This window comes from Chionomys nivalis, chromosome 6, assembly GCF_950005125.1.
Source record: "Chionomys nivalis chromosome 6, mChiNiv1.1, whole genome shotgun sequence".
Lineage (NCBI taxonomy): Eukaryota > Metazoa > Chordata > Mammalia > Rodentia > Cricetidae > Chionomys > Chionomys nivalis.
The window spans coordinates 74092092-74163858 of NC_080091.1; the positions used below are offsets into that span (position 1 = coordinate 74092092).

Consider the following 71767-nt stretch of genomic DNA (forward strand, 5'->3'; position numbering starts at 1 on the left):
CAGCAAGTCAGGGACCCTTTTTTCTCTACTTCCCAAATACTCTGACTTAGGTGCAGGGCAGCTGTTCTTGGCTTTTTATGTGGGTGTTGGGGATTGTGATTTGAATGAGAATGCCCCCTATACATTCATTTGAATGTCTGGGCAGCAGTTGGTGGAACTGTTTTGGAAGGATTAGGAGGTGTGGCCTGGTTGGAGGAGGTGTGTCACTGGGTATGGGCCCAGCCCAGCCCAGTCTCTCACTCTCTCTGCCCAATGCTTGTGGATCAAATAATCAAAAGCTCTCAGCTACATCTCCAACACCATACCTGCCTGTCTACTGCTATGCTCCCTGCCATGATCCTAGACTCACCCTCTGAAACTGTAAACAAGCCTCCAATTAAATATTTTCCTTTATAGGTTGCCTAGGTCATGATATCTCTTCATAGCAATAGAAAAGTAAATCAGACTGGTATCCAAACTCAAGTCCTTGGACCCCATGACGGCAGTGCTGCTGACAATGTCCTGAGATGAGGGTCTAGGCCCAACTCGGGCTGGGTTCTCACCAGGTAAACGGAAGAGTTCTTACCAGGTGAACAGTAAGCCACAGTTAGCCTTCTTAGAAACCCTGTGATGCAGGTTTCTGTTTGACGGGAAAGCCACTCTTTCTGATCTCCACTCCTAGTTCCCAGTTAAGCCAAACAATCTGCATGAGCCTAAAGCCCCCTCCCCACTGCCTGTCACATGAAATCCACTGGCTTTCCTGCCCAGCTGCTGTTCTCTGCTCTTGTGAGGCAGCCCAGAAACATTTTCTGTACTTACGGAATGGTCTAGTTTGGTGGTTTCACCACACTTACTTACAAGGTAAGGCACCAAATGCCGGGCAGAGGGGAACCTCTGTTTCCACCCAGCAAGAGGTACCCACCCTTTGGTGAGTTAGCAGTACTTGTGAGGAGAAAAGGTGGGGGAGAGAGTGAACTAGCAAGCCTGAAGCGCAGTGGGCGGCTCTGGTGCAGAACTGGTTTGAACTTGCCTTGGTTAATTCCCACCTGTGCTCCTGGCCCTGCTCATTTAACACCCCGTCCCCCTGTGGTGTGGCAGATACACTTTCCATTCTTTGTCATTGGTTTGAGGGACCCTATGGGCACCTGTGCCCACATGCGTGGGGAGCCCTGCTTCTGAAACACATTGATCCTTGACCTCCAAACAACAGACTCACCTCTCCCTGGAGTCATTGCTTCTCAAGGGTCACCTGCCATCTGGAATATCCTTCAGCTGGCCCCTGTCCATTTCTCTCCCCTCTGCCTCCAGCATCGGTGCCCTCTGAGCCTTTCTTCACTTCCTCCATTGTTTTGGATTTTGTTTCCTCGCTGAGCCATCAGCCAGATTTCATTGTCTTCCCGAGATCGCCTCTGCATTGCTGTTCCATGGCTCTGGCCTGGTAGGTATTGCCCTGAGATCTCCCAGACCCAGAAGCCATCTCCCATTCTCACAAGCCTCACTTTTGCACAGCTCTTTGATTTATTGTTTCATGTGTTTTGTTTTGGCTCACATTGTGGGCCAGCACTCAGAGGGCTTTGTGGTCTGTGTCCCTTAAAATGCTTTCTTAACTATGGAGGTTCCATAGCTGGCAAAAAGAATGAGCAAGGTTTGCCCAACGTCTGTCTGAAAGATGTGTGTCAGAGAAGTAAACCGTGAGCTCAAATGCCTCACCCTAAAACTTCATGTGCATTTCACTCTCAGCCCATAGTACAGTCATGATATGATTTTTAGATTCTGTTTTAAGTATGAGTGTGTATATCCGTGTGTGGTTATTTGCATGTGAGACTGCAGCCACGCAGAGTTCAGAAGAGGGTGTTGGATCCCTGGGAGCTGGAACTGCGGGAGCTCATTCTTTTACACACAGCCAAACCTGGCAATGAACAATTGCAAAAAGGGCTTTTTCCGTTCCAATAATGTGTCAGTCTGAATGAATTGTGCCGAAAGCTGCATGGTGGGATGATGACAGTTGTAGATTCATAAAGTTAAGACAAGTCGGCGGACACGCCTGACCACATTCCTTTTCGGATGCTGTTGGTATAAGTGAGTCAAGACCCAAATGTGGGAATTGTGAGTCATCTCCACATCACAGGGACGCATGTTTAATGCAATAACTTATCATTAATCCTAATTTCAAAATATCATGAAGCTTTTTTTTTTTTTTTTTTTTTTGGTTTTTCGAGACAGGGTTTCTCTGTGGTTTTGGAGCCTGTCCTGGAACTAGCTCTTGTAGACCAGACTGGTCTCGAACTCACAGAGATCCGCCTGCCTCTGCCTCCCGAGTGCTGGGATTAAAGGCATGCGCCACCACCGCCCGGCCATCATGAAGCATTTTTATGGGAGAACTGATCAGCTATACCAATGGGAGGAGGTGTAATGGGGTGTGTGCCGTCGTGTATGAGGGCAGCTGGCATAAAAATGGTGGCTTAGAATCTTATGGGATAAAAAAAATCAATAATTTAAAAAATTTCAAAATCAAGAAAAGCTTAGTTTGAAATCAAACATTGAAGTGATAGCCCAGGAGATGGCTGTCTCTGGACAGCAGGGGTGCAGATGAGAAAGGCCAGGCTAAAGAAAGGTGCTTTGTCCTCCTTGTGTAACACTGAACCCAGACACTACAGGCAGGAACTGGTCCCAGGCAGGTCCTAAAAGTAAGGTTTGCCATAGTGATGTCCCTCTCCGTAAGATTTAGACATTTCTTCAATTTAGCCACAAGCTTACTTTAAAGATTATTGTGTTTGTGTCCATGTGTGTGCATACCCTTCAGAGGTGCAGGTCCCTTCAGAGTCCAGAAGAGGGCATCAGAGCACCTGAACCTGGAGGTACAGGTAGTTGTGAGCCTCTTGCCATGGGTGCTGGGACTAAACTTGGGTCCTCTGCAACCTTAGGAAAAAACAAAATGTTTTTTATTTACTTTTTTTTTGAGAAAAGGTTTTACTACATAGCCCAGACAAGCCTGGCACTCCCTATGGAGTTCAGGTTGGCTTTTAGCTCATGAACCTTCTGTCTCAGCACCTTGAATACTGTTAGAATAAAAGTAAAATGGCGCAGGTCCCTGAGTGGCTGCAGCAGGCAGCGGGCCACAAAGAGCTGCAGTGGTAAAACACCGTGGGCCTCAGGGGCCAGCGGGTCCCAGGCAGGGAGCTGTGTGGCAGGTGAGAGACAGAGGTTCCATGCAGAGAAAGCTGGTATTTATTTAGTGAGTTATGGAAGGGAAAGGGAAAGGGAATAAGGGGAAAAGGGAAAAGAACAGAGAGAAGAGAGAGAGAGAGAGAGAGAGAGAGAGAGAGAGAGAGAGGGGAGGCAGGGGAGGGGAAGGGGAGAATTGGGGAGAAGGGAGTGAGGCAGAAACTGCCTCTTCGAGGAGAGAGATGGAAAGGAAGGAACTCAGGCTAGAAGCAGAAGGAAGATCTGCTTGCCTCAGCTAATGGGGAAGGGAATAGAAAGGGCTTATCTCTTAAAGGGACAGGACAGACCATTACAAAAACTATGACTAAAGATGTGCATTATAAAGCTTTAATCATTTTAGTTGGTTTTCTTTTCTTTTCTTTTTTTTTTTTTGGTTTTTCGAGACAGGGTTTCTCTGTGGTTTTGGAGCCTGTCCTGGAACTAGCTCTTGTAGACCAGGCTGGTCTCGAACTCACAGAGATACGCCTGCTTCTGCCTCCCGAGTGCTGGGATTAAAGGCGTGCACCACCACTGCCCGGCTTTTAGTTGGTTTTCAGCAAGCATACATAACATGTTTCACTGTGAGTATAGGCTGTACATACTGTGCTGTTTTCTGTAAAATCTTGATGATTGAAATAAAGCATATAACTCATCACTAGCATCTGTAGTAGTTTTTTTGTTTGTTTGTTTGTTTTTTGTTTTTTGTTTTTGTTTTTAACTTAGAATTGTGCTAAAGATAGAAAGAGAGTAAATGTTGATGGACAACCTGACTCAGAGAGTTCCGTTCGCTTTCCTGAACACTGTGACCTACTTGAATTGTTGAGAATTAATAGACGCCTTATCCCAGTTTTGCCGGACAGTGGTGGAGGCTACTTTCTGGGATGGCCACTCCTGTGAACAGTAGGGATGAAGAAGAAACTACCTCTCTGAGCAGCCTACAGTGAACTCATAGACACCATGTGTGTACTGGCTGTGTTTGTGCAGTTCCTCTAATATGACTGGACACCTGACCAATGCTCACACGAGCAATAGCTTGGAGAGGTTTTGTTCTTAGTTTATGGATCAAATAGCAATGTCCCAACAGTACTTCCTTAGCCCCTGTGTCTTGCTGCTGGGAATAGGGAGAGTGGCCCCCTGGAACACCTCCTTGTGAATTGTATCACACCAGCTGAAGATCTATTGGGAAGAAACTTCATAGCAACGTTATCTGGAGCACAAGTGTCTACCACTACCCCCTGAAGCTGTGCAAGGCTTTGTAATCTTCACCTCTGTCTAAGTGGCTCTGGTAACATCCTCATGTTTCTACGTCACAGGGTCTTTGCTGTGTGAGACATCAGGTGTTCCCTAATACAGAGTCAACAATAAATGTGGCATCTGGTATAATGTTCTTCTAGTTAAATCCCCCATCTTAGTGTCAAAGAGTATTTGAGAATTGTTTGGCTGCATTTTTAAAGGTTTCTGTTGGGTCTGTGATTTGTATCAGAAATAATTTATACTGAAAACTGAGTGGGGTAGTTTGGATAAAAATGGCCCCCATAGGCCCATAGGGAGTGGCACTATTATTGGGAGGTGTGGCCTTGGTGGAGGAAGTGTGTCACTGGGCGTGGGTTTGGAGGTTTCAGATGCTCAAGCCAGGCCCGGTGTCACTCTCTTCCTGCTGCCTGTGGATCCAGATGTAGAACTCTTAGTTCCTTCTCCAGCACCATGTCTGCCTGCGTGCCACCATGCTTCCCACCTTGATGATAATGGACTAAGTCTCTGAAACTGTCAGCCAGTCCCAATGAAATGTTTTCCTTTATAAGAGTTGCCTGGTCATGGTGTCTCATCACGTCAATAAAATCCTAACTAAGACACTGAGAAACATAGAAACTAAAGACATTTTGGTACTGATTCAAGAGAAATGTATTTTGAAATATCCCATGTCTTGAACCTCTAGGTGTGCCTCACTCAGTCATACGCTAGGGGGCTCTCTAGGTGTCCTTACATAGACACCCGCTAGGGGCCTCTATGTGTTCACCGTCCAGTGAGGTCATCACAACAGTGTGCCCTTGCTGTGCCTCAAAGACACGTACAAAAACTCAGATCCACCTACAGCCTCTGGCTTCCACTTCAGACTCACCGTGGTCTCCCTTGTGCCTAGAGAGTGGCAAAGAGAGCTCCTCCTAGAGCAAGGCCACTCTCCTGCTCAGTTTTGCAGAGCACTCAGAGGTCATGAAGGTCAGAGGCTCATCCTGTTCTGCCTTTTCTTCATTTAGTTTGTTTAGTCATTCGGCATTATGGTTGAACACCCCCACCCCCACACTCAACACACACACAGGCCCCGTCCTTACTTCTGCTTCACCCCTCTCATGGATATTGTCCCTAAAGATCTCTACCACTTCTAATTCTGCCTTGGCCTGTTTCCTAGGGACCTACATGGACCCACCCTCTCTGGAGAAACAGTAATTTAAACTAGATGTGATTTGGTGGTGTATGTTCATAATCCCAGTATTTGGGAAGTTGAGGCAAGTATATTGCAAGTTCAAGGCTAACCAGGGTTACATGAAGAGTTCTAGGCCAGCCAGTACATACTGCGACCTCATCTCAAAAAACAGAGAGGAAGAGGGGGAGGAAGGGGAAGAGACTACGAAGGGCAGGTGTTGGCGGAGACTGCTCATTCGTTTCCCAGCTGCCCAGACCCCAAATCATCACACAGAAATTTTTTTAATTACAACACTGCTTGGCCAATAGCTTAGGCGTCTTTCTAGCTAGTTCTTATATCTTAAATTATCCCATTTATATTATTTTATATTTTATCACAAGGCGTGGGGTTTACTGGTACTGGTGTCTGGAATCTATCTCCTGTGGCAGCAACATGACTTCTCCTTGACTCTACCTATTGTCTCCTCCTCTGTCTACTTGGAATTTCTGCCTTGCCCTATTCTGGGCTGCCATAGGCCCAAAGAAGCTTCTTTATTAACCAATGGTATTCACAGCATACAGAGAGAAGTCCACATCAGCAGGGTGTGGGGACAATGACTTTGGTGCTGGCAGCAGATGTTTGTTCCCAGCCGAGGCATAGCAGGGTGAGCATGGTATCTGGCGCCCCATAAAGAGAACATTTCTGCTCTGCTTGGTTGCACAGCCTTTTTCTTGGCTGTTGTTTTTGGAAATGGAGCCCTAAGTCAACCACTGATCAAGGCAGATTCCAAACACAGTTTGCCTTGCCTTTAAGGCTCCACTCTTAACAGCTGTGCCACGCTCGCCTGTTTCCAGAGCGTGGTGATCGCACACATAATCTCATGTGGACATCTGAGGACTCTAGGAGTGAGGAGACTGGATCCCACCTGGATGGATCTCCCTGGTCAGCTTTCATGGAACGAACCCCTGGGGCAGCCTCACCTTCCAGGGGAGAGGGTCTCTGGCACATGCTCTGGCTGGTTCTGTTTCCTCAAAAACACTTTTAAACGTACGCTTATTTACCTATGTGATGTGGCAGCCAGAGGGCAGCTTGCAGGAGTTGGTTCTGTCCCCCAACATGTGGGTTCTTGGGATGGAACTCAGTTCCTCAGTCTTGATGGCCAGCGTCTTTACCCACTGAGCCATCTGAGCCATCGCGCCAACCTTGTCTCATGTCTGTGCAGTCCTTGGTCAGAGCTCTGCAGCAGACTCACTTTCTGGTTCAAGGATCTGTGTCCTTTCCCTTGGGCCTCAGCCACTCCTTAGGACCATCTCTTACCCAGAGGAGGAATGAGGAGAAACATCAAGGCTTTGTAACTTCCTCTGTGTACTGTTACCTCTGCAGTGGGTGCACTCCGGCCCCCTCCCCACTGTGAGAAGTAGTCATAGAAGACCCCAGAGAGATGCCAGCTGTTGCAGTTACTTCTCAGTGCGGTGACAAAAGACCTAACAAAAGCAACGGAAGAAGGAGGGGGAAGAAAGGGAGGGGAGGAGGCAGGGAAGGAAGGGAGAGAGGGAGGGAAGGAGGAAATGGGAGGAGGGAGAAAGGGATGGGAGGAAGGGAGAAGAAGGGAGGGAAGGAGGGAGAAAAGGAGGTAGGAATGGGGAAAGAGAGGAAGGGGAGGAGGGAAGGAAGAAGGAAGGGTTCTTTATTCTTTATACCTCTATAAATGTGATCCAAATGTGTCTACTACTAGTTTTTCCAAAAGAAACTCATAATAAATAAGCAGACTACAATTGCTCACTGATATGAATGGACTCCCTAGATTTCCCGTGGCCTTAATTATAGACCACTCACAGGAACAACTTTTTGGTAACAAGTGCAGCATGGTGTCAAGCCATTTCAGCTCTTGCACATCCATGCTGCACTTCTGGCTGATAATGGGGAAAGTTTGCAGCATCCCACTATTAAGCTAAGCTGCATCCATCTTTTTTTTTTTTTTTTTTTTTTTTTTTGGTTTTTCGAGACAGGGTTTCTCTGTGGCTATGGAGCCTGTCCTGGCACTAGCTCTTGTAGACCAGGCTGGTCTCGAACTCACAGAGATCCACCTGCCTCTGCCTCCCGAGTGCTGGGATTAAAGGCGTGCGCCACCACCGCCCGGCTTGCATCCATCTTTTAAACGGCACCGCTGCCAGTGTCTTTATTCTTGTCAGACTTCACAGTTTTAACTTTTGGTACAATAGCAGTCTTCGAATACACTACCTCAATATTTTCATCTTCTTCCTTAAAACCAGAAGGTTCTTCTGCTTCCTTCAACCATTTGATAAAGGGCTCTGATTTGCCACGAGTCTCTTTATTAAGAAATAAGCCATATTTCTTAGAGGCTCTTTCCAACCAGCTGAGGATGACCTCTTCCAAAAGGTCTGCATCGTACATCTCCTTCAAGATGTGTGGCATCCTGGAGATCAGCAGAGCCTGATGCATCGCTAGCACACATTCCAGACCAGGAGGAAGTCTCCACTGTGAAGCATGATTAATAAAAACTCAGAGACAAATTGGGGTTCAACTTGAAGATCTGAAAACCAAAACAGGCAGCCACTGGCTCTTGCCGTGACCTCAGTCCAAAATGGCGATCCTGCCTCCAGGAATCCTCAGAATGAGAGTGTGCCTGAGAGCTGTCTCCTCCCATTTTATGATCCTCTCTAGGGCTAGAATTAAAGGCGTGCACCACTGGGATTAAAGGTATGCACCGCTTGGTTTCTATAGCAACTATTGTGGCTACTGGGATTAAAGGTGTGTGTTACCACCGCCTGGCTGTAAGGCTGACCAGTAGGGCTGTTTTACTCTCTGATCTTCAGGCAAAATTTACTTATTAAAATATTAAAACTATTACTTATTAAAATACAATTGAAATAACATTACACCACCGAGCCTTTCATTGTTATGACAAAAATCTTAGGAAACGGTGCCTGTGTGTCTTCATTTGTTCTTAGCTTCTCATTAAAGAGAATGTCAATCAAAACAAGAGGTCCCGTGGCCTTTATATCTGGCCTCTCTTCCTCAGCAATGATTTCTTTATCTGATGAATTAATGTCGTTTTCTTTCTTTTTCTTAACGAAATCAACAGGACGTTGGCACGCTCTTCTACAGTTCTTTCCAAATCACCCTCGAGAGTCAGAACTTTCACATCTCATTGATTTCATTCATTCTGCACCTCTGAGCTTCCTCAGTTGTGTCCTCCACCCAAGCCTCCTCCCCATCTTCTCCCACAGCATGTGGAGGAGGATGGCTTTCATTCCCTGGTGGAGCTGGGAGACCTGTGGATTTTGATTTGCGTGATCTGCATGGCAACAAAGAAGGGTTAGTGTTTTCTAGTTAGGAAATGCATCGCCGTAAATAAAGTCGTATAAATAGACTTCAAAGTGTGTGTGGGGGGGGTGGATAATTGAGTAAATTATATGTTACTATGCCATGGAATTACTACACACATTAAAAACATGGAAAAGGATTATCTAGTGCCACAAGAAAACACTCTCAACATATTAGGCAAACAACGAAAGCAAACAACAATTAGAAAATCCTCAAGCCAAATAAAGGCCAGCAATCAAAGCTAATGATTAAGTAACTGCCAATCAGCTAGGAACTGGAACGAAAGAGCTGTAAGTGCTTGTAAGAAAGGCATGGTCGATTCCTTTCCTTTTTCAGACATTCTCTGCCTCTTTGGGAGGACACTGCCTGATTTAGCTTTCTTCTGTTCCCGCAGCACCCTCCTGGAGAGAATCCACTTGCAGAGAGAAAAGGTCTCTGTGAGCTCACTGTTTTAGAGGGTGGAGCCCACAGTTTGGCGACTGCCTTGCTCTCAGGCCTGTGGGGAGACAGCTGGGTGCAAGGTGGCCAAAGAGAAAGAGAGCAAAAGGGAGATGGGGGTCTCGACATCTATTTTAAGGGTGTGCCTGCAGGCCTGCAAGACCTCTTCCTGGGCTTTTCCTCTTAGAGGACACATCAGAAGCCCCAGGATTGCTCTACTCAGGAAAGCTAGAGCAGTTGGGTTTGCTTGCTTGCTTCTATTCTTTTTCCTTTCTTTATTCTTCTGCTGCCTCTTGCCCCTATCCTCAGCAGTGGTGGAGACAGAACCCAGGGCTTAGTGCAGGCCAGGTCAGTGCTGACTACTGGCTGTGTGCTGTGTAGTGCACCCAGCCCCTGGGTTTACAGACTGGGAGCCAAAACCACGTGGTGCCTCCGTGAGACTGGCGACTGGCGGGAGGAGGCTGCTTTTTCACCTGGGCCTCAGCTTCACGGTGATGACTATTGCTGCAGCTGACCTGAGGGGCACAGGCTCCCAGATGTAAGTCACTGCAAACCAGCACGTGAGGGGCTGGAAAGATGGCTCAGTGGTAAGGGTGCGGGCTGTTATCCCAGAGGGACCTGGGTTCAATCCCCAGCACCCACAAGGCAGTTCACAGCTGTCTGTAACTCCAGTTCAAGGAAATCTAACACCTCCACGTGTGCATACATGCAGGGCAAAATACCAGTGTACGTTGAAATAAAAACAAATCATTAAAATAAGTAAGTAAAACTTGCCCGAGCCCCAAACAAAACCTCAAAGTCAACCAGGAATTGATCTTTTCCTGGAGTAGTGTGGGTGCTTTTACAAACTCAGTGAGCCTGGACTGCCGTGGTGGTGGTGGTGGTGGTGGTGGTGGTGGGGGGGGGGGGGGGGGAGGAGGAGGAGGAGGAGGAGGAGGAGGAGGAGGAGGAGGAGGAAGAGGCTCTTTCGAGCATTTTTGTTTCTCACCAGGCGACCAGATCTTTATCGCAGCTCACAGTGCTGGCTCACACCAGAAATCCTGGTTTCTGATAGAAAGAAAAATAGTCTCAGTGTTCTGACTTAACTTCATGTGGTCATGCTCTACAAACTAGGGGAGGAGGAAGCGGGTGGCCTGGCTGGAAGGGACTTTGTTTCTTTCCAGGTAATGTAAGAATGCGGATGACATCTTCAGGATGAAAAAGAGGTTCCACCCAGAAGTGAGCCAGTAAGGCCTGTGAAATTAAACGCAAGGCAAACGAATCACGAAAATCAAGGTAGCAGCAGCGATGGCGAGCTGACATCACTGTTCGCACACACTGGGCAGGCTGGGCTGAACATGGCCGCAATCAGCAGCAGAATAGCTCATATCCTGTGCGCTGGGCGTAAACACCGTCTAATCTCTCCAGTTAAATAGCAATAAGACGAGGAGCCAGCCAGGTAATTAAAAGTTCACCCAGGCCCTCTATTTAATGTATGATACCTAGCAAGGAAATAACAAGCTGCTTCATAATTAACTTGCTGAGGACACAGTAACCAGGCTACCAATTCAAGGGACATGGGAAAGCCTCAGAAGCCACTAGGAACTTTCCCACCATGTGCTGTGAAGGGGCAGACTGGAGAACCACAAAGAGAACTGCCTATTCTCTCTCTGGAGATGGGTGGGGGCTGATGATGAAATGCCTCTTCGTCTCCCGAGTGCTGTTGCTGAATCTGCCTTTGGAAGAGCGCCAATTACAGAAAGCCTCAAGAAGGCAATTAAAATATGCACAGGATAAAGATGCTACTGAGAAGCTTGCCAGACTCGTCCCCAGACCTCCCCTGCACTAGGTCAGACATCATGGAGGCTTAACACGTGACCCACCCACCCCTTGTGTTCTCTGAACACTGCAGGTGCTGCACTGCCGGCCTTAGCTTTTTATCCAATTCAGCCTCAAAATAGCTCTCAACAAAGTAGACTTTTGCAGCAGAGATTGACAGCTGCTCACCAAGATTTCACATTCCCTTTCTGGCCTCACAGACTGCCTTTTCCAGAAGTGCTTATGATGAGCTGCCATCGAAGTGTTAATGAGAATGAAATGAGACAGAGGGCCAATAATAACAGCAATAGGAACAGAGAGTAAGAAACGAGACAACCTTGACGATGTCCTAGCAAAGCGCCCACAGATAGAGGGCTCAGATCTGCGTGGTTTTGTTTTGTTTCACGTGAAAACTGGTCTTCACTGTCAACCCAACTGGATAACTAGAGCCACCCAGGAAGCAAACCTCAAGATGCTTCTCTGAGGGTGTTTCTGAGGCTTAAGCCGCACGGGGAGACCTACCCTGTGGGCGGGGCTGTCCCTTGGGCTTGAGTCTTGAAGTGAAAGGGAGCAGATCATGAGCTTCTCTCTGCTTCCTGCCTGGGGATACAATGTATTCGCACCGCAATGTAGCCATGCCTTCCCCCGCCATCATGGATTGTACCCTCGACTTCAGAGCACGAACCCCAGGAAACCCTTCCTGCCTTTCCTCGGTTGCTAAGTATTTGTCAGTGTATCTGTAATGCACACAGAGAGGAACCAGGGAGGCACCAAAGTAGGACAGTGCAGGGTCTGAGGTCTTTGCTTGCTGAAGTTCTTCATTTGCTGAGAATGCCTGGCATTTAAGGACTGCAGCCTCATCCAAACACTGTAAAGCCCCTTTTGGAGAAGTAATTCTCACCCCCATGTGATTCAGACTCTTGGCTTAACATGCACAGGAAGGAACTGTCAGCACACCGACATTTGCGAAGTGACCGGTCACAAGCTAATTTTAGAACATTTTTATCTGGCCTATGAGAAACTGGACTCACTAATCCATTTCCTTCTCCACCTACCTCAATAGCCAGCAGTGACTTCTAAGTTAATTTTAGTTACCCTCAATTTGACTATTTTTCTCATAAATGGGATTATCTATCTATCTATCTATCTATCTATCTATCTATCTATATTTAAAAAATGACTGGCTTCTTTCTCTTAAAACAGTTTCAAGAGTCAATCATGCCATTGGATATAGTCATGCTTTTTCACTGCTAAATAGTGTTCTGTTGTATGGGATATAGCTCTGTAGTCAGTGGTAGCTTCCATTTGGGGCTGTCAGCAACACTTCTGTGAACATCTGTGCATTTGAACACTGCCCTTTCTCCCCCATACTTATCCCTTGGAGTGAAGCATTGGGTCATATGGTACTTCTGTGCTTAATGGAGGAACCAACAGAAAGTAGTCGTACCATTTTTCATTTCCTCCACGTTCTTGTCAGCATATGATACTATCTGACTTATTTTTTAAATCAGGATTCCACAGTGAGTATGAAGCGGATTTCCCCCCTGTAATTATCTTTACCATTCATGTTCATTGGGCTCCTGTGTATCTTTTTTTTTTTTGAGAGAGAGTCCTTTCATTTCCTTTGTTTAACTTAAACATCTCAGTTTGGCTTTGAACTCACTCTATAGCTGCTGAGGATGACCTTGAACTCCTTGCTTTCCTGCCTCTACCTCACAAGTGCCAAGATTGCATGTGCCACGACAGCCTGTTAATACATTTACAACACAAGCAGGACACCAGGTGCTTGATCTTTTTTAATTGAGGCGAAATTAGTATGCCCTTAAATCTATCCTCTCAAAGGGTGAAGTCAAGTAGTTTTGGATATTCGTTATGCATCTACTGCAGTCTAACTCCAAAATATTTCATCACCCCTAAAAGAAAAGCCTTATCTGTCAATCAGTTTCTTCCCAGTCTCCCCCTTTTCCTAGATGCCACACACTACCATGGTGTTTTCTGCCTTTAAGGGGTTCCCTGCTCTAGGCAGTTCTTGTAATTGAACCCAATCACATGTGTCCCATGGTGTTTGGCTTCTTCCCCTTAGCGTGATGCTTTCCAGATCCATCCTTGTTGGAACATGTATCCGTGTTTCGGTTCTTCTTATGAATGACTAACACCCCCTGCCTAGTTACGAATCCAGCCATTACTGAAGAGGACCTTGAGCCCAGCCCCGAGAGCGCTCTGCTGGTGGCTGTCTGCAGAGTTGCAGGAGAGAATTTCGCCTTTGCTTGCCATGTGCTGGCCATGTCCCATGCTGTAACAGAGACATGGTTCATTCAGAATCACTGCCCTGAGATTCAACACATTCATAGGCTGACAAAACTGCACCCTTGAGGGAAACTTGCAGCCAGTCCATAGCCTGTTTTCTAAGACACGCCATCTCTATGCAGTAGCATCCAAAGTCAACGTGGAAGGGATCATCCAACCCTCCCTGTTTGTTTTCTAGCTGACAAAGCAATCAACACCACCAATAGCTTTTCTAAAACAGCATCCTATTTTTACTGGGCAGCCCAAGGACTTCTGGCTAGAGGTGGAAGGCCATGTACTCATTGTATGAATCTATCTACGCAAAATATCCAGTGTCGTACAACCCGCGGATAGCTTTCAGTGAGACAGAGGAGGATGCAGGGGAAACACCTCTGCAAGTGGAGATGGAGCTAGACACCTGAAACACACAGAGCTTAGAATCATTTTCTGCTTTCCTGGTTTTCCACCCTCCCCCAGACCCAGGTGTGTCTGTATATGTTCTTCCTGGGGTTTGAACTCAGGACCTGGGGTGTGCCAAGTTCAAGCTTTATCATTAAGTTGCACTCAGCTCTCTTTTCACAGTCTTCAGAGATATCTTATTCTCCCCCCCCCCCCGTGTGTGTGTGTGTGTGTGTGTGTGTGAGAGAGAGAGAGAGAGAGAGAGAGAGAGAGAGAGAGAGAGAGAGAAAGAGAGAGAAGAAGAAGACTTATGCCACAGCATGAGGTCAGAGAGCAGCTTGTAAGACGCAGTTTTCTCCTTCTATGATGTGGGTCCCAAAGAGACCTCACATGGTCAAGCCCAGTGGCAAGACCCTTTATCCATCAAGCCCTCTTATCAGCCCTCTTTTCAGTTCTTTGAAACAAAAATATTCCTATTTTTTGTTGGTTTATTTTTATTTATTTTTGAGATGAAGGTTTGCTTTGTTGCAAAGGCCTGCCCGACCTCCTGGGCTAATGACCTTCCTTCAGCCTGCCTCGCTACCTCCCCACCACAAGTTCACAGGGCTGCACCTGGCTCAAAGCTTTTACTCCCAGCGGACATCCGACTTGTGCATCATTTCTCCCTTGTCTCTTGGACCTTTGGCTCTGAAGTGAGACTCAAGCTTTCTTTTTGTTTGTTTCTTTCTTTCTTTTCTTTTTTTTTTCTCGAGACAGGGTTTCTCTGTAGCTTTGGTGCCCGTCCTGGAACTAGCTCTTGTAGACCAGGCTGGCCTCGAACTCCCAGAGATCCGCCTGCCTCTGCCTCCCGAGTGCTGGGATTAAAGGCGTGCGCCACCCCCCCAACCCCCCCACCCCCGGCTTCTTTTTGTTTCTTTAGAAGAATTCATGGTTCGATCTACGTTTTGGTCTTTGCATTAGGTGTGTTCTTATTGCTGTGACCATGGAAATAGACTGTGACCAGGGAAACAAGGAAGAGCTTATTATTTGAACTTATAGTTCCAGAGTGAGAGTCTATCATGAGGAGGTGGCACATCTGGGAAGCCAGAATGGAAAACCCAGGGATCACGTCTTCACTAGGAAAACTGAAGCAGAGCGAGCAGTCTGGAAATGGGGAGAGATTATGAGCACTCAAAGCCAACCCTCAGTGATCTTCCCAAACAGCCGCTACCACGTTGTGACCTAGCATTCAAATACCCGTGCCTGCGCTCTAGGAGGGGGCATTGTTATTCAAACAGCTCCAGTCTCTGAGGCTGTAGAAGTTGGCTTTTGCATCCTTTGTAAAGTAGGGGTACAACTTTATCTTTTCCCACGTGGGTAGTTAATTGTCCTGTGGTCATTGCTGGAAAAGCTTTCCTTTGTCCTGTGTAACTGGCTTGTCAAGGTTATGAAAAGTCATGATGCCAGACGAGAGGTTTTTGGAGGTTCTATTTATTCCGTTAATTTATCCGGCTATCTGTGTTTTCATAAGCGGTTAGTAGCCCTTTGTTCAAGGTTGCTGTGGACTTGTAACAGTGACCATTTGGAGCTATTTCTCTTCTAAATTTTAGGCACCCCATCATATTTCACCTGCACCATTATTTGGAACTTCTTCCATTTCTGTTCTCCTCCACCCCCCAGCATGAAACCGACAGTTCCTGAGTTGTGTTTACTACCAAAGCTAAAAGCAGGTAATGAGGGCAGGTGGCGGCGTGGAGTCACCTTGATCTGAAGAGGATGGAGGTTTGCGCTGCTCCCTGCTTGGGAGTGGCTTTCCAACTCTCTTTTTAGACTCGAGCAGCAACATCCGGGGAATCTAACCCGCTTACCAACAAAGCGAAAGATAATCTTGAACCCACGATTCTCTGAACTCCATCTCCTAAATGCTGGGGTTTCAGGTCTAAACCACCACGCCCTGTTTATAAGGCGGGGAGGATGAGTCCAAGGTTTGGTGCACGTGAGGGAACTGCTTTACTAGATCGCTCTGCATTCCCAGACCCCAGTGGCATCACCGATCTGGGTTGTTCCCTTCCTCCGAGAACCCGGCAACTGCTCCATACTCCAGACATTCTCTCGTGGGATGGGGGTGGGATTTGGTTTGGGGTGGACGGCAGGTTTGGAGCGCACAGGTTGCACTGGGGTGGCGCGTCCCCAGCAGCGCTGAAAATACAGGTGGCGTCGGGCGGGGCGGCGCACAGGTGTGCCAGGGAGGAGGCGCCGCACCCTGCCCAGGCTCCGGCGGCCGCCTCAGACCCGCGTGCCACTCGGGGACACCGAGCAGCCAGGGCGGACCCCGCAGGGAGCGCGGAGCGCTCGGAGGGACGGTCCTCGAGGCTTTCCAGGTGTCCGCAGCGATGCCAGACCTGTGGAGAGCAATCACCGGGGAGACCCTTCTAGGTAAGTCGAGGCCGTCCTGGGGCAGGCTGACTGGGCTTGTTCCCCGCCGGGGCGACAGAGCCCACAGAAGAGGCCGGCGCCGGGAATGGAGATGCTTATCGCGCTCTGGGTGGAAGCGAGGGAGTTCAGATCCAGATGGAGGTTCCCAGGCTGGGGTTCCGCAGCTCCCACGCCGCCCTGGCGTTGCATGGAGAGTTCTCTACGTTGATCTCGTGTAGCTCCGGACCGTGACCTTTAAGTTTCCCTCAATACAGTTTAGTACTGAACTTAGTTTTCCCAAGGAAAGGGTTCCCCGGGGGATGTAGGTGAGCATCCGGGGTAACTGCGGTCTCTAGCCCTGGCCCCCTGATCAAGTGGTCTTGGTAGCTGCGAGTATACTGCTGTGTTTGTAAAAGAAAAAAAAAAGCGTCTGTTTCTAGTCTCCTGGGCTCACTTAGCAGTTTTGCACGATGTACTGAGGATTTAGTGTCCTGGCTCGGTGGGCGATGGATACTTAAGTCCCTGAGTTCTCAGGGAATCTTGTGGGACATGGCAAGGTCTTGCAGTTCATTTTGAGTAAGTATATGTCTGGCCTGGGGAGGGCGCTCTCCTGAGAGCGAGAGTTTCAGGAAGCAGCTTGTTCTCAGAAGAGGCTGAAACTCATTTTTCTGCTCCCCCTCTCCCCCCGCCTTGTAAATTGGGAGGTGTGAAGTGACTCACACTCTGTTCCTTGGGAGACTACACTAAGTTCCTCCAGGAGGCTTGGTCTTATTCTGAGAACTGTGAGGTGGTGTGATTCCTGCCTGCAGTTTAACAACCCGAGGCTGAGAAGGGACGGGAGAAAGTGAAGGGCTCTGGTTAACAGTTCTAGGAGGAAGCATGATCTTAGCGCCCGGTGACATTTACTACACAGGCACACCAGACAATCACCGGACTTTCCGGTTCTCAGGAGTTTCTATTGTTTTGTATTGCACCAATTGTTTCGGCTTTGGTAGGAGAGAATATAAGGTGTATCTATTCACCCCTAGGACATGGGTTGTGTGAGGAACAAGACATCTGGTTAAAACCCAGCTCAAGCTGGATATGGTGGCACGCCTTTAATTCCAGCACTTGAGAGGCAGGCTCTGTGAGTTCAAGGCCAGAGTGGCCTATAAAACAAGTTCCAGGACAGCTAGAGCTGTTTGTTATGCAGAGAAACCCTGTGTCATAAAACCAAAAAAATCCACCAACTAACCAACCAAACAAAAAACAGTTCATCTTGGTACATGGCAAGTGCCACGGCTTTAATTATTGCCTAAGATCAGAGCCTGTGCCCACAGAGGTGCCTTTGGCTTCCTATCTGTTCCACTTCCCAGCCCTGCCCATCAAGGTCTGGTTTAGGATGATCTACTCACAAGAAAAAGTCTGTTGCCTAATGGCGGGGCTTTAGGGGTGTAGTTGGGATAGGTGGATGGAATACACCTTCTTTAGCTTTACATATGTATGGGTCAAATTAGGTGAGAGAATTTTATCAACCTGAGCCCTGACAGGAAGCCAGTTTCCTATCAGATGGTCCAGCCTATGACATCTTACTGAAGGGATTATCTACAGGCATAGACATGGTTGCATGACGACATGATTATGGGAACAAACGAGAGATGATGGCGGATTCATAACAGACATGCTCCACCCTGCCTGCTGGGTAGGGGAAGGAGTCTGGGAGCAGCACCTAGCTCAAGCCAGAGAGTGCAGGCTGCCACCAGGGACAACGCCAAAGTCACATTCTCTTTTAAATATCTTCCTAGGTTATGTCTCTTGGTCTCTCTACCATGGGCTGGGACCCATGATCTATTACTTTCCCCTGCAAACGCTGGAGCTCACCGGGTTGGAGTTGTTTGGTGTTGCATTTCTCTCCCCAATACTCTTAATAATCCCTCCAATCTGGAAACTCGTTAATAAGAAGTGGACACTCTCTCTGCTGAGAATCGTCACTGTCGGTAAGATCTGAGTGTCTGAAATTCTTCTATCAGCCAAAAGGAAAATGGTGTAGACCGTTCATTGTGTATGGAATGGTTAACATTCAAAAATCACCTTACTATCCCCTCAGAAAAAATGTAATGAAATTGGAAAATTATACCGTGTCAGTCCTTTATTTTTCCACCTTAACATCTTTGCGCGACTGGAAAAACCTAAAATTCACTAGAATAAGGAGAGGACAGGTGCGTTGGAGAACAGACCAACTATGACAAAGCTTAGAAGTGTGGAGAAAGATGACCCAATGGTATTGCATAAGAAATGAGAATTTATGTATCTGAAACATCGCAGCAAATGACCAAACACTGGGTGAAAACTATTTGTAGTGCTGCTACTCAAAGGGCTGATTCCCATCAGTTTCAGTAAGCCAAAAATAAAAGACTAAAAAATGAACTAGAAGACCAGCTGAAGACGTATGCAGTCCTTGGAAAGGAAATACCATTAGTTCTTTAAAATACAATAAAATTGGGTCATCAAAATGATGCACCATAATGGAGAAGATCTTGCTGCCATGGCACAATGAACTAATGCCCCTGTAACTCGAGTCCTGCTTGTCCTTCTTGTAGAGGGGAATTATGACTGAGTACTTCCATTCCATGGGAATCACTTTATGGTCCCATTTCTCTGGAGTCTGAGAAGCGCCTCCGCCCCTAAGTCTGTTGTAGGTGCCTCCAGCTCCTCTACCGTGATGTTGTCCACTCCTGGGGTTTCCTGTGTTTCGCTCTCTTGATAACTTCCTCTGTCTCACTCCTGCCAATATTTAATATTTCCTCATCATCTTCAGAAAGGCATTTGATAGCATTTGGAGGAAAAGACTTTGGGAAACAGTGAGGTTCTACAGGTACCCCGAGAAAATTATAAGAATACTAGACAATAATGCCTATAAAGATACCTTTGCATTAGTCAAAGTCTGTGGAGAACTAAGTGATCAGTTTAAGACAATTGTAGGAGTGTTGCAGGGATGCGTCCTCTCAACATTACTCTTTAATATGTTCCTGGAACTAACAACAGCCCTGGAGGATGAGGAGAAAGATATGCAGATAGGTGGTGTGCGAATCAATAACTTACGTTTCGCCAACGATGCAGCACTACTTGCTGAACGTTCAAATGAGCTGCAGGCCATGGTAAATAGAGTGGTGGAAGTTAGTGAAAACCTTGTTATGAAAGCAAACATGGAGAAGACTCAGTACAACACATGGAAGGGGGCACAAGGATTTTAACATTGTAATAAAGAATCAGAGCCTCAAGTCAACTTTGTCTATCTGGGAGGAAACCTCAGTTCAAAGGAGGGAACTATTTCAGCCATCAAGAGGCAGATGGGGATAGTGAGGGCTGCATTCCAGGCACTAGGAAAGGTTTGGTCAGCAAGAGACATAATAACGACAACAACAAAATTACAAGTACATGAGACACTTGAGCTGCCTTCTTTACAACTTCGAAACCTGGACAATGAAACGCTCCTCAGAACAGCAGCTGAATGTGTCTGAGACGGCATGTCTCGGGAGGATTCTAGGTGTCACATGAAGAGACGGGCTGTGCAACAATGTCATGAAGATACATCTCCATCTACAGAAGGAAGTAAACTACAGGATACGGCAAGGGCACTTGAAATACTTCGCTATGTCATGAGAATGAATGATGGCAGGTACTCGAAGATAGCACTGCTTGGAGGAGTGCAGAGGATAAGGCGAAGAGGAAGACCCAAAAAGTGCTGGATAGACAGCATAAAGAAAGACTGTGGAACCTTCGGTATGACAATAATACATGCATCTAGGACTGCCCAGGATAGGAACAATTGGAGAACCTCTATAAATGATCTGTTCATGCACGCTCAAGCATTGCTGGGGCATAGATGATGATGATGATGATGATGATGATGATGATGATGATGATGATGATAGGTATCTCTTAGTTCTATCTTTTTTAAAGTTAAGACTGAACCAGACATAACACTTATCAAATGCAGACTGCTAGGTGCCAGGGCGTGCTTGCCAGCTCATTTCTCCTTTCTCTGTTTGTAGGCAGCATAGCCTCCTTTGAGGCTCCGAATGCCAAGCTTCGATTGGTGGTCCTTGCTCTTGGCGTGTCTTCTTCGCTGATAGTGCAAGCTGTGAGCTGGTGGACAGGAAGTGGATTGCAAAGGTATGACTCACATCTTAGGTACCTGTAGATAAGCAGGTATGACCAGTTCCCGGAGCGAAGTTCTGACCATTAGTTCCAGGGCAGTTTTCCCTTCCACAGGGCCTTGTAAAAGTTCGCCTTCCTTTTACAGAAAGTAAAGGTGCAAATACTTGCTATCAATCTTATTTTGTTAAGATTATTCTTGGTACTAGAGACCGTGTGTGTGTGTGTGTGTGTGTGTGTGTGCATGCATGTGTGGAATCCAGAGGATAGCTTTCAGTGGTTGGTTCTCCCCTTTCACCATGTAGGTCCAGGGAATTGAACTTAGGTAGCCAGGTTTGGCAGCAAGTACCTTAACTTGCTAAGGCATCTCACTGGTCTCCTGGGCAACAGAAATTGGGCTTGGTGGTTTTTTGGCGAGAGAGAGGGAGTGTAAATGGAGTTTTTTTTTTTTAATTGGGACTGCTGGCTCCCCAATAAACTTACTATTAATTATAAATGCTTGGTCAATAACTCAGACTTGTTACTAACTAGCTCTTATAACTTAAATTAACCCATATTTCTTATCTATGGTCTACCATGTGGTGGTGCCTTCCTCCAGCATGGCAGGTTCATCTTGTTTCTCTCCACATCTCCTGGTGATTTCCCATGACTCTACCCTTCTTCTTCCCAGCATCCTCTCACTTTGGGTCTCCTACCTCATCTCTTCCTGTCCAGTTATTGGCCAGTCAGCTCTTAATTATTAATGAGAGTAACACGTCTTCACAGTGTACAAAAGGATTATTCCACAGCGGGGGAGAAGGGCACAAGGAAGAGAGAGTGAACCTGGGAGGAATGGGAAGCAAGTGTGATCAGCGTTCATGAAATTCCAAAATAATTAATAAAAATATTTTGTTAGAAAAATTAGTGTAAGTTGCCTAGGTACCAGACTCTACAAAGGCTAAGTAAGTCAAGGACATCCCTGAAGATTATCAGAAGCACAATTGCAGAGCCATATTATGTGAAATAAATCCACAGTGGGCGTAATACATTGAATCCACACTTAAAGTCTTCAATAAACTACTTTCACTTCCAGGTACCTCAAACTCTGGGGATTCATTCTGGGACACATGCTTCTTGTTGTCCTCCGGATATGGTACACATCACTAAACCCGATCTGGAGTTATCCAGTGTCCAACAGAGTGATCCTGACATTGAGCATCATAGCTATGTTTGACTGCATTGGCACAGGTAAGGGTATAGTCAGTTTATCTGGGAATCTTCTCTCGGGTGGCATCTGGCTCTCCCCTATAGCACATCTGAAAAGGAATGTTCTCTTCAGCGGTGCTGGGAATCAAACCCAGAACCTCATTCATGCTAGGCAAGCACTCTACCAACCGAGCTAAATCCCTAGCTCTAAGACAACTTGTAAAAATAGCTTTCTGCAGTGTGGCTCCATGTCGGTTTTCCCTCTTGTTGAGCAGTAATGGGCACAGACGATGGGCTGTTATGGCTGTTATGTGGGCAGATTGCCCTGGCTCCTTAGCAATGCATACACGAGTGGCAGAAAGTAATGAGAGAACCATGGGCAGGATGTGCCCGCGTGTCCATCGGGGACTCAAGCAGATCCTGTACTTCAGTTTAGTTCCCCTCCGTCTTCTCCATTTCTCTGCCTGGTCTGGGATGAGAGTCTCCTTTCTCAGCATCCATCTGCCCTGTACCATTATTTCCAAACCTCAGACCCTTCGGGTATCTGAACACAGCAGGTGTTCTTTGCCTTTCTATTTGAAGATGTGTTGGGTCCTAGGGGCTGGAGACACCCCAGCTGACCGTCTTTCACTCAATAAACACACATCCTGTTCCCTCATGCTTTCCTCCCCCTCCCCTTCTCTCCTCCCTTTCCCTTCCATTCCCCTCCCCTGCATGCTCCCAATTTTATCAGAAGATCTTGTCTATTTCCCCTTCCCAGGGGGATCCATATATATCTCTTTTAGGATTCTCCTTGTTACCTAGCTTCTCTGGGGTCATGGGAGACCCTGCTCGATCATGAGGAAGCAGCCTTTTGTGCTAGCATGTTGCCTTCAAGTTGGGTAATGCTTATTCTCTCGAGACAGCATTTTCTTTTTCCTGCCCATATTTCTCTCACTCTGTTACCTTTACATGTATTTAGCAGCTTTCTAGATGAAAATTTTGCCTGTGAGTTCTACCTGCTTTCCTCCCGGCACCCCATAGCTAGCCAGAAATGATCCCTCCCATCAGATAGCTCTGGCACATTCAACTTCTCAGAGATGTAATATCCCCTCTCCTCTAGCAAGTTCTTGAAGCCATGGACACAGAGAGTCTGGTAAAACAGAAACTCCACACTCTTTACCCGTCTTCTTTCCCTATTTCTTTCTTTCTTTTTTTTTTAATTCTAGATGGTTACTACAGTACCTCTGAGGGGAAGAAGCCCAGCGAAGTGACCAAGGGCGTGACTTCTCGACATAGCTGGCTGTTGCCAGGTGCTGCCTTTGGGAGCCTCATGTTCCTCACTCACTGGGTCTTTGGAGAGGTCTCTATTGTTTCCAGATGGGCAGTGAGTGGTCACCCTCATCCAGGGCCCGATCCTAACCCATTTGGGTGAGTTCAGCTCTGTTAGCTATGGGGAGGAGCCAGAAGGGTGTCTGCTCTGCACTAGAGAATCATGGGGAAGTTGAGAAGAATTGAGGGCTGTATTGAAGTGGCCCCACATTCCAGCATGGGAAGCATGGGGAATCCCTTGTCTGTGGGCATGGCATCTGCTAGTCGTTCTTCTCAGCCCCTCTGATGACAGCATTGCGTGTGTGTTGGTATAGATTTCAGCGTCGCTGGGAGAGCTAAGACTCTTCCCTATGTTCTCCTTTGCTGATGGACAGATGGTATAAACTTAAGAGGACTGAGTGAACAACACAGGTGACAGTCTTAAAACAATGCCTGGTGTGTAGCCAGTGCCGGGTTTGAAGTTAGATTCCAGCTCCTTAAGCAATGCTATATTGTAGCTCCCATTGCTAATGGATTTCTCACTGATGTTTACTTCAGTTATTGTTACTTTTAAATGTATATGAGAGGGCTGGAGAGATGGCTCAGAAGTTAAGAGCATTGCCTGCTCTTCCAAAGGTCCTGAGTTCAATTCCCAGCAACCACATGGTGGCTCACAACCATCTGTAAGGAGGTCTGGTACCCTCTTCTGGCCTGCAGGCATACACACACAGAATATTGTATACATAATAAATAAATAAATATTTAAAAAAAATGTATATGAGTGCTTTACCTACCTGTTCATCTGTGCCATGTGTGGGTGCCCGATGCTGGTAGAGGCCAGAAGAGGATGTCACATCTGCAACGGTTCTTACAGATGCCCGTGAGCCACCGTGTGGGTGACAGGAACCAAGCCCAGGTCCTCTGCAAAAATAACAAGTGTTCTTAACTGCCCAGACATCTCTCCAGATCACTTTAAATTCTTCTGTAAAGTTTTTTTTTTAATTTTTATGATTTACTTAACTTATTTTATGTGCATTGGTGTGAGGTGGTCAGATCCCCTGGAACAGGAGTTACAGACAGTTGTGAGCTGCCATGTGGGTGCTGGGAATGGAACCTGGGTCCTCGGGAAGAGCAGTCAGTGCTCTTAACTGCTTGGAGCCATCTCTCCAGCCCCTAAACTTTTTATAAAAATAACAAAACAATGAAACAGCTTGTGGTAGTTAAAAATAAGTAAGACTGTCAAGCCGTCACTCATTTTAGGAAGACACTAGATAAAAGCAATACCAAGAGAGAATAAAGAAAGGAAAAGGAAAATTCCACAACAAACATTGCCAGTGACTCTTCCTTTGGTCCTTGGCCGACTCCTGTGAAATCTCTAGTGGCTGCTGTGAGCTGTAACTTAAGAGATGGAAATTCACTGTGTCTACACTGACATGAAAGGCTTCCAGCGCTAGACTGTTTACTACTTCAATGCTTTATTTTGTTCATTTTATTTTCGGCACATTAACCCCTCCCGTACGCTAGGCACGGACCCTTCACTGAGCCACCTCATCTGTTTTCCTTGAGTGTTCTGTGCACTGGTTCCCAGCAGCTCTCATTCTCGCCATTGCTTCGTATCCACTGTGTGATATGAATGGATGTACTAGGGGTAGTAGATAGATTTCTGATCTATGTTTGATTGATGTATTGATTTTGCCTTTTATTTTCATTTATTTACAGAGGTGTGGTTCTGCTGGGCTTGGCCAGTGGATTGATGCTTTCAGGTTCGTCAAGGCTTTGTGACACTGGGCTAGTGTGGTGGGCAACAGGTATGTAGACCTGACCTGAAGTCTCGTTGTCATTGCCCCTAACAGTGAAGGGTCTGCTGTAGATATCTTGAAGAATGCTTTTGTTCCTTTATTGTCTGTTTTGTTTAATGTCTTTTGGCCTGAATGGTCAGGGGTTCTGGTGATTGGCTGGTTGTCAGGTTGAGTAGGGTTGTCTCAACTGAAGTTTGAGGGGGTTTGGGTGCCTAGATCTAGTGTATTGTCCAGTTCTTCTGGCTAGTGTGGTTATTACTTGTGCCTATGGGTCTGCTCTTCCAACTGGTATGGGTCATGCATATGCCTATAGGGTCTGTTGGTGTTGCTGGAGAGGGTTGTTCACAGGGAGGCTTTTCTTCAAATTGGTGCAGATGGTGCCTGTGCCTCGGGGGCCCATTGATGCCACAAGGGGATCCCCCTTCCCAAAGAACAAGCATTGACCTGAGATTTGCTGCACTGTCTACCTCTAGGAGTGCTAGTGCCAGGCTTTGGCTGGGAACAAGCCACATTCAGTTGCTGCACTTTGGTTTGCTTGGGAGTTGAGCACCAACCAGTGGTCTCCTGGGATTTCTAGCTCTCACCCACTAAGAACTGTTCGTGCCATGAGCTTTGCTGTTCTCTTGCGTCTCTCATCCTGTTTTTTATTTTTTCCTGTCTCTTACAAACAGGAGCAGCTTCAGCCATGGGTCTCCTTTATCTGCATACGTGGGCAGCAGCTGTTTCTGGATGTGTGCTGGCAGTCTTCACGGGGTCCATGTGGCCTCAAGTACTTGGACACCTTGTGAACTCTGGGACAAACCCTGGGGAAACCATGACCACAGGCATGATCACTTATCTTTTAGAAATATTTTTCTGTGCCTGGTGCACAGCTTTCAAGTTTGTTCCTGGAGGTGTCTACGCTAGAGAAAGATCGGATGTACTTTTGGGTGAGTCCATGTCAACAGATCCTGTTAAAGAAACTGACCCACGTTCCTGAAGACATTCATCTTCCTATTCCTTGAGCTCTACCTCTGTCAGGACAGGCTGTTCTGGAAGACTCACTGTGAAGTGAAGCAGGATCTCTGAGAACTCCCTATTTCCCATCTTGGCTGGCACTTTCACCCCCTTAGAGGAACATGGAGCCATGACCCCAAATTCCTCCCAAATCCTTCCCCACCTCTCTACCCACCCAACTTCACCTTCTTTTCCTTTATTAAAACAAACCAAGTAACAAACAACCCACAAAAAAAAAATATAGAGAGTCTGATTCATGTTGGCCCTTACTATAGGGATGGAGCCTACTCTGGAGTGTGGCTGATATGCCCAGTGCCACTCTATTGAGGAAAACGGATTTCCCCTGTCCCGGCAGATATCAATTACAAATAGTTTCTTGATTATGGGTGGAACTTGTGCCCAGCTTCCCACATTTTCTCTGCAGGTGCCTGGCTTTGCAAACTTTGTAATTCTTGTGGTTTCTTTCAGGTGGGTCTACTCTCTTGGGCTCTGCTCTCTCTGGTGTCCTGCTTTTTTCTCACTCCAGCTTGCTCAGGGTGCTGCCTGGTGGAGGACGGGAGAGAAAGTAAGAGCCGTGCTGTCCCTGGCTTTGTTTCTTTGGAGCACCATGAATGTTGGGCTTTGCTAGTTCATTCTCCTTGCTCATAGACCTGTGAAACTGGGCTTTGTTTCAGCTTTGCATGAATGAGAACCTTCTTTAATAAGACATAGTAACCAGGTAAGGAGAGTTGGCAATGTTGGGCAGCTTTCTACAAAATGTTTTTATTGGTTCTTTGAGAATTTCATACAATAGATTTTGATCATATTTTTTCCCCTTCCCCAACTCTTCCAAGATCTTCCCCTACCTCCCTACCTGATATGTATTTTGAAATCCCTGGTAGTGATTTTTCTCTGCTGATGCAATAAGCTAAATCAAGCTGAATTAAAAGTCCAGGTTTAATGAGCAAAGCTCTCCTGGGTGATCTCGGGATGGAGGGAATCACACTGCTGCTCCCAAGGAGGGGGCTTTAAATATCCTGTAGGTGCAGTCTTTGAGCAACTCCAGGGGAGAAACCACTGCCTGACTGTGGGAATTTTGTCCGTCTTGAACCTGTGCCAGGTCTTAGGCATGCTCTCACAGTCTTTGTGAGTTCATACATCCACCAGTCCTGTTGAGTCTAAAAATGAGGTTTCCTTGGAGCCACCCTCTTACACTATTGCTGCCCCCTCTTCTGCATAGTCCTGGGCCTTGAGGGGAAAGTTGTGATAAAGACATCCTTTACTGAGCACTGTGTAGTCTCTCCCTCTCTGTACTTTGTCAAATTGTGGGTCTCTATGTTAATTAACATCTTCTGCAAGAAGATGTGTCTATGATGAGGGTTGAGTGAGCTGCTGCTCTATGGATGTGCCAGGATGTCACGAGGAGTCATTTTATAGTGATGACCATTAAGCAGAATAATAGCAGTGGGTTTCCCCTAGGGCCCATGATCGGTCTAGTTCCAGGTTCTTGGCCTCAGTAACTGTCATTCATGAGTTTCATTTCATTGAGTGGGTCTAAATCAGGTTGTTTTTTTTTTTTTTTTTTTAAAAAAACAGGAGTTGGTTATTCCCATAACATCCATGCCACTATTGAACCAGTGGGCATAGCTTGTAGGCAGGTTGTTGTTGTAGTTTTAAGCTTCTAGTTGAGTACCAGCTAGATTCCTTCATGTTATTCTCTGCAAAAGCAGTAGGTGCTCTTAACCACTGAGCCCTCTTTTCAGCCTCTATCTCACCATTGTTGTTAGAAGGCATTATCTTTTACGATACTGGGTATTGAATCTAATGCCTCATGAGTGCTAGGCATGCACTTTGCCAGTGAGTTATGCCCCATCCCTCTTTTTTTCTCTTTCAACAGGGGCCATAATGGTAATTATTGGATTAAATATGCTGTTTGGACCTAAGAAAAATCTTGACTTTCTTCTTCAAACAAAAAATAGTTCTAAAGTACTTTTGAGAAGGAGTGAAAAATACATGAAACTTAGTAAGTATAGTTTTACTTGCCTTTAAAAAAGTTGGATTATAAAATTTTTTCTTTACTTTTGTTTTCTTTCTTTCTTCTTTTCTTTTTGAGACAGAGGGTCTTCTGTTTATTTGTTTATTTTTCAAGTCAGGGTTTCTCTCTGTAGCCCTGGCAGTTCTGGAACTCACTTTGTATACCAGGTTGACCTCAGACTCACAAAGATCTACCTGCCTTTGCCTCCCGAGTGCTGGGTTTAAAGGTGTGTGCCACCACTGCCCAGCTTGAGACAGGGTCTTTTTATGTAACTCTGGCTATCCTGAAACTCACTATGCAGACCAGGCTGGCCATGAATTCACAGAGATATTTCTGGACTCACAGAGATAATCCTATCTCTACCTCCCTAGGGTTGGGTATTAAAGGCATGTGCCACCATGCCTGTCTCATGTTGTATATATTTTCCAACATGAGATTCAAGAGTACCATGAAGCCTGCTGAGCCCTTCACTTGGCTACAACAACTCTGTATTTTGCTGCCAGTTGTATGTATTTCTTTCCTTCCTGCCTTTTGGGTTTGTTGAAACATGTTGCAGAATATTTGTTTAACTATGCAGATATGTGCTGTGTTTGTTTAACTATGCAGATATGTGCTGCGTTTATTTAACTATGTAAAGCTGTATGGCATTTGTTTGTGTTGTGAAATATTTGTTTAATTATGTAAAGGTGTGTTGCTGTTTTACCTTGCCTGTCCAAGGCACATATTTGGTCTAATGAAAACCTGATTGACCAATAGCGAGGGAGGAGGTATAGGTTAACTTCCATGCAGGGAGAGTGAGTAGGGGGAGGAATTTAGACTCAGCAAAGAAAGAGGAGGAGATGGCAGGGAGATGCCATTGATCAGCCAGCCAGACAAGGAGGAAACAGGAAAGTAGGACATACAGAATGAAAAAAGGAAAAAGTCTCAAGGCAAAACAAAGAAGAATAGAAACAGGTTAATGTGAACAGACTTTTCTTTCTTCCTACCAGTTCCCAAGTAACTGACACAGAGACTTACTATTACTTATAAATGCTTGGCTAATAGCTTAGGCTTGTTACAAGCTAGCTCTTACAACTTAAATTGATTCATATTTCTTATCTGTGCTTTGCCGTGTGACTTGGTGTCTTTACTCAGTATAGAATGCCCATCTTGCTTCTCTCTACATCTGCTTGTGACTCCTGACTCTGCCATTCTTCTTCCCAACTTTCTCAGTTTGGCTCTTCCTAATCTTATCCTGTCAACTATTGGCCAGTCAGTTTCTTTATTAAACCAATCACAGTGACATATATTCACCCAGTGTAAAGGAATATCCCACAGGTTAAATTAAGTTAAAAGAACTAGTGGAACAGACCTAAGCTCAGGTTGAGCATTCATAATTAATAAGATGTCTCCATGTTGTTATTTGGGAGCTGATTGGCAGGCCAAAGAAAAATTGCAACTACAGAAATACATTTAAGCAAATCCCTGATATTGTGACATTTCAAACATAAATATCCTATATGGTTTTATTTTACTTCTAATATAGAAAATTTATCAGGTAGAGTTTCCAGGATGTTTTTTTCTGAGAGTTGAGACTATGTATTCATTCTATTCTTCTTCTCTTGCTTTGGAAGATTAAACATGTTAACATTAGTGTGTTGGTAAACTATAGTCTCACACATGAAATAAGCTTGTCACCTAATTTTAAATGAACTGGATCACATATAAATGTTAGTGAATGTATAATGTGCTGATTAGGTGGCTGTTGTGTAGGCTACAAAGACACATGAACACTGGTTTGTACTCTTAAACTTTTAAACATTACCAAAGGAGAAAATATTATTGTAAAAAGAGGCAACAATTGAAACTATATATTAAAATGTTCCCTCAAAATATTTCGGAATGCTGTGTCCCGAAGAGTCACACCGTTATGTAAAATCTGTCATGTCATCATAGCCTGGGAGGATCGTATTAAATTGAGATTTTTCTCAATGTGTTTGGCAGTCACGGCTTCTCTGTGCTGCCCCTGGAGCTGGGGTTTGTCCTCCCCCTGCTCGGTAGTCTTTGGTCTTCCACTCTGAAGATTCTGAGCTTCTCGGTACTGGGACGTCCTCAACATTGTTCTGCTCAGCTGCTTTCTCACTCTCTTTCCTCCATCTTTTTAGATGCCAATTTGGTTATATTGGCCCTTTCATGATTTTTATTCTTAAGTGCTTTTATTTTTTCCTGCCTCTGTTTTATTTTTTTAAAAATTAAAAATATTTGTTTATTTGTTTATTCAGTGTGTATGTGGGGGGCAAGGCATGTGTAGGAGGTCAGAGGAAAGCTGAAGAGAGTCTGTTCTCTTGTTCAGTCAGGTCCGCACTGGGGATCAAGCTCTAGGCAGCATTTACCTCTCCCTGCTGAGCCATCTTGCTGGCCCCGCCTCTGTGTCACCCTTTGCATTAATTTTCCTTTAAGCTCTGTCTGATCTGGTCTGTATCTTGCCCATTGAACTCTTTCTCACTCATTAAATTATATATTTTTATTTCTAGTTTAAACACCTTATTTTATTTTATGAGTCTGAGTGTTCGCCAGCATGTATGTCGGTGTACCATTTCATGCCTGGGGTACCAGAGGCCAGAAGAGGTTGTCAGGCCCCGTGAAACCAGAATAAAAGTCAGTTGTAAGCTGCCGTGTGCTGTGGGCCCAGGGCTCTTCGCCGCCTCTCCGTCACGCCACCCTCTATTTTTGTCTCTAACATTCGGATTTATTTCTTTACAACTTCCCTGATTATTTTGTTGTTAGCCTTCCATTCCCCAGTCATACTTTTGCTTTCTCTCTTGTTTCTGAACACACTAGGCATGCTTACTCCGTATTTTGATTCTTAAATTTCTGACATCTAAAAGATCTGAAATCTTCATGTGTTGGTTCTTCAGGACATCTTTTCCTGATGTTTGTGCCTGCAAAAATATCTTTTCATGTATATTTTGTAGTTTATTTTTCTTTGTGTTCATTGCTTTTTGAATGTTCACAGGGAATAACTTTCAAATGCCTGGTTTTAAAGTATGGATAATGTATACATGCCCCACACATACTCCTTGTCAATAGATAAAATTTTGAAAAAGCTATTTAAATGTTTTAGTTTCTTTTTAATGATTCTTTTTTCTTTTTGTTTAGTTTTGTGGCTGCTTGTTGGTGCAGGGTTGTTAGGATTAGGACTACGGCACAAAACCTATGAGAGAAAACTAGGCCAAGGGGTAAGTAATTAACATTTGTTAGATAAAGTTTTACTTTATGTGTGTGTATACATGCACACATACAGGCAAGCACACACACATAGACACACACATAATATTGCACAACACTATTCTGTTTTGAACCTTTATTTGACAGTGTTTTGGTACCTGGCCTCCCTTTTCTACTCTTTTTTTGTTGTTGTTAAATTTGTCCCCTAGTATATGAAGTGAAATTATTTATCATGTACATATTCACTCCCATTACTTATTTTCGTCTTCTTGTCTTTTCTTTTAGAAAACTTCTTCTCCCACATAGCCCCACCCTCTGCGTCTATGTTATATAGATATATTTAAATTATGGATATGAGAGACAGCATGTGACGTTTGTTGTTCTGAGCCTAGCTTAGTTGGCTTAACAGGATGATTTCTGCTTGCATCCATTTCCACGCAAATGACACCATTGCACTCTTCCCTGTGGCTCAGTAAAACTCCACTGCGTATCTGTGCGTTTGCACTGTGTTTTCTCTACTCGCCAATCTATTGACTGGCATCTTGGCTGATTTCAAATGCTGGCTATTGTGAGTACTGTAGCAAAGTAATCTCTGTGGTGTGTTACCTTAGGCTCCTTAACTTTAGGTAGCTGTCCAGGAGTGGGATAGCCTGGTGCTTTTGGTTTAGTTGTTGCTGTGGGTGTATTTACTTTAATTTTGTGTATGTATTTTGCTTTTATATATGTATGTGCACCATGTGTGTGCTTGGTGCCCACAGAGGTCAGAAGACGACTTCAGGTCCCCTGGAACTGGAGTTGTAGATAGTTGTGAGCCTACATGTGGGGCCTGGGAATCAAACCCAGGTCCTCTGTTCTTAGCCGCTGAGCAGCCCCGTGGTTTTAGTGTTTGAGGAGCCTCTACGCTGACTTCCAGAGTGGGTGTGACGTACCCAAGGCTTTGCCATCCTCCACGTTTGTTGACCTCTATTTTCTGGACAGTTGTCATCCTCACAACGTAGCTTTAATTTGTGTTTTCCTGCTGGCTAAAGATGTTTAGTGTTTTTTTTAAAAATCATATTTATTAGCCATTTATATTTATTCCTTTGAAGAGAATGATTTAGTTGCTTCATTCACGCTGTTATTGCTGGAGAAATTGGATTTTGGTTGTTTAAATAGTTTTGAGTTCTTTGTGTATTATAGATACTAATCCTCTGTCAGGATGTGTAGCTGACAAAGACCTTTCCCATTGTGCAGGCTGGGTCTTCACTCCACTGTTTCTGTTGCTGTCTTTTATCACTGTTTTGACTCAGTGGTAGGCCTGGGAGTGATGACTTTAAGACCCTGGGTCCTATCCCTTTTAAGCCGATCACATAATGGAATGATTTAGGAAGTTGAATTCTGAGTCAATGCAGATCCAGATAATAATGGCAACTTACTCATGTGTTTGATATGTAGAGTTACTTTTCCATTCATGATTTAATACTAAATTTTAAAAGAAGAGAATGTTTTGTATTTAATGGAGATTGCGGAAGATGTGGATATGAGAGTCTTTGATTCAAGGAAAATCTGAGCAACACATCTTGATTTCGTAAATTATGTATGTCTTGTATAGTGGCATTCTGTGGATGTTTTATTGTCCTTTGATTTTGTAGTTTTACATGTTTAGATGTTCTCTACTCTTCCAGAAAAAGACAGAAGCAAGGATAAATCATTGCAATACTGTGTTTTCCATCTGTTCTGGTAAAAAGAAAATTGTATTTCATAGTGCAGCCAGAGTTACAGTTTGAGATAAAATAGAATTTGAGGGCTATGAATTCTAGTAATCTGTACTACCAGGAAAAACATTTTTATATTAAATATAAAGCTATATTGAGGAAGCTACATATGGTCCATGTTTCTCTGGTTCTCCCTCTCTTCTTGCCTCCTTCACCTTTCTTCTCCTCTCCCTTCCCCACTTTTCTCTCCTCCCCTCCTTCTCTGCCCTCCTCTCCTCTCCCCTCCCTTTCTTCCCCTCTCCTCTCCTTTCCCCTCCCCTCGTTCCCTCCCCTCCTTCTCTCCTCTGCTTTCCCCTCCTCCTCTCCTCTCCTCTCCTCTCCCCTCCCCTCCCCTCCTCTCCTCTCCTCTCCTCTCCTCCCCTCCCCTCCCCTCCCCTCCCCTCCCCTCCTCTCCTCTCCTCTCCCTCACCCTTCTCCTCTCTCCTCCCCTCCTTCTTTCCTCTCCCTTTTTCTCATCTCCAAGCAGTGCTAGAGACCAAACCCAAGCCACACTGGGTAACCATTTCTTATTCAGTAGATAATAATAAACCACCAATACAGGCACCTTTGCATGCTTTTTCCGTATTAGTTGTCATTGTTAAAATGTATTCTCTATATGAAGAGGATGCCTGATATCAGCCACAAATTCTTTTTAAAGGACATGTTTGAATTTGATTTATTGCTTGTTCATTCATTCACTTACTTATTTGGCAAGCGTTCATGGACTGCCTCTTGCTATGCTTGGTGCCAGAGGTACATGGGGGAAGCTGGACAAGATCTCTGCTCCTTCCCACTTTGCATTCTAAATAAGAATGATATTCAGGCAAACAAATGAAGAAAGACTTGATCTGGAGGCCAGGTGGCATTTTAAGAAGCAAGACTGTGTGGTATGGAGAGCTAGAGTCTGGGTGGCTAAGGAAACTTCCCTGGCATTTGAGATGAGACTTGAAAGTTGATAAAAAGCCAGTTAGATGTCATTCATCTATGACTCAGCTGAAGGGAAGGGTATAAAGGACTGAGGGAGAGGCAGCGTAGCGTGTCTGAGATGCATCAGAGGGACCTGCAGGCTGAGGTGTTGTGGAGTGGAAGATGACAGTTGGAGAGCCTGGGGACAGCCTCATCACACATGGTTTCACCAACCACAGTGAGATATCTGTGAAGGATCAAGAAATATAAGATGTGAACATGGTTGTTATGCTAAAAAAAAAAAATTATAGGCAGCTTTTTCAGCACTCCAAGAAAGAGAATTGTTGAGTGGAGAATTACAGAGAAGGGGAAAGATTTAGAGTGTGTGTGCATGCGTGCACACACACATACACACACACACACACATTTGATGGCTCTGTCTATGTAGCTTGGCCATACTGGAACTCACAGAGACACTCCTGCCTCTGCCAGGTGCTGGGATTGCAGGTTCTTATCCTGAGGGTGTTGATTACTCTTCTCATTGCTGGGAGAAGGATTCGTTTCAGCTCACGGGTTCAGGGCATGGGAGGCACAGTGGCTAGGGTTCTCTATGTGCTGGGAGCTTGCCTAATGATCTGCTACATCTGGGCTCCTTAGGGGACATAAACCCGTAAGCCCTGCCCTTTCAACTCTTCACCTGCCAGTGAGGCTACATGCCCAAAATGTCCCACAACTTGCCCGAACAGCACCACTGGCTGGGGTTCAAGTGTTTGAGCACATGAGTCTCGTGGGGACACTTGGCATTTAAGCCAAAACATTAAGATGGTTTTTACTTGTTTGTTTAAAGATTTATCTTACTTTTAATTATGTGATGTGTGTCCCTGCATGCAAATATGTGCAGTTGGGTACCAGTGCCTTTTCAGACCAGAGAGAGAGTCCCCAGGCATTTGTGAGCCAGAGGATGTGGGTGCTAGGACTTGAAGTCGGGTCCTCTGCAAGAGCAGTACACATTTTTAACTGCTGAGCCATCTCTCCATCCTAAGGTGTTTTTAAGAAATCAATTTTCTTGCATTTCTTCACATTGTTACTCCATCATATGATAGAATCCTAGACAATATTGTTGTGTCTGTGTTTTTAATTCCAACTAAATTGCTTACAACTTATTTTAACATTTTTGAAACATAAAGTCATCTTTTTGAGATTCATTCACATGGAACTGTGTAGGCCAATTTCTATAGGGTTCTCTTGTATGTAAATAACTTCATTTGTTTATGATTTTTCCTATGGTGGATTAATTTATCGGGAGTAGGTAGTGTTCTATCTTATGTAACAACACATTTATTCTTTTTTTTGTATAGATAGCTAGATGGCTTCTTTTCTGAACTGCTAAGTTTAAGCTAGAAGTTCACAGATTTACTTTGAAAGAACCATAGGATAAATGTTTTATTTTTGTGAATTAGATTTGGGAAAATGCCTGTGGGATTTCCTTTGCTGCAATGTGAACTTTGATAAGGGAGAGGTAGAGAGGGCTGGGACCCCCAAACTTCCCTTGTCCATAGTTAGGCAAAGTTATCACTTCCACAATTCCTCAGGCACCAGCGAATGTGGTCTCCGCTGCCATCTGGCCTTTTCGGTTTGGCTATGACAACGAGGGATGGTCGAATCTAGAGAGGTCCGCTCAGCTGCTCACACAGACGGGTGAGTCTTTCTGGAATTGGCTCCAGGTTTTGAGAAACTACTGTTGATCCTTTTATTTTTGCCGGGTTGCCAAGTTTTAGGATTGCTGTGTGTGCTCTAAGTTCCTGGAGAGGCTTGGCTTTGTGGCCAGCTCACCACACTTGTCTCGTGGAGCAATTAACTCATTGATCCGGAACAGCCTGTCCTACTGAGTACCTGCAGGAGACTCAGCTCACACTCTTGTTAGAGATGTTCCTGCTGGTATCTCTCACCACCCAAGGACCGGGAAACTATTTGATCACAGGCAGAAAGAGTTTAATGTAAACTGGTGAAAATTGTTTCCAGGGTCTGGAGAGGCAGCTCAGTGGTTAGAAGCACTGACTGCTCTTCTAGAGGACCCAGCTTCAATTTCCAGCACCCACATGACCATCTCATAACTGTTTGCAGCTTCAGCTGCAGGAGATCCGACGTCCTCAGACAGGTGTGCATGCAGGCAAAATGCCGGAGCACATAAAAGAAAATTTAAAAAATGTTTTCAAAAAGCCCGAAGGTCAGTCTTATTTGCCTCTGTGCCCTTGAGGAATTTTCTTGTTGTGAAGCACCCCGAAGTGCATGGGATTTGGGTCTTAGGTCAGCGACATGGAGTGTGTAGCATGATGGCAAAGGGCTGAATGGGTCTGGCTATCTCTCATGCTAAGCCCAGCTCCCAAGAAGTGTGTGAGTGCCTTTGTGAGCACAAGGCTTTAGTCTTGTTTAGAAGGCTCAGGCACACCAGGCCAGAGTCTAAGAAAGGCAGGCAAACTCATTTTTATACCAATACTGTGGAGCTGTTAGCCTTAGACTAAAATACCATCCTGGGGTTGGAGATGTAGCCCAGTGGGTAGAGTGCTCACCTACTATACACAAAGCCCTGGGTTCAATTCCCACCACTGCCTAAACTAGGAATGGTGGTTCATACCTGTAACCTCAGCACTCTGAAGGTGGAGATGGGAGGACAGAAGTTCAAGGTCATCCTCAGCTACATTCAGAGGCTAGCCTGACCTATGAAGACTGTCTCATGTACACTACTCTATTGTTTCTGAACATAAGCTTGGAATTTATGAAAGCTATGAAGATTACTTGTGCTTCTGGAAAAAGTGTCAAGAGTATTTTTTAAATGTGGAAAAGTCATACTCTCCCTTCCTTAAGAAGTCCCATGCTTTAATTAAATTCTAAGAATCCAGTTCGAGTCATACTCCTCTAATGACTCAGAAGGAATTATGTGCTTGGGGGTTTATGGGTGCAGGTGAGGGTCAAGACTAACGTTCTGTCGGGTCTGGTGGTCTGCATCCATAATCCCGGCACTTGAAAGGTAGGAGGATCAGAGTTCGAGGCCAGCCCTGACTGCCAAATGAGCCCTTGCCTTAACAAAACAAAACAATAGCAAAGCCCATGCAGTTTTTTTTTGCTTTTTCCCGTTACCACTGCCTCACTGTCTGCCTTCCGCCCCCTTCCCCAAACAGGTGCGGACTTTATTACCATTTTGGAGAGCGATGCTTCTAAGCCCTTTATGGGGAACAATGACTTAACCATGTGGCTGGGGGAGAAGTTGGGCTTCTATACGGACTTTGGGCCAAGCACCAGAGATCACACTTGGGGGTGAGCGGACCTTGGGGATTAATGCTGAGCAGAGTCCCGAAGGGTAGGGAGCAGTGGCTTGGGATGGGAAGCTGAGACTGTCCCGTGACTGCCGCTCTGTGATGCATCTGGGAGGGAGATGCTGACGCTACGCATTGTCATGAATGTTCACAGTGGCTTCCCAGGGCTGGAGGTCACTGGGTCTTTACCTAGGCCAGCCCAGCAATGCTGGAGGGGAGTCCCTGTGCCAGGCCTGTCTCATATTCTCAGGTAGCTTAGACTCTAGTGCAGATGGCCAGGACACAGTGGCCTTCCACACCAACTTCTTCACGCCTGGATTCCAACAACGGGAAATTGAAAATATCTGAGAAATTCTAGAATGTTCCCAAGACTGGGGCTAGAGAGATGGCTATCAGTTTAAGAGCACTTGTTGCACAATCATCGGGACCTCAGTTCAGATCCTAGCACACACGTAGCAAGCTGGGCATCTCTGCAAATACCAGGACTCCAGGCCTGAGGGATCTGCCTCCCTCTTTTGGCCTCTGTGAGCACAGACAGGTGCACCCACACACGTATATGTGCATGAGCACACACACACACACACACACACACAGAAAAGACAATAAAGTCTTCAAAAAGCAAAAAAGTTCCCCAAAAATTAAGCCTTGAATTTGCCACTCATTAAGTACTTCATTTAATATGTGGGAATGAATGGATGTGTAGGTATTAAATTACACGCTATAAATAATCTAGAGGTGGTTGGACACACTCAGGAAGACATGTAGAGATTGTGTGTAAGTGAGACACAATTTTACGTAAGACACTTAATCATTTGACATGTCTATGTTGTGGACATCATGGAGCCAGTCCTCTGTGGACACTGAAGGACAGCTATAAACAGTTTCACAAAGAAATCAACGACCATCTGAGATCGTGCTATGTATTACATATGAAGAAAACCAGCAGCTCCGAGAGAGAGTGGGTGGGCGGGTAGCGGCCGTGAGATGTTACAGTAACAACACGAGTAAAATGGTCTTTTCATCTTGCCAATGCTACCTTTTTCCTGTCTTCATGGCATTTACTGAAACCCGCTTGGTATTGTGATTAGTGATACAGTAAGACAGGCTAAATCGGAAAAGGCAACGACCTATCAAGCCAGCTTCCATAGATGTCTGTCACTTTCCTGCTCCGAGTGCCCCTCAGTGGATGCCAGTCACGTGACATGACATCTTAGTGCATATCCTGCATCTCATCTCTTGATAGGCTGCTCTGTTTTTCATTCTCCTACAGGATTATGGCGCTGTCCCGGTACCCAATTGTGAGATCGGAGCATCACCTTCTTCCGTCGCCAGAGGGCGAGATTGCACCAGCCATAACTCTGACTGTTAACGTCTCCAACAAACTGGTGGACTTCGTGGTGACGCATTTTGGGAATCACGAGTGGGTTTCTTTGGTTTACTTAATATTGTAGAAATGATAGGAGGCATTATTAAAATATTACCTTGATTTTTTTTTGGTTTTTTTTTTTTTTTTTTTTTTTTTGGTTTTTTGAGACAGGGTTTCTCTGTGGTTTTGGAGCCTGTCCTGGAACTAGTTCTTGTAGACCAGGCTGGTCTCGAACTCACAGAGATCTGCCTGCCTCTGCCTCCCGAGTGCTGGGATTAAAGGCGTGCGCCACCACCGCCCGGCTACCTTGATTTTTTTTATGTAACATTCTGACTTTCTACTCCTTTAAAGAAACACTAGATTATTTTTTCCACGTTGCTGGTTGTACATGCACTTGAGACGCAGACAGTCTGTAGAGATGGCTGTGCAAAACATGACTGCCACTTGTGTAGTAGCTCTCTGTAGATGTGTGACTGTGTTTAGTCCTCGAGCTGTATAGGTAAAGGGCCATAGTGGCCTCATTTTACACATGAAGACATGAGGTGGACGGAGGTTAGGTGATGTGACAGTCAGAGTCACACAACAGGAAGATGTCAGAACCAAGTCAGAGGTCACAAGTGCTTGGAAGTGCATGTTAAATCAGAGTGCAGGAAAAAAAAAGACACCCCTGTCCTTACAGGGTTATTGGGAGCTGAGGGCTCTAAGTGACATTCCTTTCTTTTCTCGTGTTTTCAGAAACAGCTGACAGGCAACGCTGCTATCCACACACATTCACTCCACTAGGTCCTGTCTTCCAGGCTCCTTCAGTAGGATTGCTCCACACTCTCGGATCCTGGTGATCGCCCTACATCTTGCTCTGTCCCTCTAACACGCATCAGCTATCTTTCCATGGAATGCTGCTGGGTTGTAATGGCAGCAGCTCAGGCCTGTAGTCTTAGCACTCATGAAGTAAAGACAGGTAGATTTCTGAGTTTGAGGCCAGCCTGGTCTACAGAGTAAGTTCCAGGACAACCAGGGCTACACAGAGGAAACCCTGTCTTGGGTAGGGATGGGGGGGGAGAAGGAAGAAGGAAGGAAGAAAGGAAGGAAGGAAGGAAGGAGGGAGGGAGGGAGGGAGGGAGGAAGGAAGGAAGGAAGGAAGGAAAGACTTGTTTACTTACAGATTTGTTCCTTGCTCCTATCTGTGACTAAACATGGAATATATATTTCATATACATATTTCCCAATGTCCTTTGCCTTCTATTTTCTAGGCAGATTTAGCCAATGAGAGGTACAAGTTGGGAAGACAAGAAAAGGAAGAAGCCAGGATATTTCTCACCATTCTCTGTGCTTTTTCTGGTGTCTCCGGCAGCAGCCGAGTCTCCTCTGTGGCTGCAGTTCCTTCCTGGATGGCCCCAGCTCCATCATGGAAGACCCTTTCTGACTGACTCTGTGTGTCACCTCTGCCTGTCCCTCCTCTGCTGCAGAGCTAGTGATAGGGTCTCATCACTGCTGCCGACCTCTGATTGCATCACTGGTCCCTGACTGGCTTCTCATCACTTGAGGAACCAATTCCCTATATTAAATTCACGTTGTTTGAAAGTCCTGGGGTGCCTCTATTTTCCTGGTAGGTCAAATAAATATTGCTTTTCTCTGAGACAGTAGACCCCTAAACAGCTTAATGTACTTGCCTACTTATCTGTTTCATGCCTTTAGTAATTAGTATATTACTAGCAAGATGCTCAGTCAGTTATTTGGGCAAGAGAGCAGAGGAGACATTCAGAAAGTCAAAGTAACAGTGTCAGGGGTCTGGAGAGGTAGCCCTGAGTTTAAGAGCACTGGCCCTTCTTCCAGAGATCCTGAGTTCAATTTCCAGCAACCATATTGTGGCTCATAACCATATATAATGAGATCTGGTGTCCTCTTCTGGCCTGCAGGCAGTCATACAGGTAGAACGCTATATACCTAATAAATAAATAAATCTTTTTTTTTTTTTTAAAGTAACAGTGTGAGTTACACAAGCCTGGGCTGTTCTGTGAAGGTTACAACTCTCCCTGAGTTCAAGGTCAGCCTGGTCTACGGAGCGAGTTCCAGGACGGTCAGAGTTACAGAAAGAAGCCCTGTCTCAAAACCAACAAAACAAAACAATCAAAAAGAACAAATAACCAAAAAAAAAAAAATCCACAATGCCAACTCATGGCGATAAAATTAGTTTATTGGCAGTGATCCTGTCGACCAGGTCTCACCGCCACCCTTTCCTCTTTCGCTTGTGCATTGATTCATACTTGCAGTGCTGGAGAGTAAGCTCAGGCCTGCGTGCACGTGAGGAAAATGCTCTTCCTTGATGAGCTGCATCTTCACCCTGCTGTGACTTATTAATAGTGAAGAAAACCTGAACCCATCCTGTATTTGGTCTAGCTTAAGGATTTGTTTTATCTATGTGCCAGCTCCTGTGAGTGGGGACATGCGCAAAAGCGTGAGTGTCTGAGGAAGCCAGAAGAGGGTGAAAGATGTCTTGACTCTAAAGTCAGAGGTGGTTGGGAGCTGGCTGATGTGGATGGTGGGAACCAAATCCCATGCCTCTGCAGCAACAGCAGGTCCTCCTAAGTGCTAGGCCATCTCGTCAGCCCCAGCAAAGATATTAATGTTTAAATCCACTTGACTCAGTGGTTTCTGAAGAAAGTTTTTTTTTCTTAGTCAATAGTGTGCCAAGCCTAGTTTGAAGTGCTGATCTATGTCCTGTTCATTGTAAAAATTCAGACCTTTTCCCAACAGAAATTTCTCTGCTGTTGTAACTTGTTTGAGGATATTTGTGTGTGGGGGGGGATTTGCTACCTGCTTTTTTAAAAATTGTTTTACACACATAATGAAGAGGCTCCTTTTTGCATCTTTTCTTTCTTTCTTTCTTTTTTTTTTTTTAGAGATGACCTTGACAGGAAACTACAAGCTATTGCAGTTTCAAAACTACTGAAAAATTGCTCGAACCAAGTAATATTTCTGGGCTACATCACTTCAGAACCTGGTTCTAGAGATTACCTACAGCTCACGGAGCATGGCAACGTGAAGGTGACACAGTTTTAATACAGTTTCTGCTCTGCTAATTTAAATGCTTCTTTATTCTTATATGCTTGAAAAATCCAACCCCCAAAATTCAAAGTGTTGTGTGTGTGTGTGCCATTGGAGGTCACAGTATTCTGAGACATCAGTAAGAATACCACAGACCCAGTGAGATGTTATTGTGACTGTCCTTAGAAAATAAAATCCAGCACACTCCAGGGTCACTCACTGAACCTGGAGCTTATGGAATAGACCCTGGAATCTGCTTGTATGTGTTTTCCCGGGGCTAGAATGACAAGCATGTGCCAACTATGTGCAGTTTTTTATATGTGTGCTGGGGATCTGAAGCCTGGTTTGTGTGGCAGGCACTTTTCCAACTGAGTCGCCTTCCCAGCACCCTAACGACTTAATATATGCTTCTTCTTCTTCTTCTTCTTCTTCTTCTTCTTCTTCTTCTTCTTATTATTATTATTATTATTATTATTATTATTATTATTATTATTATTATTTGTGTGCTTATTGCACACAAAAAAGCACTGCACAGCCTACTGCTTTGCTCACTGGTCTGCACTGTGGAAGGGCTCAGTGAGGACAGCTCACTTGTGCTTCATACAGGGCCAGTGAGTTGCTTCCTGGGTACTGCAGGATTTCCTGTGTAGAGGGTTGATAAGCAATGCTTTGGCTCTGGAGTATGGCTCCTACTCCCAGGCTAACTGGACTTCCTCCCTTCATAGTGGCTGGGCTCCAGAGTAAACAAGGGGAGAGCCTGTGTTGTCTTCTAGGCCTTGAGCTCCCACATGGCACAGTGTTACTTCTGCAAACCCCACTCCTTGACTCGAGGAGTGTCAAAGACATCAGTAAGAATACCACAGGCCCAGTGAGATGCTATTGTGCCTGTACTTAGAGAATAAAATCCAGCACACTGTGAAAGTTAGTTCCAAGGCTGTGAGTAAAAGCCGGAATAGGATATCAGAAAGAGTGACTTCCAGGTCACACAAAGCCTTACCATGCATTTCCAGGTCTAAAACATGGACAGAATCAAGTGCTCAGAAAGTAATGTACAAACCAAACACACAAGAGACTGCTCCAGGCACCAGAATATGACACACATTAGTTCAGAGTAAGGACACAACTGCTGAGCTTGATTAGGCTCAGTAGAGATCTCTGACCTTCTTTGTTTTGCTTTGCACCTCATGTCTGGAGATGTCTGTAGAGAAGCGGCTAATTTTACTACTCTAACTATCCTTAGAATGTAGCACGGGCGAGGCGGTAATAAGGGTTTTGGCAGATGATAAGAACTCAAATGCTAGTGGTAAGGACGAGAGAGAAGCATGTCTCTTGGTGGAGTATCAGCACTGGTGGGACACTCACTCTTTGTTATCCAGAATTGTAATTTCTCTAATGTGATTTTACTCAATCAGGCCTCTGCTGCCATGGCTTTTGTTGCTGGGTGCCACCTCTCACCCCTGTAGTCCGATCAAGTAAAACAACATCCATGTTCTATTTGGGACTATAGAAAAAGAGCTAAAGAAGAGGCTATGAGTGTATGTACATTATCTCTAAATTTAAACTCCAGGAAGGTGACTCTTATGTTTTTATATGATCATACTTCACTGTATAGAACACCGGATGTAGGGTAATTCATCTTTATAGACAGAAGTTTCTGTCCTGCCTGATCCTGCAGTCATTCAGTCCCCACAAAACACACAGAGGCTTATATTAATTATAAACTGTTTGGCCTGTTAGCTTAGGCTTATTTTAACTAGCTCTTACAACTTAAATTAGCTCATAATTCTTTTCTATGTTAGCCATGTGGCTTGGTACCTTTTATCAGTTAGGGATTCTCATCTTGATTCCTCTGCATCTGGCTGGTGACTGACTCTCCTTTTCCTCTTCCCAGAATTTTCTTAGTGTGGTTACCCTGCCTATACTTCCTGCCTGGCTACTGGCCAATCAATGTTTTATTAAACTAGTATGAGTGACAAATCTTTACCGTTTACAAGAGCATTTCCCACAATACATCTTAATGAATATATATATATATGTGTGTGTGTGTGTGTGTGTGTATGTATGTATGTATGTATATATATATATATATATATATAGAGAGAGAGAGAGAGAGAGAGAGCTACACAGAGAGATAGCTCTTTGGAAGAAGGGTAACATTGGGAGATATGTCAGTCTCTGTATTCATGAAGTAGGCAGAAGTAGAGTCAATGTATTCTTTACTTTGGCTGTGATGGTGCTATTTATTGTAGAGAAGACATGAAGAAAAACAGGATTGCAAAGGGGATGAACTCAGCTTTGGGCTGAGTTTGAGGCATGTGCATGGCCTAGTGGAGATGTTCAAAGGACAAGAGGATAGATAGACCTTGGGTCCTCGAGTTTAACTAGGAGTAGAGATAAGGATCAAGTGTACTGGCAATCCTTCAGTCCACAGGCATGGGTGACCTTCCTTGAGGAATTCAAGAGGGGCGGAAGGAGGTCACAGAAAGCTGCCGCTATAGCTTTGGTTTGTGGCACTACAGAATGCCTGGTTCTGGGTAGTTTATGAAGAAAACATTCGCTTACCTTGTAGTTTGGAGGCTGACATTATACAGTTAGGAAGCTCTGTCTGTTCAGCCTCCGGTGAAGGCAATCCCTCTGTGTCATAACACAATGGATAAAAGGTAGAGGAAATGGCCCCAGGAAGAGAGGGACAAGTGCAGCTCATTCTGTGACAACTGGCTCTAGTCTCTGTGAGACCAGCCTTAACCCCTCTGAAGGAGGCGTCAAAGACTTGCCCACTTTCTACAAGGCCCCGACCTACTAATTTCCCACACCTCAACATGGCCATAATGGAGTCCAGGCTCCCATTCCAGGACAGATATTATGGGGTGGTGAGGGAGAGAAGAGAAGCCACCAATCTCAGGTGTAGTGGCATTTCAGACTGCCTGAAGATCAGAGAGTAAAACAGCCCCACTGCTCAGCCTTACAGACCAGGTTATAGGAACACACACCTTTAATCCCAGTAGCACACTAGTTGCCATAAAAATTGGGTGGTACATGCCTTTAATCCCAGTAGTGCATGCCTTTAATCCCGGCCCTAGAGAAGATTATAAAATGGGAGGAAACAGCTCTCAACACACAGTCGCATTCTGAGATTCTTGGAAGCTGAGGTAGAAGCCAGTGGATGACTACTTTGCTTCATGTTGAACCCCAGTTTCTGACCCTGAGTTTTTATTAATCGTGTTTCACTCAGGAAAGAGCCCAGAGAGCTGAGAGGAATCAAAGGAAACCCTATGGGTTGGAATCACAGGGTTTTCAGTTCTCTGTGTGAGACATGGGTGCAAACATTAGCTCTTCTGCTTTCCATATTGACTTTCCATATATGGTTAAAAGCTGTTTTGATTGGTAATGGATGCTGATATTACTTTCTACAAGTTAGTTAATGTATAGAGGAATTAAAATCATATATGCTTGGATGAACAGATTTTCTCTTTAAGAAATAAGTAATTAAATTCTCTAGTCTTAAAATTTTACAGCATCATATGAAATGTAATAAAGTAAAATAACAGCTAAACAGACTCATAGCTGGTTAGTTCTGTTAGCTAAATGACTAAATTATTAATCTCTTTCCCAAGGCAAACAGAACACTACTTCTTGTATTTATTTGCTTTTTATAGTTATTAAAAATTTTAAACCCAATTCCTGATATTTATTTACACTTTCTTTTGTGTACAAACGATGTGTATACTATAAACAGTAATTAAGATTAGCATCCAGGTGCCCATCATGTAGCAAATAAAAATCATAAATGGTGCCACATTTTTTTAGTAATATAAAATGTATTTTAAGTTAAATTTAGAGGTGGTAAGAAATCAAGGATTTTTTTATTTATAGGCTTTTGAAAAGAAGGAAGTGGAGATTTCTTCTTTCAGCCACAAATCTCCATATTTATAGGTTTTTTCCCCCAATACATTATAGAAAAAAATTCCCATCTCCTTCTCTAATGAAAAATGAACCTGATTTCAAGCCTTCAACATCAAAAGACTCTCAATTGCTCCTGAATATGTTTTTTTCCATGATTCGATTTAGTAAATACAGACCAAACACTGGCCCAGCCCCAGGCTTCGTGCTGAGAACCAGACAGCTGAAGATCCACAGATGAGCCCCTCTGCACAGGGAGATGAGGGAGGGGACAACCAAGCCACTGTGGCATTTGGCTGCAGCTGGTGTGCAGAGACTGGGTACTGGTGTAGAGGCTCCTGGTTCTGCTGGGGTGACAAAAGCTGCCGGAGGTGAGACCACAGTGCAACCGCCGACCTACCATCATCCTGTGTAGTCGCTGTGTTTCCGGCATCTGGTGCAGAAGTAGAGCGCACAGTAACTATTCAAAACCATCTCTAAAGGGAATGAGTAGTTCATGCATGAAGGATCAGTAGGAGGAGGATGAGAAAATGATCTGCACTCTAGTTCAGGTTTCTGCTTTCTTTCCTTCCTCCTTCCTTCCTTCTTCCTCCCTCCCTTCCTCCTTTTTCTCCTCCTTCCTTCCTCCCTCCCCCTCCTTCCTTCCCTTCCTCCCTCCCTTCTTCCTTTTTTCCTCCCTCTTCCTTCCTTTCTTCCTCCTTTTCTTTTTTCCTCCTTTCTCCCTCCCTCCCTTTTTCCTCCCTCCCTCCCTCCCTCCCTCCCTCCTTCCTTCCTTCCTTCCTTCCTCCATTTTCCTCTCTCCCTCCCTCCCTTCCCTTTTTCTTTTTCTTTTCATCTTTTTGGGCCATTCCGAATAGAGCATTGCTTTCTGTTTTAAGCATTCTCCTCTCTGCTCTCGAACAGGATATTGACAGCTCAGATCAAGACAGATGGTGTGAATACATCATGTATCGTGGCCTGATCAGGTGAGCAAGGGCATTTTTTTTTTAAATCTATGAATTCTAGGGTGCAAAGTGTGATGGAAGCAACTAATTTTCGCTGTTTTTATAAATGTTGATTGTGTTGGTTACATTATTTAACAGTTTGGACATTTAATAGTTTAAGAAGGCAGAAATAAACTGGCAATGGTGGCACATGCCTTTAATCCGGGCACTTGGGAGGCAGAGGCCGGCAGATCTGTGAGTTCAAGGCCAACCTGCCTGGTCTTCAAAGAAAGCTCCAGGATGGCCTGGGCTGTAACACAGAGAAACCCTGTCTTGAAAAACAAAAATAAAAACAAAACAAAACAAACAAAAAGAAGGCAGAAATAGTTAATCAAACTTAGTGATATCATAAGGGCATTGTAAACTTAAACACACAGTGTATAATTAATGCACAGTAAGAATGGTGCCCTTGGGAGGTACCCCTTCTGACAGAGGAACCAGAGAGTGCGGCGGTCCTGACACGGGGAGGGAAGTCACACTAGGGAAGGCGCCCTATGTGTGGGGGTTGGAAGTGGATGAGGTAGTGGGTGACTCTTGTCATGGTGGGGAGGGGGCAGATCTTGTAAGGTTCCGTGGACCTTATTAAGGGCTTTGGATATAAGCATAATGGTGACGTTGTTGGCCCTTGGACAACTCACCTGGGTGGTTCACATACCTACTGAAGGAAGTCCAGGAAGCCATTCAGGGGCTATAAGGGTCATTCTGGTTACAGTGCTGATTCAAAGACGCTCCAGCCATTACCCAGAGAGCAGCTGGAGGGCTGGCCTGACTACTGTTTCCGTTTCCAAAGGGCTGTGTAGAAGAACACGCTGCGTCATAAAACATTTCATATCTAAGATTGGCAGCACGGCTGCTTGTTTCGTTCTTCATTTGTCATAGGGATATCAGAATTCTAGAAAACCAGCTCTGATATGGACTGAATAGGTTCAACAGTGTCTCGCCATCACCCAGTTCACTGCCCTGCACTGCATAGGCATAAATAATAATCGCACAGCAATGGGAGCCTCCGTGCCTCAGGGGGTTATTCATATGGTCACATCCATATCTTCAAGGACTTCAGGAATGTCTTTGAAGGTCACAACTATGAAACAGGCTAGAACTTTAATCTTAGAGATTTGGAGAATAAATAGCTCCGATTTATCTGAGACAGTGCTTCAGGATTACCAGGAGCTATAGTTCCGAGCTTAGCCCGAAGCCTTAGCCCCTGTGACAGTTTAGATCCTCCACCGGATGGGGCTGCAACTCTTGTCCCTGTCTGTCGTGGAAAGGCGGGCTATCTCCACCCACCCTGGCTCTTTGTTTCTGTTTTGTAGGTATGGACAGCTCTAAGCCTTCCCCTCAGCCCACTCTGGCCGGAGCCCCCTTTCTTTAACTTTCCGCTAGTCTCTCCGCTTCAGCTTTCAGCAGCCACCACAGATCTCTGCCTCAACCCGTCTAACGGATTCCCCTTTCTCTCATCTCCTCTTGGAGAGGAATTGTAGTCCTCATAAGTGTGTGCAAGGAAGGGTTTTTGTCATCCGCTTCCCCTCTCTCCCCGGTTCACCAGCTTTCGCATCCCCTCTTCAGTCCTGTGCTGTAGATTCCCCAAATACCACACACAGTTCTGCCTCAGAGCCTTTGCCTTTCTTATCCCTTCCCCTACAACACCCTCACTCTCCCGTCAGTCTTCCTTGCCCCTTAAGGTTCAGTGGCTTGTTCCAATGCTAGTAAAAGAGGTACTTTCAGCGCATGCTCTGTGAGGCGTCTATCTCTACTAAATTGGCCCTCCTTACTCTCCGTACCTCTCTGTACTTTCCCGTGGGACTTATCTGCCGCCACCCGATAGATTTTATACATACGCACTTGTTTAATTTGTCCTCCAACTAGAGCAAAGGGTCAGTGAGAGCAAGGGCGTCCTTCCTTTTACCTCTTGCTTGCCACCCCCAAACCTAAAATGCTTCTGTGTAAATTTACTTCATCAAACCCGCAAGCGAGTGAAAATGATGCAGATATTCTTTTTGGAAGAGGCACACGAACTCTAAATGAAGGAAGACGAACTCTTTGGTGCTGTGATTTCTCCATCCTCCTGTCTGAGAACTTCACTATGAACTGTTTGGATAATCCCTATAAACTGTATTGACTTTTCCAGAGAACTGAAAGCCCTAAGCCAAACAGGATGTGAAAAGTTTTTCAGACATATAAAATCCTTGATTTTAGACTAGTAACTGTGCCTAGACATCTGCATGTGGTGTTTGCATTTTGAAAGGTAAGAAACTTTAAGCATGCATACCTGTCATTCTGAAAAAAATCCTGTTATTAACTTAAAGCATAATTATATGGGGAGCGCTCTGTGTAGAGAGAACATCCATCCGAGTACAAACTAAAGCGGGATTGCTAAGTGGAGTTAATTAAAACTGTACATATTCCTTACTCATTTACCATGCTATGAAAACAATATTTATGTTAATATTTAGGGTAATACATCAAGTTAATTCCAATCATGATACAGAAAGCCAAGGTAGAAATGAGAAACTAGCTTGATACAGAAGGTGCTAGGCATAGAGTTCACTAATTTTGGTTGGGCCTTTGCTCTACACATCAGAGGGTTTTTTTTTTTTTTGGTTGGGTTTTTTGGGTTTGTTTGTTTGTTTGTTTTTCAAGATAAGATTTCTCAATGTAGCTGGAACTTCATCTGTAGACCAGGCTGGCCTAGAACTCAGAGATCTGCCTGCCTCTGTCTCCTGGGTACTGGGATTAAAGGTGTACACCACCACTGCCCTGCAAAGAACTGGTGTGTTTTTTGTTCTTTTCTGTTTTGTTTTCAAAGACAGGGTTTTTCTGTGTAGCCCTGGCTGTCCTAGAACTCTCTCTGTAGACCAGACTGGTCTTGAACTCAGCTCCACCTGCCTCTGCCCGCCAAGTGCTGGAACTAAAGGCACGTGACACTCCGTCAGAGTATTTGTATAATGAGATTTTTTTTACAAACTGTTCCCATTTCTGCTCCAGGTTGGGTTATGCAAGAATCTCTCATGCAGAACTGAGTGACTCTGAGATTCAGATGGCCAAGTTCAGGATCCCGGATGATCCTGCCAATTACAGAGACAACCAGAGAGTGGTCATAGACCACAGAGGACTTCCCAAGAGCATTCATTTCAACCCCAGGTGAGTGGGTGAGCACCGTTCTCACTGGAGACGGCAGATACAAGCTGCCACATGCCCCTGCGGAGTCCAGATATCAACTCATGTACGCTCAAAATTGTGGTAGATTCTAGAGGCTCGTTTCAAGGAACTCATGATAAGATTATAATCTTTGCCTTCCGGGATGAAGAAATGTGTTGTAGCTCTAGCCTCAGGGAAAATGTCCCATTCTTGTCATTATTACTACTACTCCCACTACTGTGATCATTGCCAGCATCACCACCCACTGCTACCATCCTCAACATCACCATTATCACTGCCATCATCATCATCATCATCATCGGTAGCATGACTGTGATGGTGAATACTTGAGTGTTCCCATATTCCAGCTCTGTTCCAGACTCCTTAAGGGTTCCCTCAATTTAACTCATTTGGTCTTTAACTGCTGTTACCAACGTTTTATTGAGGAGGAAGCTCAGGCTGAGGAATGCACTGCATTTGGTTAAATGACTAGCGGGTGGCAGAGCTGTGGAGTAAGGATGCCCTTAGCACCGCAGGGTTACAGTGTTTCTAGCCGGCTGCACCTTCCCGTCAGCCGGAGAGCCTTTGAAAACGGCACTGTTTAGTCTTGCCCCAGATCAACTCATTAGGACTCCCTGGGAGGATGCTTGGGTTGGGGCCATAAACAGCTCTTCCTGGGTTATTCTAACGGGCAGTTCACACTGGGACTGTACACTGTGGGTGATCCCCTTACCTCGCAGGTATTATCCCATGAAAGAGATATTGAATTTCATTTTGCTTAGTTTTTCATAGTGGTTATCTAAGAGATCTGTTTGTAGCCAAGCTTACGATCTGAAGCGTGGGCTCTAATCAGTGCCGCGGTGGATGGTGAGACGGCGCTTCCATGCCGATCAGCCCACGGAGAATACCCTTGACATTGTATCATTGTAGATTTCTACCGCACTCGCTCACAGCTGCGACAATTTCTCAGACTTTGCCAGGGATGACACTACACTTCATTTGATTTGTTTACTTCCTTGTACTTCCTCGGAGGACTGGCCCAGAGTGTAGTGATTAAGGCAAGGAGAGGGAAAGCCAGCTTGGCTTTGTTACTGTGTTTCTCTCCTGCTGGGGACGAAAGGGGAAAGTGATGGTGGAGCCGGCCTCTCTGATCTGTGGAGCGGCTGTAGAAAATACCCAGCTGCATATTGTTAGCCCAGCACTGGTTTCAACTTCAAAGTATAATTCCCAGGATGGAGAGATGGCTCGGAGGTTAAGAGCAGTGGCCGCTCTTTTAGAGGTCCTGTTCAATTCCCAGCAACCACATGGTGGCGCACAGCCACCTGTAATGAGATCTGGTGCCCTCTTCTGGTGGGCAGGTGTACATGCAGGCAAAAACACTACATATTAAATAATAACATTTTTGTTTAAATAGTGTAATTCGCACTGAATATGTGTCACTTTCAGAACGTGTGTCTTAGTTAGGGTTTCTAGTGCTGGGATGGAACACATGGACCAAAAGCAAGTTAGGGAGGAAAGGGTTTGTTTGGTTTATGTTTCCACATGACAGTTCATCACCAAAGGAAGTGAGGACAGGAACTCAAGCATGGCAGGAGCCTGGAGGCAGGAGCTGATGCAGAGCATAGCAGGGTGCTGCTTACTGGCTTGCTCCCCATGACTTGTTCAGTCTGCTTTCTTATAGCACCCAGGGCCACCAAGTCAGGAATGGCTCCCACTGCAATGAACTGGGTTCTCCCATTTGAGTCATTAATTAAGAAAATGCCCTACATACTTGCTTGCCGTCCGATATAATGGAGGCATTTTCTCAAATAAGGCTCCCATCTCTTCAATGATTGTAGTCCCTATCAAGTTGACATAAAACTAACTAGTGTGGGGGTCCATTTTTTTTTTACTGAATGAGATGACTTCTTAAATGGAAAATAAAAATTTTAGCCAGAAAAGATTTTCTTGTTTCTTTATTCTTCGTATACCAGGAGTGTGGCAAGAGACCAATAAACTATTTTTGGCAAACCACAACTGCAGATTGAGCCAAGACAGTCGTGGCTGAGCCAGGTCTATTTTCTTTCTCAGTTACAAAAATAATGAAGGTGTTGGGGGAAGCTCGCCTTCATTACAAAATCGTGCTCAAGACACTTAATATATATTCTCTCAGTAGTCTTAAATATTCACTGTGTCATTATTAACTCTGGTCACGATGCCTTTGAGAAGTAGGACTGAAATCATGTCCTTTGACCTGTGTCTTCTCCCAGTCAGCCCCAGGCAGCCAATGTTACTGTTCTCGCTGCTTCTGCAAGTATAACTTTTAAAAAAGATCTATATGTAGTGCCAAAAACAAACTAAAATAACAAGGCAGGCCGTGGTGGCACAGGCCTTTAATCCCAGTACTCAGAGGCAGAGGCAGAGGCAGGAGGATCTCTTGAAGTTTGAGGCCAGCGTGGTCTACAGAACAAGTTCCAGGACAGCCAGGGTCACACAGATAAACCCTGTCTTGAAGAAGAAAAAAAAAAACTAAAACAAAAACAAAAGAAAACACCAAAAGTTCTCCACATAATCGAGACCATGCTTTTTCATGCTCACACTCTCTCTCCCCCAACCTCTTTCTCCTGAGGCTCAAACTGGGATTGACACAGTCCAGACCAGCACTCGGCCAACAAGCCTCACCTCAAGTCCCTGGTTTGTTTTTCTCATTTCTTTCCAAAACAGGGTCTCACTATGTAGCTCAGGCTGACCTTGAACTTGCTCTACAATCCAGGCTGGTTTTAAACCGACAATTCTCCTGTTTTCCAAAGGCTGAGATGACAGCTGAGCCCCGGATGTCCAGTTAGTTCCCTGGTCATACAGCCTGTAAATTCATCCATGGTGCTGCAGACACAGCCATTCCTTCTTTTCTTTTCTTTTTTTTTCCCTTTGGATTTTCAAGACTGGGTTTCTCTGTAGCTTTGGAGCCTTTCCTGGAACTAGCTCTTGTAGTCCAGGCTGGCCCCAAACCGCCTCCTGCATGCTGGGATTAAAGGCATGTGCCACCGTCGTCCGCCCTAGTTCCTTCTTTTCAAAAGCTGAATAATATCCCAGTGTGTGTGGACACAACTCAGCCTTGTGTGCATCACTCCTAATTCCCCAGGAGCTGTTCTTAGTCTATGAAATAGTTCCTCACTAGCCTGTAGTTCACCAATTAGGCTAAACTGGTTGGCCGGCCTGCCCTGCCATCTGCCTGAACCCTTCTCTGCAGCACCTAGGTGGCAAGCGCATGCCACCACACCTGACTTTTGAAATGTGGGTCCTAGGAATCAAACTCAGGTCTCCATGCTAACCCAGCAAGCATTTCACTGACTGAGGTATCTCCACAGAACCCTTTAAATTCAACTTTGAAGTTAGCATATGAAATGATGGGTTCCATTATGGCATTTTCAAATATATGTCTGTCATTACACTTAGTTCCTATTCATCATTTACCTCTTTTAACTCATCCTGCTACCTTTTAACTCTCCTTCCCCCAGCCAGTGGGATGCCTGTCACACGCATTCATCACCATCTCTTCCTTACCTCCTCACCCTCCTCAACATCTCACCTCTCCTCTCATGCTCCCCTTTATAACTTTAATCACACACACGCATGCACACGCACGCACACATGCACACACGTGGAAGCACATTTCCATCTCTAGTCCACACATTAAGCATGTGGCATCGGTCTTCCTGAGTCTGGTTTATTTTGTTTAACGTAATGATTTTCAGTTACATCTGCTTCTCTGCAGGTGATGTCAGTTTTTCTCTGTGACTGAATGAAATTCCTGTGTGTGCACCATCTTTTTTTCTTTCTTTAGCCACTCCTAGGTTGAAGGCCATCGAGGTAGGCTCCATTTCCTAGCAATTGTGACTAGAGAGGAAAGAAACTTGGCTGTGCAGGGGTCTCTATGGACAGTCCATCTATAGCCTTTTGGGTAGATACCCAGGAATGGTATGGCGGGGTCACAGGGTAGCTCCAGCTTTAGCATTTTGGAAAGGCTGCACCCTAATTTTTTCCATAACGACTATACATGTTTGCACTCCCTCCAAGAGAACAGAAGTACCTTCTTTCCCCACATCCTCACCAGCGTTTGTTTCCATGGTAACAGACATTCTGATTGGGATAAGATGGAATCTCTAGTTTTAATTTTCATTTCCCATGTGATTAAGGGTATTGAATACTTTTTCAAATATTTATTGACCTTCTGTGTTTATTGTCCTTCTCTTGAGGCCTGTCTATTTATTTGATTAGCCCACTTATTGATTGGATGGTTTTCGATGTTTAAATTCTGCAGTTCTTTGGGTGCTCTGAATCTTAGTTACCTGATGGATGTGTGGTGGGAAAAGAATTTTTTTTTCAAGTTCTGAATTTTTTTTTCTTCAGATTCTCCGTACTCTGGTGATGGCTTCACTTTGGGCACAATCTCTGAGTTTCATGTGCCTCCACTCTGGTTGTTTATGACAATCGAGCCCTTGTCAGAGAGCACCTGTATCTTGACATGCTTACCCGTGTTCTCCTCCAGCAGTTTCAAAGTTTCCAGCTTTCATTCAGGCCTCCAGTTGATTCTGAATCGATCCTAGGGCAAAGTGAGGCTCCAGTTTTCTTCTTGCACACATGGAGATTCACTTTTTCCGGACCATTTGTTGAACAGACTGGTTTCCCCCGTGTATCTTTTTTTTTTTTTTTTTTTTTTTTTTTTTTTTGGAAACCTTGTTGAAGATGATGCGGCTGTAGCTGGGTGGGTTGATTTCTGCATCCTATGTTCTATTTCACTGGTTTACATGTTTGTTTCTGTCCAAGTACTAAACAGTTTCTGGGGGGAAAAGTTAAAAACAAAGAATAAATGGACACAAAAAGAAAAAGGTTAAAGATTGCCCAATAATGAGAAATGTGCAAACAAAATCAAATGAACGAATGAAAGGAACTAAAATACAAAATCATTAAAGTTTTTTGAAAAGATTTCTTAATTTTATTTTATGCGCAAGTGTTTTCCTACATATATGTGTGTGAACCATCTATGTGCTGTTGTCTATGGAGGTCCTATGAGTACAGGGCCCCCAGAGCTGGAGTTAAGGATGGCTGTGAATTCTTGCTCTCTGGGGGACCGGCCTCCAACAGCACAGGGCTCAGAATGAATTCATAGCATTGGCAGATACTCGGCTTTTTTTGCTGAGGGAGTTAAGGGAAAAATCACTTACACACTCTCTTCATGGTTTGCTCCAAACCTTTTCTTATTCTTCATTTGTATTCTCTGTTCCTTTTCTCTTTCTTGTTGTTTTCCTACCTCTAACTCTCTCATTCCTGATGGTTTCCATTTAGCCCATTCTAACTCTCTCTAACTCTCTCTCTATTCTTTCCCTTATAGCTTACATACCCCAGCAAAATCTTCCAGGCAATATAAATATTACAATGTAGTTACATGCTGTTTTTCAAGTGAATGATTATGACTACAAAACAAACAGTAAAGAACAGCATGCTTTTTATATCCCTTACATGATTAAACATTTTCACATTACAGGTGAAAAACAAGTCATCCCAAGAACCCATGTACATTCATACCCAAGCAACTTGTTATAGATTAACTGTGTGGATAAGCGAGGTATTCAGCTAATGATATTTTAGGCTGCTTTGTTCTTGTTCCCTTACAGAGTTCCCCACACAGCTGTGTGCCTTTTTAAACCTTTAGCTTGTCTTCTTGGGTTTTTCACCTCAAAGCCATCCTTAAGTTATTTTCAAAGCTTTGTTTCAGCTGTGATGCACTCCAAAACCTGCGACTACATCTCCCAACATTAAGGTTAAAAGAATTTAAGCTAGCTGCGCTACTGGTACTCAGTTGTTTTTCTTGGTCTCTAACCTAAGCCACAGTCTATACGGCTCCTCAATAGAAACTCATGTGTTGTATCTGGGTGACACTTCCTTGTTTATATTTTTAATCTTCAAAACTCTATTTAAACTAACATTATTATTATCAGCGTAGGAAGTACAGCTTAGGAAGAAATCACCTTCATAATAATCCACAGGTAAAATGCCCTGTAGAATGGGATGTCTCCATGAGGTAAACACACCACATTATATGTCGTATTTCCATTTTAACTCACATTAATATTTTAATTTTTTTCATTTTTATTACTCTTTTGAATCATTGGTCATTTGTGAGTAGATTGTTTTAATAATTTCTCCACATTTGTGAATTCTGAAATTTTACCTCTGGATATTGTCTTCCAGTTTCATATTACTGTGTTTAGAAAGGATGGTTGATATGGTTCAAGTGTTCTTAAGCTTACTAAGATTTGTGTGTGTGTGTGTGTGTGCCCGACCAAAAAGCCATCTAGAGAATGTTCCATGTGTGAGTTTGAAAAGGATGTTTAATCTGTTACCTTAATTGAATATATATATATCTGTTGAGTTCATTTTGCCTTAGTACAGTGTTGAATCTGCTTTGTCCAGCGTCTGTTGCTGAAAATAGCTATTGAATTCCTCTTCTATTAATGTCTTCTTTTATAGCATCCCTTTTTATGCTTAGGCACCCTGAGTATCCATATACTCACAATCGTTACCTTCCACTGATGAACTGAGTTCCTTATTGTTACATAGTGACCTTCTTTGTCTCTTGCGACAGTATTTGATTTAAAGTCTATTGTATCGTCTATAAGTATAGCCACTCTGTTCACTCTTAGTTGTCATTTGAATGGAGCATCTTTGCAGCTCTTCACTTACAGCCCGCATATGCTATTAAAGATAAATTGAGTCGTACAGGCAGCTTATAGTTGGATCTAAAAGAACAAAACAAAACAAAAAAACCTCACTTGATTGCAAACTGTTTCATGGACAGAAAATGTGATCCATTTACATTTAGAGTAATTGATAAATAAGAACTCACAGTTGCCATTAAACAATAGTTTTTTTGGTTGCTTTGTGGTTTTTTATTTTCTTCTTCTTCTGGTGTCTTCCTTTTTTTACTAGATTTATCTACTGAAGATTCTTCTTTGTAGTTACATGAGCTTACACAAAACATAACTCTGCTAAGACCATATCTACCCTTTCCCCCTCCCTTCCAATACTTCTCTCTTCCCATCACTTTTCCCTCCCCTCCCCATTTCTTTTTTCTCTTTCTTCCTTTCTTTCTTCCTTTCTTTCTTTCTTTCTTTCTTTCTTTCTTTCTTTCTTTCTTTCTTTCTTTCTTTCTTTCTTTTATTGGTTTTCTGAGACAGTGTTTCGCTGTAGCTTTGGAGCCTGTCCCGGAACTCACTTTGTAGACTGAGCAGGCCTCGAACTCACAGAGATCCGCCTGCTTCTGCCTCCTGAGTTCTGGGATTAAAGGTGTGCGCCACAACCACCTGGCTCTTTCTAGTACTAGAGTTCTTTAACCTTTGCAAAGGTATTTTTGCATGTGGATAGTCGTTTAAACTGATGTTTCTATGAGGGAATGAGCCTTGGAAAGCCTTACTCTGTCATCTTGCTGACCTCATATTTGTATATATTTATATACCATGTAATAATGTAGATCATTAATTCTTAATAAATGTAGGAAAATATATAATAATCTATCTATTCTTTATGTCCCTTGACACATTTTTTCTTACTTTCTGAGGATTTAGTTGTAGGTGAAGAACCACAGAATCAAAGATTCTGCAAAATTATACCATCTTCACTCTCACCTTAAGGTGGTGAAGTGAACAGACTCCTGCCGTCTGCAGCACAGAGACTAACTGGTTGGCATGGCTGCCAAGGTAGTGAAGACAGTCCCTGGCCTCACTGTGGTGGTCTTTGCTCTCCGTACCCTGAGTATTATGTCCCTTCCACCAAGGCTGTGTAGTTAGTGATCCTTCGGGGAAGCAAAGGGAATCTGCAACACTTGTGGGCAATTTAGAAGCTCTGAGCCAAGACAGGTTTCGTATAAGCACAAACGCATGAGGATAAAACCTCCGGTGCCTACCAGGCAGATAGTGTTCAAGCCCAGGAAGAGAAAAAACTCCCATGTTTCCCCAGCAGCATTATCAACTGATGGTCCCTGAACGTTTGTGCTTTGGAAATGCTCTGTTTTGGGGGAGAGTGGGTTGAAGTTAAGATGTCAACCCGCCTTTCCCACAAATCCTTTGTAATTCCTCTTTCATCTGATTCATTACTTGCTGTTTTATGGATTGATCTTATCAATACTCATGCTGTGATAAGTAGACCAAAGTACTGTACTTATGGTTGAAATTCTCCGTAAGAACACCCTGCTTTCTGCACACTTTTCCCATGTCGCTTATTTCTCTTTTAGATTTGGCTCCTACAAAGAAGGACACAATCATGAAAACAACCATCGTTTCCACATGAACACTCCCAAATACTTCGTCTGAACCCTTTTAGGCAAGGAGTCGTCGTCGTTGGCTGGGGGAAGTTTGTAACAGCTCAAAGAAGAGTTGAATGAGAATGGCAGGGTACACGCGATGGACCTCAGGACTTAGAAAGGGTGACATCATGCAGTGGGAATCCCATCAATTTATAAGCCATGCTGCTTAATAAAGGCATCTCTCTGAGTTACTTTTATTAAAAAGAACTGTGTGTGATAATATAAGAAAATTAAGCTCAGGGCTGGAACTGGAGCTCAGGTGGTAGAGTGCTTGCTTGCCTGGTGTGCATGGGTCTCTAGGTTCAGTTCCCAGCATGGCCAGAGATAAAGGCATCAGGATGAGGGGAAAAAGAAATCACTAACTTGTGATTGTTTTAATGACACTTGGCCTAGGGAAGCTGGATCAGCGGGTAAAGTGCTTGGTGTGTAAGCGTGAGGACCTGATTGGATCCCAGCACCATGTAAAATACGAGGTGTGGCACCATGACTACATATTCCCCATGGTGGGGAATGAGAGAGACAGGTCTGGGGGGAGCAATCCCCCATAATCCCAGTGCTGGGGAGTGACAGAAAGACAGGCCCTGGGGGAGCACTCCTCTGTATTCCCAGTGCTGGGGAGTGACAGAGAGACAGGCCCTGGGGGAGCACTCCTCCATATTCCCAGTGCTGGGGAGTGACAGAGAGACAGGCCCTGGGGGAGCACTCCTCCATATTCCCAGTGCTGGGGAGTGACAGAGAGACAGGCCCTGGGGGAGCACTCCTCCATATTCCCAGTGCTGGGGAGTGACAGAGAGACAGGCCCTGGGGGAGCACTCCTCCATATTCCCAGTGCTGGGGAGTGACAGAGAGACAGGCCCTGGAGGATCACTCCTCCATAATCCCAGTCCTGGGAAGTGACAGACAGACAGGTCCTTGGGCGGGGACTGGTCACTAACCAGCCAATCTAGCCAGTCACTGAGAACTAGCCTCAGTGACAGACCTTGTCTCAAGAAAGTCGAGGGCCTGAGAGATGACTCAGTGGTTGAGAGCAGTGGTTACTCTTTCAAAGGACCTGGGCTCTCAGCACCTACATAGTAGCTCACATTTTTCTGTAATTCCCGTTCCAGGGGATCTGACACTCTCACACAGACATACATGCAGGCAAAACACCAATCTACATAAAATAAAAAAAAAATTAAAAACCCAAAATGTTAAAATAAATAAAGTGGAGAGTGATAGAGGAAGACACTTAAGGTCAACTTCTGGTGTCAACACACACACACACACATCTACAAAATACACACACATACACACATGCACATACCTACATATATACACACATACATACACACATGTACACACATGCATACACATGTCTTACTGGTATAGATAAAATAATTTTATTTTTATCAATAATCTTAGGAGAAACATAATATGTATCAAATTATTTCTCCAGTGTTTTCAGATACACTCTACAGCAAACAAAGAGTGAGCATAAACCACTATCAAAAGAAACAACAGACAGGAGAAACAGACCTGCTGACGCTTCCAATATGGGATTTATCAGTCCAGACTAAAGCAACTACAATTCCCAGGAAGAAGACATGCTTGAAAGTTTTGGCAAGGGACTAAAAGTATAAAGACTGACCTAACAGATTGGAGCAGAGAGAAAAATAAATCCCAGAACTCAAAAAAAAAGGGGAGGGGGATGCAAATTGAAATGATTTAACATCAGAACAAACAAATAGTTGAAGGAAATTTGTGAAGTGGAAGATAGGTCAGAAAACAAAAGCAAAACAAAACAAAACCCCACTGTCAGAGGTAGAGAGCCAAAACTCAATACAAATTCAAATATACTGTTTAATATCAACAAAGACAATACCCTTCTTGTTGTAGAAGGAGCTGTGGGCTGGCCTGGGAGCTGCGGGCTGTGTTCCTGCCACCCGGCTCCCAGCTGCCAGCTAGCTTATGCCCCGAAATAACAACACACAAACTGTATTCTTTTAAACACTGCCTGGCCCATTATATCTAGCCTCTTCTCGGCTAACTCTCGCACCTGGACTAGCCCATTTCTAATAATGTGTGTAGCACCCCAAGGTGCGCTTACCGGCAAGATTCTAGCCTACGTCCATCCTGGGTCAGAGCTTCATGGCGTCTGCCCCAGAGAGCAGAGCTATTGAGTCTGAGCTCACTTCCTCTTCCTCCCAACATTCTGTTCTGTTTACTCCACCCACCTGTGTTCTAACCTATGAGGGCCAAGCAGTTTCTTTATTTTTTAACCAATGACCTTCCTCCATTATCTTGTCTCTACTAGGACACATATTAACTGCTCCACTGATGCTCTTATGTAACAGGTGTGCTCTGTCTGAGTCAAGCCCACAGTTATAGCCACACAGAGTGTGTAACACTAGTGTTATACAGTCTTCCTTAACTCATGCCCAGTATTCCAGTGCCTCTACCCAGCATTGTTCACTGCTGCTGGCTGCTGCTGGATTCCAGGGTAAGATAATGGCCCTGGGGGTTGGGGAGAGGTGTGGCTGGCCCGTTGCAGACCCTTTGTAGCACTGGTATTGCACTACTGTGGAGATGGAGACACCAGTTTTGTAGTGAATTGTGTAGCTGACATTCTGGGAAACTGCTCATGGCTGCTTTGGGGCCAATGGGACAGTGACTGAGATCTCTGACTACTGTCATCTGTGAGCTCAGCACAATGCCATATGATCTCAGTGGTCATTTTATGATTTAGGAGGAAACCTATAGCGGTTAAATAATTTCTATAAAAAATATGGGTTTCTTGCTAATGATAGCACCAGAACCAATGTTCTATAGTTGAATCCAGGACCAGGAGTTGTCCTGGGGCCTAGTTCCTTCCCTTTGTAGACAAGACAGTATGCAGATTATTCCTGTTTGCTCTGCTCATTAACAGAGTGAAACACTACATAAATATTTTTCCAGTATTTTTTTTCATAACTGAAACTTCCTAATAATATCTCTGTAAACATTTTTTTAATATTTTCTTCTTGTAAAGTGCAGCTGGATGACAAGATGTTACCATTGGTTTCAGATTTTTTTTTCTGTTGAAGATGATAATAACATTTGTTTTCTATTCCCACTTATTTTTAATGTGCTACTTTTAAACTTCTTCCCCCCCCCCCATTCTTCTATTGAACTATAACTCTGGTATATCTTTACAAAATGTGTTCTCATAACTTATTACAGGAGTGCAATGTATGACAAGCTAGCCAGAGTGAAAAACATGTTTATTGACTTGGAACTCAATCATTTTTATGTGCCGGGATATATATATATATATATATATATATATATATATATATATATATATATTCAGACGTTTGGAAATGATCACAGCTTGCTGGCTTTGACCAATAGCCACAGTGCTGTGCTATCGGAACCCAGACTTGCACTTCAGGCCCTTTCTTTTTTTTTTTTTTTTTTTTTGGTTTTTCGAGACAAGGTTTCTCTGTGGTTTTTGGAGCCTGTCCTGGAACTAGCTCTTGTAGACCAGGCTGGTCAGGCCCTTTCTTTAGCTACTTCCTGCTCCCCTCACACTTGGCCATCTGTAGTGACCATGGCTCTGCTGCATCCCTCTGCATGAGTGACCTTACAGTTTTTATCTAATGAGTTCTTTGACAGTTCCTACATGCACATAATGCTTTCTGGTTATTCTCCTGCCCTGGCTCTCTCTACTTCCCATGCCTACCCTGACCTCACACTGTTCCTTTCTAGGATTCACTCCACGATTATTGGTTTTGTTTTATGACACATTTAGCTTAATCAGTGCCATCTCTATGACCTTGGGATATGATGTAAAATCATATCAGTGATTTTTAAATTTCAGTTGGAATTATTTTTAGCTTTCTACGTTCTCTCTCTCTCTCTCTCTCTCTCTCTCTCTCTCTCTCTCTCTCTCCATCATCTATTAGGTCAGTCTTTACACTTTCAGTTCCTTGCCAAAATGTTCAAGCTTGGCTTGCCCTTGAACCAGGGAAGTGTACACATCTTCAGGTTGACTGTTTCATTTTCCACAAGTGTGCCCTTTGGGAAACAAATCTGATAAGCCAGGGACTCCCAACCTGGGAATAGAGGGTAGGGTGTGGAAGACAGAATCCTATGATAGAAAATGAATGCATGCAAACCCAGTTTATACCAGCTATACTCCTGGCAGTTGCTGTCTCCAGGCTCTTGAATCCTTCCTACTTCCTCTTTAATGGAATGTCTTCAATGAATCTGGCAACTCAATGGATACTGCTAGCTTGCCTCTGATTTTTTTCATTTATCTTTAAATGCTAGGTGCCTTTTAGATGATCACATAGAATCTGGGGACAAAGAAAGAGACAATTAAAAAAATGGAAGGTACTTTTCAGTATATTGATGTACTGGGATATTGAATTTACCTTATTTGAATCATTTGGAACAGTACAGTAGCCTTCCTTGTCCATAGGTTATGTTTTGTTTTTTCCTTTCTGTGCCTTCAGTTACTAAGTTTTACTGTGTCTGGAAATATTCAATGAAAAACTCCAGAACTAAACATAGGTTTAAAATTTGATAGTGTTTTGAATAGTTTGGTGAAGCCCTGCAAACACATCTCTGTCCAGCAATCCCTACTGTGTGTGCTGCTCACCCAGTAGTTGGTAGCTGTCTTGATCATCAGATCCACTGTTATAGAAACACCGGTGTGTTTGGGTAATCTCAACCTGAAAAAAAGTAATGAAATATAATAATAAATATACAAATAAATAAAATAATAAAAATTAAAAAATGCATTTATTTGTGTTGGGGGACACACATATACCACGGTTCACATGTGGTGCTCAAGGGCAGTGTGTGGGAGTCAGTTCTCATCTCTTTCTTTTTCCAGGTGAGAAAACAGAATTTTGAGGCCTGAGGTAACTTACGCAAAGACAAGGCTGACAACAGAAGTTAGACAGTGTGGCAGTGGCTGGATGTCTGGCCTAGCATTCCTTCCTCCGCATTACATTGTCTCTTGCAAAGCTAACAGAGAAAATGTTTTCAGGATAACTTTGAGGATTGGAGAGATAGTTAAAACCTGTACACCATGAAAGGTGACATTTCTAAGAACCAATTTTAGCCACTAACCAAAGTCTCTGGTATGTAGAGAGGTTAGCTTTGGGGTTGAGTCTGGCACATGCATGCATCACAAACATAGATTGCATCCGTTCCTGAGCTCTTCATCCTGCAGGAGTAGAAGCTTGCCCTGTACCTACGTATCATTTCTTACTTCTTCCTTCTTGCTCCAGGCGCTAGCACAAACCAATATCTTAACCTCAGGGAGACGCATTGCCCAGAAGCCTCTTTGACTTTATTTTTCTTTTATTTCATGAGTTCTAGTGTTCTATGGAAAACTTACCTCCCTCATCTAATGAGACATTCCCTGCTCCGAGAAGCAGCCTGCTTACGGGCTCCATGGTCACGGGCAGTTTGCCTGGCTGAGTGGCTGCTCGCTGGCTCCATGGTCATGGGTAGTTCACTTGCCTGCCTGACTGGTTGGCGACCAGAGTCCATTCCTCTCACTCTCTCCTTTTCTTCTTCCTCCAATTTTATTACCTCCTTTAGAGAGGAGGACTTTGCTTCTGTTACATTCCAAAAAGACAGATGCCAGATTTCCTATGTGGCCGAGGGCGGTGGCTTGCTGTTCCTATGGTGGGACCTCGTGCCAAGGTCTAAGTCTGGTCTTGCTTTTTAGTTCTAGTGACTTATGTTAAAGAACAACTCAATGCTCTTCAAACATTTTGATGTGTGAAACTTTTATTTTTTTTTAAATAAGCAGACACTCTTGCCATTTGTATGATCATAAATCTGCAATATATATAGTTAATTTTCTTTAATATTTTTGTGCAAAAAAGAAATAGAAATTGCAATAGTTTCTCCTCATACTTCCTATCTCTACCTGCCCTTGCCCGCTGAATGAGGTCAGGCGCATGACCTGGCAGCCACACACAGGGCAGGTATGGGTGTAGTGCCATCATGACCGCATTTAGAGTTCTTACTGTAGAGCAGGCCTTTCCATAAAATACAAAAGCCATCCAATCTCCACAGGTCCACCCTGCGATAACACTGAGGCTACCATTCTCTTATTTTTCTGTTGACTTAGCGGTCGTACCTGAAGCTCCTTTCTTGCTTGATTATTTTGACTACTGTCTGCCCTTGACTGGCAGTCAGCACCCCACCACCCAGACTGCAGTCTGGCAGGATTTCTGGTACACTTGGGTACAGACACCAAGTGTTGATTTTTATCTAAGTTGTTCTATTTACCAATAAAGACTTAGAGGAGTCAGATGTTGGGGTGAAAACCTGATAGATCAGAGAAGCCGCGAAGTAACCAGCTGACCTTCGTCTTTGGCAGGAGACCCAGTATGAGAGGGAGCCTCTCCACTTCTTCCCAAACAAAAAATTCCAAGAATCTCTAAGTCCCTTCCTGCTATTTCCTGTGTCTCTATTCACATTGCTAGGTCCTCTGTACTCTCTACGGCTAGTTCTTGTCAACTAGTTGCTGGCTCTGACTCCTGATCCAAGGTTAATTTTTATCTATCTATCTATCTGTCTGTCTGTCTGTCTGTCTGTCTGTCTGTATGTATGTATGTATGTATATCTGAGACAGAGTTTCTCTGTGTAACTGCCTGGCTGTCCTGGAACTCACTTATTGGAGTTCCGCAGCATGATCAAATATTCTGCAGGTTCATTCTATTGTGTTCATTCTATTGCCTCTGAAAAGAGAAAGGGCAGTCGGAGAGTCCCTCTGACCCGGAACACGTGTCAACCTGGAGCCACACTTCCTCAGGTCTGGACTGCAAACACTTGCTGAGTGCTTCCTTGTGTTAGACTCTGCACCAGCGCAGGGAATAGCCACGTTAAAACTGATTTTCCAGCTGTGCATTTGCAATCTGTTGACTTGGTGTCTTGACATCTTACCACGTGGCATGACTCCACTGGGAAAATGCATTTTGACTTTCAAACCTTCACCTTATGAATAGTCTCGTCAGGAGTCTGGGTCTCCTGAACTCTTTCCTGAGATGTGTGGTAACCTTAACAGATTTCAGGAGGTTGTCTTTGGAGGAGACATTGTGTAAATGGGGAAGCAGACCACTGAGTCCAAGGCCAGTCAGTTCTTTGCCCTGCAGGTATGCATACATTGCTGGACGTGTTGCTGCTCCAAAGAACAACATGGTGTGTTGCTAGGGCTTTCTTATTGCTCTTCTCTTTTGAAGTTACTGGGAATAGGGTTGAGAATTTTTGGGGATGGTTGTCCATCTGTATCTCTGCTGGTGCCGCCCAGTGTTCTCTCTTCCTGTTCATTATAGGCTTTTCTGAGCTAGGAGCAGCAAGGGGCAGCAAGGGGCCATGTTCTGTTAAGAGGAGGGGGTTGGGACAACAGGGTGGACTTTGCCTTTAGTGTCTGCTACCGTGTTCAATTTGTCTGACCTTCCTAGTAACTGACAGGCCCCCGGTCTGTGTCTAAGAGCACTGTTGATCTAGATGAGTGAGGGTGAGTTGTAGGAGAGAAACGACTGTTTGGGTGAGGCGTTTGTTGACAGTACCAATCAGTCCTTTGGAATCTGGTCCTTAAGCTGAGCTGTTGTTCTCAGAAAGGAAAAGAGCATTTTGCTGCAACTTTCTTGCCTGATACAAATGACCGTTTTCTCTCTCTTGAGGCAGGGTTTCACTGTCTGGCTAGGAGCTTGTTATACAGCTCAGGTTGACTTCAAATTCACCGAAATCCTCCTGCCTCCAGGGAGTGCAGGAGTACAAGGAACCACCACACTGGATATGATGGCTTTTTGTGCTTGGCTTTTGCTAGTTGGTTCAGCTGTAGGAAGTCCTGCAGTTAATCTGACGGAAGACCCTTTGTCTTTACTGATAAGCCCTTTCCACCCTCCTTTATCTCAGACTAGCTGAAGCGGAGTCAAGCACCAGCCCTTCCCTGGGTTCTTGTTAAAGTGGAATCTCTTTCAAACCATCCAGGAGGTTTAAATCTTTGCAAACACTTCCTTCAAAGCTCTGGGATTTGCCTTCTTGACTGCCTAGAGACCATCCTCATTTTCCGCCAAATGACAAAGATGCTGAAGAGGTTCTGGGAAGGCTGGACCATACAAAGAGGGGGTGGGAGGTCCCCTCCAGGCACCGCTGGCTGTAGCTACGCTGCACAGCACATCACTCACGCAGAGCCGGGACTTCAAAGGAACAACACATTCAAGTTCAAATCAAAGCGCTATTCATTGAGAACATTTTGCTTTGTGGCTATCTAGTAGCATGTGTACTTGCAGAAGCTAGAATTTCCATGAAAGGAACAGCGGGCTGCAGATTGCGTCACTTAAAAGTGACTAGCTGTTCTCAGAGAGGGAGGAAAATGAAGGCCAAGGAGAGACAACAGGAGCAGTAAGGTGAAAAAGAAAAGCAAGTGCCCGAGCACCACGGGGGAGGATGGGTGGGAATCAGAGCTCTGCCTGGCTGCAGCCTCCTCTTCTCCTTTCTCAGCAGTGAGGGAGGCCTGGCTGACTCCTGTGGGTTTACTTCTAGCCGACCTGTCTGCTCAGGAAAGCCATGTACCTCAGGTTAGTGCAATGGGTCCTCTAACAATCTTCCTTCTGATCTGCCTAAGACGATTCCCTGCAGTGCAGAAAAGCCATGCATTAGAATTATGATCTGATTTCATTGAAAGAGAGAACATGTTTATATGTATATGTGCATATGTGGTCAGGAGTTGAGTCAGGTATCTTCCTTTCTCTCCATCTCAGTTTTTGAGACACGGACTCTCCTTGAACCTTGAACTCACCGATTCAGCTAAACTTGACTGGCCAGCAAATCCCAAAGACCCTGCCTCCACCTTCCAGAACTCACTGGGATGATAGGCTTGTGTGCAGCTTTCTTTCATGGGTGCTGGGGATCAAATCCAAGTTCTCAGCAAGCATTGAACCAATTGGACCATATCCTCATTATATCTCTTTGTCTTCTAATATTCTGGATTTTTTTTACTTTTAGGTAATGTTTCTAGTAATGCCTCAGAGGAGATCTGTTACAGGATATTTGATTAGACTATGAAACTCTGAGACCATGTTCATAAAATTAAACTTGAATCAGTCAGCAACTAGTTGACAAGAATTAGCCACAAAGAGAACAGAGGAGCCAGGAATACAGATAGAGAGATGCCCCGGAAGGAGGAGCGAGAGACTGAGAGATTCGTAGTCATTTTTGATTGGGATGAGTGGAGAGTTGCTTCTCTGGTTGGGTCTCCAGCCAAAAAGGAAGGTCAGCTCTTTACTTCTCGGCTTCTCCGATCTAGCAGGTTTTCATCTCAACATCTGACCTCTGAGTCTTTATTGGTAAATAGAATGATAGAGACTTAGTTAAAACCTCCATTTGGCGGCCTTGGCCATATCCTGTTCCGTGGGATCAGAAATCCAACCAGGCAACGTTCTGATCAGCTGGGTGCTGACTGAGGGCCCTTGAGACGCAGATGATCGTTGAAATATCAGTAGATTCGGGTGTGATCACTTATTGATATGTCTATATCAATACGTAAGCATCCGTAAAAACAATAGCCATCACTGGCAGAGTTAATATTTCCTGGAGATCTGTTAAAAATGCAAATTCTTGGGTCCCTACTCCAGGTAATTTGGGAGACCTGTGTTTCACTAGCTTCACCTGACTCTGGTATCTTTGATCGTTTGCAGAGTGAATGGGTTTCCAATGTATAGAATAGACATCAATAAGTGAACATATATGAGGTGTCCTGGAGAGTCTACCGCTGTGGGAATTCATTCAACCAATAGCTTTTGGGCGTACTGGACTTGGGGGCGTGGTCTTCTGCCTGCTGACAGAAGCTTTTAAGAGAGAGGAGCTTTCAAGGGAGAGGAGGGGTTCTCTCGCTTCGCTCTCTTGGGTGGTGGTTGGAGTTCTGTTTGCAGCTCCCAGAGCCCGCAGAGCAGAGGGCTGCGCCGGCTCCCTACCTTGTTGTTGGTGAGTGTTTCCCCAATTAATATTTGGTACTTCCCTTTATTTCGGGCTCTTGTGGACTCACTCATTCATACTTATAATCTATTAATGGGAGACTCCCCAAAATAATTGTGTCTGAAGATGATGCTATAGTGGAAGTCATAGAAATGGGTGGTATTAAATTAAAAAGCAGAGTAAACCACACTGGCAAATCTTATCTATGCTTCATTCTTCATAAACAATTGAATGATTATTTTACAGCTCTTTCTGACTCTTGTAGATTTTTTGCCAAATCCTCTTATTTCCTTATCTTGACACATCACCCTGGGATGGGGGTGGGTGTCATCTAGACTCTTTTACTTCATGGGTGAACTTAGGTGAATTATTTAATTCCTCTGGAGAAGAATATTGGACTTGACCTAATTGGGGCAGTGAGAGAATGAAGGAAAACAATACATACAGAAGAGCTGGGTGTGAACTGGGCCCTCTGATGGAGAAGCTGCAGCACCCTGGAAGCTCAATGTTGTTTATTGTATACAACTGAGCAGAAAGGAGGAGCTACTGTATACAGCTGGACAAGGAGTCAGCGTTTATATGTTATTACATACAGATAAACAAGGAGGCGGGGTTATTAAATAAAAATAGACAAGGAGGAAGGGTTATTGCATAAAGATAAACAAGGAGGCAGGCTCACAGCATATAGCTGCACCCAGGGGATAGGTTTAATCTCAGCAGTTGACTCTATAGAGGAACAGTCTTTAGGTCATAAATATAACGAGAGGGAGAAAGCTATGGTGGACATTTTCTACACATATCATCAACAGCTGCACTTGGAAGATTTCACCATCCCCCAAGTCTCACCTTAGGGCAAGAGCTTTGCTTTTTTTTCATGGGTCTGGTGCTAGGGTCCTTGAGATGACTGCGCCCACAGCGACAGCACACATTCACCCAGGACTTCATTCCCTCAGGGTTTCCTCCCTTTTCCTCCAGGGAGATGTTCCCAAACCACTTCCATTGTGAGAACTAAGTGACCTGGTGTACCCTCGGAGCACGAGTGAGCTTGAGTACCAAGTAGATGCTCAGCTCCTCTTTTCCTATGTAGCTGGGGACCTCACTGCAGCAGTAGTTTCTGTCCTTCAGCTGCTGGGGTAGATAATTAGTCCCTGAGCTCATCAGAATGTGTGCAATACTGAAGCCAAAAAGTAACCTGATGTATTTATTATCTGTTCGGAAGCCTTGACAATGAAAGGCAGATGGGGAGGGCAGTGAGCAAGGTTGCTCAGCGTTTATTTGAAAGTCACATGTGATTTTCCATTGAAATTTCAAGCTGCAAGAAATATCAGTAAATCCAGCTGCTGGCAATGGCGCAGTCCAACATCATATCATTGCAAGGATCAGCCAATGATGCTCCAGGGATGGTTGCCCTGAAGAATAAGTACCGCGAGTTCTGATTCCTGCCGGGAATGCTTCAACCTCACAGCTGGACAAGGCTGGGTCAGCGCATGTATGATGAGGACAAGTTGGACCAAAGCTTTCCACTAAAGACCCCCAGGAAAGCGCTCTTAACCTTCGCTGAGCAGAAGAATCACCTGGGGAGCTCCTGCTTCACCCCCAGAGATCTTTATTCTCTCAGTAGAAAATGGACCTCTAGTTCTTTATTGTTATCAGATTTTCCGAGTGAGTGGCGCACACTGCAAGTGGTCACACACACAAAAGAATTTCTCTGCCCTGAATTGTGGACATTTTAGAATTGATGACCCCTTTGGAGCTTATGTCGTATAAGATGTCTTAACATTTTTTTTTCTCTTCTTAAGAGGGAAGATGATTGCCATTAAGATAAACCCATGGCACTTTCTTTCTCACGAACATATTCAGGTTTGGCAAAACTACAAGACTCAGAAAAAAATCGGAAGATAATCACCCACAATATGAACAGCAGTTCACTGCATACTGAATCATAGATAAGGTTTTTCAGGGTATTTTATTCCATTCTCTACTGTTTATTGCCACCTCTCATGGAAAATTTAACCGGAATGCAAGGGAAGAGAGATGAAGTGTGAACACAGGGATGGTCTTGGATTTATGTGTGTCTCTAAAACAATTTGGTAGTATGCTTGCACACTCAATCAGTAATCAATTTCCAGACAATACAATACTCAATTAAGGCCCTGATTAGAGCACAGATTGATACTTGTCCAAAGACCAGGCTGGCCTCAAACTCAAAGAGTTTTTATACACATAAAATAAAAATATATTTTTAAAAACATCATAGGGGGTAGGTCTTGGCATACACATGACAAGGTTGGAATAGTCAAGGGATTTATGATGTTGTGATGGGGGTGAAGAAGGCATAAGCAGAGAATTTGTCCATCTATGTGCTTTCTGATTCTGTTGCTTTTGATGCCGTGAACATAGTTGATGGTCTGGAGAGCCACCTCGAGGTGATGCTGGAGGAAGAGTTAGGTTCAGGCCTAGTTAACTTGACCTGCACTATGTACTGAGGCAGACTCCAGAGGGATACAGTAAGTAAGGCGTCTTTAAGGCCCATGTTATAGCAGGGAATTACAAACTGAATGGCTTAAACCACAGATGTTTATTTCTATAGTTCTGCACCAAGTTCAAGATAAAGACATTGGTCTATCTCTGGCTTCTGGGAAAGATCTTCTAGTTCTGGCTTGCAAGTGGTTACCTTCTCATTATGTCCTACATGAGAGAGCCATGTAGTCTTGGTGTGGGACAATTGTCTATTATCTCTCAATTATGTTTTAAATAAACGCTGATTGGCCAGTAGCCAGGCAGGAAGTATATATAGATGGAACAACCAGACGTGAAGTAGAGGTGGGGCAATGAGAACAGAAGAATTCTAGGAAGGAGGAAGCCCATTCCTCCCCAGTCTTGTCCCAACCACAGAAGAAGGAAGATGTGGTTACCCCGCTGAAAAAAGTACCAAGCCATGTGGCTAACATAGATAAGAATAATGGGTTAATATAAGTTATACGATTTAATAAGAAGTCTGAGCTAATGGGCCAATCAGTTTATTATTAATATAGACCTCTGTGTGATTTCTTTGGGGCTAAACGGCTGTGGGACCTGGTGGGAAGACAGAAACCAGCCTGGACAGAAACCCAGACAACATAATCACTCTTCCTGCAGAGACAGTAATTCCACGTGGAACTGCATATAAATTTAATTTCTATTCAAAGCCCCTATTACCAAATCCATGGAATGAGTTTTTATGTTAATTTGATTGACTGTTATAGCAAAATACCATAGATAGGGGGCTTATGAGCAACTGAAATAGATTTCTCACTGCTCTAGAGACCAGAAATCCAAGATCCATGGGTGTAATAAGTCATCAGGGAATGCTGACCCTGACTCAGGGACTCTGAGGACAGATTCATTAAACAAATGCGAACTGCCGCAAAGTGTGTTGTTTTAAGTATCTCACCACTGATGATTTCATCGATGCGTTGGAAGAGCAAACCAGGAAGTCTGCCTAGAAGTTAGCAGAAGTGAAACGAAACCAGGGAAGGAGAAATGCAGGTGAGATAAACAGTGGAGATTCAGGATTTCCACGTTTGGGCAGAAGCAGACAATGAAAGTGGAGAAGCAGCAAGAGCAGGGGTCAAGGATGTGGGAGAGGCGGCTCAGTGTAAGAGCTCTGGCTATGCTTCCCGAAGATGTGATGTGGGTTCCAAGTACCCACATCAGTTGACTCACAACTGCCTGGAGCTCCAGTCTTGGAAGATCTGATGCCCACCACTGGCCTTCATGGGCACTCATTCATACACATGTGCCGGATTCTTACTCAGACACAGACACATTGTAAATACTAACATGAGGGGAAAGACACTTCCAATCCTGGGCAGGATGAAGGAGACGATATCTTCACTGAGACACAAACACCCTGGAGGCATCTTAGAGATGACAGCTCTTGTTGTTGCAGGATCCAGAGAGAGAGAGTTCAGGAATATGGGTTTGTGAGGTATTGCTTCACTGCTTGAAAGAAAGAGCGATTCCTATACTCAACTAGCCGATGATAGCAGTCTGATAGATGTGCCTCAAGAGGGAAATACTCACAAAAATAACCCATTTAGATTCGAGGCATAGCACTAGGCATAAAAGAGTACAAAATAATAGCAAGTGGGGCAAATAATAATTCATGGAGGAAATAGCTCTTTTCTATGTGTCCCACGGAAAGGAGACCGGGGAAGCC

At 44.4% G+C, this 71767-nt stretch overlaps 1 protein-coding gene and 1 pseudogene across 1 annotated transcript; one reads left to right on the forward strand and one right to left on the reverse strand.

Annotated features, from left to right (window-relative positions):
* Positions 1-7738: 7738 nt before the first annotated feature.
* On the reverse strand, positions 7739-11819 carry LOC130876355 (eukaryotic translation initiation factor 5-like; annotated as a pseudogene).
* A 4175-nt stretch (positions 11820-15994) lies between these two features.
* On the forward strand, positions 15995-57773 carry Cwh43 (cell wall biogenesis 43 C-terminal homolog). The gene is made up of 16 exons (XM_057772435.1): positions 15995-16267; positions 18031-18222; positions 20281-20401; positions 21456-21610; positions 22777-22978; positions 24578-24666; positions 25329-25586; positions 27530-27655; positions 30806-30885; positions 35106-35211; positions 36693-36828; positions 38098-38247; positions 41094-41238; positions 46042-46103; positions 49107-49262; positions 57529-57773. The coding sequence occupies exons 1-16, from the start codon at positions 16225-16227 to the stop codon at positions 57605-57607; spliced, it is 2100 nt and encodes a 699-aa protein (XP_057628418.1). The 5' UTR covers positions 15995-16224; the 3' UTR covers positions 57608-57773.
* Positions 57774-71767: the final 13994 nt, after the last annotated feature.

Bases quoted from the DNA above. Each gene is read 5' to 3' on its own strand.
- Cwh43 (XM_057772435.1), top strand. From the start codon at position 16,225: ATGCCAGACCTGTGGAGAGCAATCACCGGGGAGACCCTTCTAG. The intron at 27,656-30,805 runs GTAAGTATAGTT...CTTTTTGTTTAG, and splicing joins TGAAAAATACATGAAACTTA to TTTTGTGGCTGCTTGTTGGT. The intron at 36,829-38,097 runs GTGAGCGGACCT...ATTCTCCTACAG, and splicing joins ACCAGAGATCACACTTGGGG to GATTATGGCGCTGTCCCGGT.